Here is a 72,089-nt window from a genome sequence, read left to right on the forward strand (position 1 = left end):
ACTACATAGAGGGGTTTATGTGCTGCGCATCTTCGGCTGAAAAAATATAAAAGCAAAATATTTATGCGCCCGACGCGAGACCCAGGCGGACAGACAAATTGACGGACCAATGGACGGACGGACGTGCGGGCGGGCTGCTCTTCCTTTACAGTTAGTGCCCCGCCCCCCTCTCACCCCTTTCACGCCTCTGTGCGATTACTCGATTTTTATACACTATTCGAGGCTGGTTGTAAAACGATTGAAGTTAAACGGGTAGATCAGCTCACACTCGAGTTCAGTCACAATGAAGTAAAGAATTGAAAGAATGAAAAAAATGTTGACAATATTTTGACTATTTGAATTTAATTATTTGATCATTCGAAATATCTTATGATATTATTTATTATTATTTATTATTACATAATTATCGTACATAATTTACATATTACATTTTTTTTTTGGAATTTTTACGGCAAATTAGTTGAAATATTTAATTTTAATTTATTTATTATTTATTTTAACGTTGCATACTTTTTGGGAGATGTCAAAAATGATATACAACCAATTTATGTGTAAATTGTAGTCGAAAAAATAATAATAATAAATGAATAGTGACTACATTTTTTAATCTTAGTTGTTAGCAAAATATCCTGTGTAAATACATACATCATTTTACATTTTTGTTAACTTTATATTAACTTAAAAAATGTAAAGATTTTGCCTCTGATATACTATTTAAAATTTATTAAACAGACAAAAGAATGTGTTGTCACATTCAGAATTACATTTAATCTATCTTTATCTTTTCGAATTATTTATAATTTATGGCTTAAAATTGAAATAAAATTTGTTATATGAGATGATAAATATTGAATTCCTTAACAAGTTGTTATAATTTGTCTGTGACAATCAATTAGAATTTTAAAAAAGAAATTAAATAAAATACAAAAATATAATTAAGTGTTCAATTCAACAATAAAATTAGGCAAATAAGCTTACATAATAATTTACTTTTATTTAATTTAAAGAGTATTGCATAGTCGAACAATCTACTGCAAAAACAACAACAACATTTTTACATGCGTTTTTTTATAGTATGTACTTTTACGCGCACACAAAAAGACTGAGATACATGTTTATGTAAGTGTGCGTGTGTGTGTGTGTACATTAGTACGGTCTAGTACATTAGCGTAACTTGTTGTTGTTGTTGCTGCTGCTGTTGCTGCTGCTGTTGTTGCTGCTGTTGCTGCTGCTGTTGACGGGCGATGCCAACTCGGGCGTTTGCCATTAGTCAGCTGGGTCAACTTTATGAACTTTGATCGTTGATTGATCGCCAAATGTACTCGCAATGCAGGCGCAGCAACAACAACATTAACAACAACAATCATAACAACATTACCAGCAACAAGAACAACAACAACAACAACAACAACAACAACAGCAACAGCTAGTAGCAGAAGCAGAAGGCAAATTGCATTTGCTGTTGTTGATTGGGTGCTGGTCCAGTTCGACAAATGTCTGAACACCTCGAAACGAGAATATTGATTTTAATTACTCAGTCTGTGCATATTTTGTCGCATGCAGCGTTGCGTGAAGCAGATGTTCCACTTGGCGAGGGTTTTCGGGGGCAAGGCGCTGATCAGCGTTGAGACAGAGACAGAGACAGAGACAGAGAGAGAGACCAAGAGAGAGAGAGAGAGAGAGAGAAAGGGAATGTGAGAGAATAGCAGCTTCTCACTAAAAATCAATCAGCAGGCCACAAATGAGTCCGGTTGCCTTCTGGGTCACAGTGCAGTCTCCGTCTCCGTCTCCGTCTCCATCTCCGCCTCGATTCGCCCCCATCTTTGACTCAATCTTCAACTAGGTCTCTCGGGCTTCCGTTCTGCGAGTAGCTGCCGCTACCGCTACCGCTGCCGCTGCTGCTGTTGCTCGCACTTTGAAATCCGAAACGCCTCGTATATTTTTTGGACACACCGTGTTGCCCGCAACATGGGGGCATGTGTCTGGCCTGCAGAAGCCTGCAATTGTTTTAGATATTGTTTTAATGGTTTTGCCAATAAATAAAATCATTCATAGAAATCATAAATAAATGCCATTAATATTTTACATGGCCGCATCTCAGTAAAAATATCTATATGCATCTCTATATAACTTTTGCATTGCCTTCGCTCAGTCACTGCCAATACAAAATTTATATTGTTTTCTACGCATTCTGAGTATTTATGTACCCCTAATGACTTTCAGCATAGTATATTTGTTTTTCTTCAAAAGATGCAGCTCAATATGAGCTTATTTAAAATATAATTTTAATCATATAGCTAATAGCTTTGCTACAGGCCGGAAACTAGGACTAAGTATCGCATGTGAACTAAGTTAGCCTATAAATGCAGCTAAAGATACTTTTAAAGGAAATGTCTGCATTTGGAAAAGGGAGAGATCAATTCGAAACACTTTTTAAATAGGTAAAAGCTATTAAATTCATTCACCAACCAGGTATTCGAACCCGTGACCATTCAGTTACATGAATGGATTACAGCTTATTTAACGAGCTCTGCAAAACTAATTATAATCTTAGTTTGAATGTAAAAAATTTAATATTTATAATTTGTCAAATTTGTTAAAATTTAAAATTATTTGTTCTTGCGTTTAACTGAAATCCATGTATGAAATTAAGGATAAAGCTAAAGGATACTCTGAACCTTCTACTAACAACACCAAATGCCGGTATAAATGATCTGTATATACTACTCTAGAAATACAAAGTCATGTTTGGTGACTTTAGTTTTGTAAAACTAAAAGATTTACTCTTAAAACAGGATTTCGATATTGATTCTTATCGATTGCTGCGAAAAGTTATCTATTATCAAAAGCAAACTTGTACTGTGCGGGCAGAGCTTTAAAAATATTTTAAGAAAATGGCGTTTTTTGTTTGCTTCAAACACTTGATACAAATTTTGAGCATTTACTTGAGAGACAAACTGAATAAACAAATATATTTCATATATGTATTTAAAATATAAGTCCCTGATATATGAGACAATCCAAGACTTGATTAAAGGTACGTAAAATCAATTTTCTAAAAGTATTTACTAGTCCTATAAGCAAAAAGTAATCACAAATCAAGTTTTATTGGTTCTTTCTTGTTTATTTAGAATTTTTTAATAACACTCAGTGAAATATTTTTGGAAATTCCGTAGCTCTTTTTATATATGTGAATAAACTGTTTCCAGTGAAAAACTGCATCTAATTAAATGTAGAACTTGGCAGGCAAACAAGAAAAATAGTCATGATTTATATACACATTGCTTAGTTAAACGCCCATTTGCTGGTATTTGGAAACTGCCTGAAATCGAAAATTGGAAAATAACAGAAAATCTCGTGGATCGTGCGTCAAAGTCAGGGTAGCATTAGGCGCTGTCAGGCGGCGCCTACTTCAAGTCATGGGAGTGCCTCGATCGAGTTGAAAAGATGAAAGGACACAAAAACACAACACGCATCCTTCGCATACTCCCACACCCATTGTTTTCATTTCATTTACGAGTCGAGCTGAGCCGTGCTGCTGTCACATATGTTGGAAAACCTCGTTGGTGAACGGCATGCGGTCCTTGGCCAGGTCCTGGCCGTGATTCGCAGTCCTGTCGCCGCGGCGCATAGCACATGCCATCGATTACCATGTGCGCACATCGAATAACAATTGTCCTTAACAGCCATGTGAATTTGGCATGCAAAAAAACAAAAGGAAAAAAAAAATAATGGAATAAACGAAAAAAGAAAATGGACTGTCCTTGCCGCAAGGATCGTCTGCCTGTGCGTGTGTGTGCGTGTGTGTGTGTTTGTGTGTGTGTGAGCTGCCTTTGCCCATTTCTAAATTTAGTTACACAATTTATGTGCACGTTATTTGAGATGATCTTCAAATGCTTTTTACTAACCCAAAATCAAACATGGGCATGCATCAGGGTTCGGCAGCGTTGGGGGCGTTGACAGTTCGGGGGTTGGGGCATGTCTGTTGCTTCACATCAAGGTTGTTCGTCCTGCTCTCGAATTGGTATATTCCAAGATATGCTCCTGAAGGAAACTCTAGCTCGCTATAGCATTGCGTGGAACTAAAATTGTTTTCTTACTTAAAAAAACAAAAGGGTTTTAGGTATCCAATGACAAGAAAAATATTGATTATATTCTTGACTGAAATTTTAAATTAAGCAGGGTTCAAATTCAAAGGCAGCGGCTTAGAAATATTAAGATCTTTTTTTTTTGTTAAGGACTAACATAAATAAATAATATAAAAGAGATAATAATGAGAATATACTATAATTATTGTACAGTCAACCAAATATACATGTTCCACTACATACATCATAAAGATGTAAAATCTCATTGTGACAAATTTAATGAGACTTAATTATAATTACTTATAAATTAATTTATAGGCTCTCTATATCATAGAGGTATAAAACCTCAATGCGTTGGTTGAACAAAACGTAAGCTATAAAGGTGTAAGATTAATGTTAGTTTAGTGGGAACAGATACGTATTTTTCTCTTTAAGATGCAATTAGTTATATATGCGTCAGAATCGCTCAGTATCTTCTGAACTATACCAAGCACAATTCTCTGAACTTATGAAGCTTACATGGAGACAAGTTTAGTCAACCCAGAAGAGTCAACTTCATTCGTAATAAGCTAATGAATAAATATAACAAGCATAAGTATACGATTATTTAAAGAAAGAAGCCATAATTATATATATAGATAATTTATAAAATATATCTATATATATTTCTATTTACATAATTTATAAAATAAAATGCAATGTTTAGTAATGCAAGTTAACAAAGAAAGAAAATGGAAAAATAAGTTCTTTCATATTATTTTTAATTTTTTTGTCTAAAAAAACGATAATGATACACATTGCAGGACTGTTCCGCTTTAACAGAAAATTCGAACTGAATATATAATTTATATTCACATTATAAATATTATGATAAAATATCAATATAAAGGCTACGTTCACTCAGACACATTCATACGACTCATTCAGCGAGGACTGTAAGTGCATGATATCTTTATTAAGATATGCATAAACAATCTAATAATGAATCCAGTGCATTTCTCTGAAATTCGGGTAAAAATACTTGTCGAATACTTTTTCAACGAGCATCAACGACATCCACTCCTTAGCTCACACCTCTAGAGAGAAGAAAAGGGACACAATTTACTCACACTTATTCGAGAGATTCATAAGTATCCAAGTATTCAAACGAATATCTTTTGCTTCAGCATGTTCTTGATCTAGCCCACTTACGAGTCGTGTGAGTGTGTGTGTGTGTGTGTGTGTGTGTGTGTGTGTGTGTGTGTGTGTGTGTATCTACAACAACCTGTCAACGAGGCTGACTGGATATTTATTTCTCTCTCTGTCTCGCTCTCTTGCTGTATATGGTAGAATATATATCGTACTTTGTATATAACTCAAAATACTCATGCCAGCTGTCATTTAAAAAGCAATTAAGTGAAGCAACTAAAAATGATATTTGGTGCGCCTTTGAAGCGCTTCAGAGACTAAATCAACTGACTGAGCTAATTATGTGAATTTTAAATAGGCATTTTTGGCGACATAAATACTTTTTTGTGTACACATTGTAAACCGTTTTTATGTGGCAGTGAAAACTCCAAGCAAAAAAAAAAACACAAAAAAAAAAACAGAAACGAGGAGAATTAAACAAATGCACATAAATCACCGGATGTGGATGCTGTTCCCATCGGCAAGCCCGGCTGCCGTCTCCGGTTGCCATTTTCTTCTTCATTTTCAACTTGCGCTCGCTTCCCATGAGTGAGCGAGAGTGAGGGAGAGAGCGAAAGATACTTGTGTGTATCTTTGAGATACATAAATGCTGCTGCCTGTCTGCGGCATGACGTTACGCTCTAAGTATGTCGTCGTCGTTGTCGATCGCATATATGTAAATTTATGTTCAGATATTGCATATAAAGTCGGACCCCCCCAACGGCGACACAACGACAACATTTTCGCGCCTAATTTAATGGGGGGAAAGACAAAAAAAAAAAGAAAAATAACAAAAAAGGAAAAGAATGAGATGAATAAAATCAACCGCAAAATGGCGACGCTTTTGTGTGTTTTCTTGTTTTCTTTGTATTTGTTTAATTTATACAATTTAATTTAGTTAGCGCTAGACATAAAATTATACCTAAACAATATTTGTTTTTCTTATATTTTTAGTTTTTCATTTGTTGTTGCTGTTGTTGTTGTTGATTTGTTTCTTTAAATAATGTTTTAGCTTAGTCATCTATAAGATATGGAAAGAGCTGCAAGTGCTCGCGAGCACTCGCATTGGAATTATTCACGCTGTGTGCATTATTGTTCAGTAACTGGAAGCCCCAATGGCAATCGACACTCCTCCCCCTCCTCCACCTCCACCTCCGCCTCCGCCGTCGCCACCTCCTCCTCATGCTCGCCTAAGCCTTTTGATGCTGCGCATCACCCTCCATGCGCCACACACCAAATAAATAGCTCAGCTTCTCGGGCGGTATAATCGGTGCTCCATTTGCCTTGCGCAGACACTTGAGATCAGCCTCGGCCCCATTGGCGGCACTGAGCAGGGTGCTGGCATTCCCATAACCGGGCGATACTGGCGACGATTGCGCCTCCAGCGCTTTCAGCAGCGATATATCGCTGGAGCTTAGCATGCGGCAGAGGAAATCAATATATCTACAACGAAAAAGAGGTGAGAAAAAGTTGTTAATTAATTGGGCAGATACAGATAGATAAACATATTTGGCAGAAGCATTCGTATAAAAAAAATAGCTACTCTTAAGAGTTATAATTTTTTGAAAGATGTATTCATATTTACAAATCAGGTAATTTATAAAGCTATAATTATTTGGCTAAGTTTTTCGAAGAAATATTGTAAATATTGAATATTGTGAATTGAAAAGTTAAAAACTAAATTTAAAAAAAAATAATGCTGATATTGGGAAGTAAATAGAAGTCTTATCAGTTTTACTTTAAAGTAAATTTTTGTTGTTTCTAGGGTAGTTAGAATAAAAGTATTTCAGATAAATTAAAATGAAATTAGAACACATTTTGTAAATTTTCCATAATTGAAATTTGAATTATTCTTGATGTCTTGACTTTAAGCGAATACTTAAAAACGGAATATCGTAATTGGCGACCTTTTCTTTTAATTCATTAAATCTTCATTTTTGTTTTTTTTTTAAACTATATTTTGCGATATATTTCGGCAGCCGTTTTCTGGCTAATTTCCTAATAATATTTAATTCAGTCATGTTGTTCACATATTTAATGTACATATAAATGTTACGCAGGTCATTTGGGCTTTAGGGACTGCGTTAAGTTTCCACCCATGGGTAGACTCAGGTATCGGACCCCGCAGACAAACTGGGTTAAGCCCGGGCCGGAAATGCCGGGTAAAATTGTGAACTTACCTTGTGGCCAGCTTGAGCGTTTGTATTTTGCTCAGCTTATCGCTCGGCAGTGTGGGTATTATCTGTTGCAGTGCCTTGAATGCATCGTTCAGGCTCTGGGTGCGCTGTCGCTCCCGCACATTGGCCATGACCCGCTGGTTGCTGAACTCGTCCGTTTCCTCCGTTTTGCTTGGCTTGCGTTTCAGGCGGCGTCGCGGCTTGCGAAACGCCTTGCCGGCCGCATCGCCAGCATCCAGCAGGCTGCTATCGTCGCCCAGGCACGTGGGCGACATATCCTCCAGCTCATCCTCCTTGGCATAGCCGCCCACGGAGCTGAGCGCCGTTTGGCGCGCATATTCCATGTCATCGCGATCGGAGCTGGAGTATGTGCTGCCGTTCAGACTATTCGCTGGATCATAGGCCTCATAGTTCTGACTGCAAAGCGCATAAGAACATTATAAAAATTGAAAATTACCAAATTTAAATTATTAACTATAATATACAAAAATTAAAAAGAGTTAAGTAACAAATAAATAAATTTTAATAAATAAATTTCTAAAAATAAAGATTTCTATAAATTTATAGATCTTTTAACTCTTAAGATGGCTGATACATATAAACATATTATATAGATGCGATTGTCTTTATAAAAACTTAAAAAAGTTTCTTTAAAAAGTTTAAGAGACTCTTCCACATAAGAGTACTGAGCCTAAATTATGTAATTACTTGTTTGAAATATATATTTTTTTTTTTAAACTTTTTTATATAAAATTTGCAATCAAGCATGATCTTAGAAATTTTTTTTGTGAGATGTTAAAAATGCTATTATATAGAAATAATCGTTTTTTATGTCGAAACATATTTTTTGAAATCAAGGATCAACTCTATTTTTCTAAGCATCTTACAAAATGAAGACTATCTTCAGATAACTTTTTGATGCAACTTTTAAAACTTTTTAGTTTGGTTTAAAATATACGTTATTTATATGTTTATTGCCATAAGAAGTTTTATACTGAATAACATTCCTAATATTCAGTGAATATCTGCGATAACGCAAATGTGATTAAACTATCTTTTTTTTTTGGATTCTCTAAAGGAATATTAACCAAGATATTTGTGCCTTTTTAGAGGAATATTAAGTTATTTAAATAAGTTTTTTTTTTGATTTAGAAGAATGTTAGACGCAAATATTTCATTGATATTTTGAAATTATCATGAAGATATATATTATCATCTATATATAGTACCTATATGCTCTGGCTTTTGATAGGGACTTTAGAGACATATCCTATTAAATGTATCTTTGTCTCATACTTTAATTTGATCAAGTTTAGAGTTAAACAGCAACAAAAAGGTTATTAATATGGGGGCAAAACGAATATATGTCGTAAATTTAAAATAAGATAAATACATTTAAACATTGATCTATGAGATACACTTACCCGGTTCTATAACTGCTCTGAAAGTGCAGCTGTTGCTGCTGCTGTTGCTGCTGCTGTTGCTGCTGCTGGTGGGCAATTGTCTGCGGATATCCGCCGTATTTGAAAATGTGCGCCTTGTGATCCTGCAGCTCCTCGTCGGCAGCAAAGTCGAAATGCGAGTGGGAGTGAGAGTGGGGCGAGAGGCAGGCGCTTTGCTGTGTGGGCGCTTGCGCCTGCGTCTGCGCTGCGGCCACCTCATCCACGGTGGTGGGCAAATAGTCCACATAGAGCTGTTGCTGTTGCTGCTGCTGCTGCTGCTGTTGCTGCTGCTGTTGCTGCAACAGTTTCTTGTGCTCCGGTTGCATGGACAGCGCATCCGTTTGGCAATCGTAGTCGCTGCTGCTGCGCGACCGCTTGCCATGCTCATTGAGCATGTAGCCATGTGGGGGCTGGGCTGAAGTTGCCACGCCTGCTGGAGTCGCTGTCTGCTGCTGCTGTTGCTGCTGCTGTTGCTGTTGCTGCTGCTCAAAGTTATGTTGGTTGTTGTTCAGCTCCAGGCTGCTTTGAGCGCTGTGATTACTGCTGGTGCTGAGCACCTCGTTGCTGGGTATATTATAATCCGTATCCTCAAGTTCTGTAATGCCGTAGGCCGCATAATCCGCAGCATTAGGCGCCAGCGAAGGCAGCGGCGCATATTGCTGTTGCTGTTGTTGCTGCTGCTGGTGCTGCTGCTGCTGCTGTTGGTGTTGCTGCTGTTGCTGTTGCATGTAGTGGGCTGTTGGCTGCTCCATTAGCTGCATATAGGCGTGCTGCTCCACCTGTATGAGCTTGATGACATTATGCTGAAGCTCCATTATGTTGGGCAACGTTGGCTTGTAGCTAATGTCTAGCAGCACCTTGGGCGACACCGAGCGTGCGCTCATCGTTTGATTGGCAATTTTGAATAATTTACTTGCCCTAACTTTGCACAAGAAAATATATTTTCATATATATTATATATAACTATATATAGCACTATATTTGTATCTTGTTAGGCGTTGTCTGATTCACGGGCCGCGTTATGTTTACAGTTTTTGAGCCGTGTGTGTTGTGCGCGCAGCGGCAAAGACGAAACGCAACTGACGCACGATCCTGCCGGCCATTGCTCAGATCGATGTTTTGCGCAGTGCTCGTACGCCATTCGCTGTGCGCTCTTCTCGCTGCGCGAAACACTAGTTGTCTCGCTCTCGCGCACGCAACACCCGCTTGGCTACGTCTCGAGCCTATGGCGGCTGCGGCGCAGGTATGACGTCAGGCCGTTTGGCTCAATTCGCCCGCGTCTGCATTTCGCTCTTGGATTTTCTCATCCGCGGCGGCTGCAATTTTGCGCGCTGGGTTTTGTCACCCGACTGGCAAGAGGCAGAGCGCGAGGGAGAGAGATGTAGCGAGTCCCAGAGAGAGAGACAGTTCTGGATTTTTGAGGACTTGGGTTATTTTTTTTTCATCTGACAATTCTACGTAAACATAAAGCAACTGGGAAAGCGTAAAAAGTTGGTTTAGGATCGAGCAATAAGCGAGTAGGAGAAAATTAGATATCATACACTTTATTTTGTTATATAATAAACCAAAATTCCATCATTATTTTTAGTGAATTGCTATTTGAAAAGATTAATTGAAATCTTTGCAAGCTTGGGAAAAAACGTATTGAATATGTAAATAGATGAGACTAAAAATGTCAAAATTTAATTTTATTATGCCAATATTAATATTTAATATATATATATTTAAAAATATATTTAGGTATGCTGATTTTAACTTAAGCTTTAACTTAAGCTATAAACTCCTTAAAACTAGTTATTAAATTAAATTCAAAAAATTGATTTACAAAATGTGTTGTTATTAATTATATTAAGTTTATATTGACCAAAACATTATCAAATTATTTTCTTTGCATTTATAAATCATCGTGCCAAAATTAAAATCCTCAAACCAGCTAAAGATCCAAATAAGGAAACTCCACAAAAAGGTTTCATTATGCGTAATTAGTAAATTCCCACACACACACACACACAAAGACACAATCCCAATCCCATAAACCTCATCTAGAAAAACACAAAAATCCAAAAATACGAGCGAGAAGTCAAATTTCCGGATATAATTATCCGCCTGCCTGACAGCAAAAATACCCGATTAATGCGGCGCGCGAACTTCCGCTGGAAAACACCGCCGAAAAAGGACGCCGGATTCACGTCCTTTGGACTTACCTAACCCGAGCCGAGTAGGGCCGAGCAGAAAAACCACGAGGAGGGTTTTTTTTGTGCCCTGGGTTTGCCCTCATTACCTGACTGCTGAAGCCGGCAAAGAAAGAATATCGCAACACTAATTAAATCAGTTTGTTATAAACTAATATTTAATTAACAAACGCTTAAGATTAGTTTTCGTTAATATGAGCTCACAAACGAATTAAGCTTAAGTACAGTAAAAATGCAAAGCATAGTTTTGGGCGCGGGCATTTAAAAATAGCTAGAAGCTGATGCTGGGTTGTTGCCTTGGCTAAGTCATGATCGCAGCTGAGCCACAAAGCGCCCTATAAAATATTTAGCTATAATAAAATTTATTATGACAACTTTTTATGGCGGCTCTCGAAAGTATGCCGCATTTAAAATAGCGAAATTTATAGCACATCATTTGTTTGGTTTTTGTTGTTTTTGCTATTATTGTGATTTTGCTTTTTGTTGCTTTAACTGATTTGCTGTTTTTTACGCATTGGCCACGGTTAAGTCACGTAGTATATTGATTTCAATTGCGTTTATGTTGATTTGGATGCGCACGCAAAAAAACACAAGAGCGAAAAAACGTAACGTCTAGATGTTTTTCTTATAAGAAATGCGCGCTTTTAGATATTTATTTTGCGTGCAAAACAACGGCGGCCGCTTTCCATTTTGACAATTCCAATCCTAATCCTGTCATCTGAGAGCAGCGGGACACATGTGTTTGTGTGCGTGTGTGTGTGTGTGTGTGTGTGAGCGTGAGAAGCAACTTTTGGTGCACGTAAATCTCGCTCGACAATCAATTAAAATTAAAATATTTTTTTGTGTCTCGCATTGCGGCATGTCAGGCGAAAAGGAAAAACAATAACAACAGCAACAACAGCAACAACAACGTTGTCTACATATTTGAATTGACTTTTGATGATGTATCACGATTTATTGTTACCAAAAATGGTTGTCAAAGCGCGTGGAAAAGTGGATCAGTCGCGTCTAACGGTACACGCGCAGCGGCCAGAGAGCGAAAGAGAGCGCAAAAAACTCCCACAGCTGTCGGACTGCCGAAATGCCTTTTGTCTCATGTGCTTTTGCCTGTGCGCCTGTTCGCCAGTTCGCCCGCTCGCCAATTCGCCTCGTTTGCGTTTTGCGTGGCGCAGATGCAGCTTCAGATTAAGCGGCAAAACACATAACAAGGCTGATGGACGTGCAAGCATCTAAAAAACTGTCACACACACAAACGCACACACGCGCGCGCACTCACACACGCACATAGCTGAGCTTTATGTGCTGTTGTATTAATTGCCTTTGGGCGAACGCCGACAGCCAATGAGAAACGCTGGCGCCAACACCTACGCCAAACTCGTCGCGCGTCTGTGTGTGGCAATGCATGTTAATTAAAAATACACAAGCAGGCACACAAACAAACACACCAACATACACACAAACACTCACACACACACACACACACTTGTGCGAGACAATGTAAACAGTTGGCCACCCAATAATATGCGCGCCAACTTGTCATTTAGTCTAGCTCCACCTTAACAAAACAAACAAACTGGCGCACACACACAAGCGCAGATATACACGCACACACACAGGCAGCGACACACAGGTATGCTGAGCTGCTCCAACGCAACATGTTGGCTGCGGCTAGTTTCATTCCAGCAGCGAACGTGGCGCTAGTCGGTCGTGTGTCGCGCTTCGTTTTATCGTGCAAACTTCGCGCTTAGTTAAACGGTACAATACGAGCTAAGCTCCTTTTGGCTGCGCGGCGACCGTTATAAACGTGCGCGTTGCCTGTGTGTTTCTGTTTCATGCGTTTCGCCGTTTCGTTTGCCGTTTGTGTTTATGTGTTTTGTGCAGCCGGCGTTTGTTGTTGTTGCAGTTCTTGTTTTTTTGCATCAGCTGCGCGTGCGTGCGTGCGTGCGTGCGTGCATTCCGTTTGATTTAAATGGCGTTTTAAGTGAAATTAAAATGACGGATGTGCTGTAATTTGCACACTCACTTGTACACACAAACACACACACACACACACATATATATATATATATTTATGCAGCACTCACATACGTACAGACGAGTGTCAATAAATTTTACAAACACGCGGCAGCCCGTGGGGCGTAGCATGTGCCTAGCCTTTTGATTACAACTACACAGCGCGTGATTACAACGCCCCAGCAACAGCAACATCAGCAGCAGCAGCAGCCGTTGATCGAATTAAGTGTGCATCGCCTCGTTTGTGTGTGTGCGTGTTTGTGTGTTTGCCTGCTGATTGCCGTTTGTTGCGCCCGCGGCTGCGTGTCCGGCAATTGAGCGGATATGCAGGAAAATGTGTAAACACCCCCGCCCAGGAAGCCGGCTGCAATAAGTGCTAATAAGTGACCCGACCGGATGTATTTATGAATTTTGTGCGTTTGACGCCCAAGCGTCGCACAATAAGCGCGTTGGAACAGTGGAACAATTGGAACACACACAATACGGTCATGCGCTGCCGCCTCAATAAATATTTGCCTATGGCCAGCTAAGCAACTCTCTCGCTCACACACCCCAACCCACCCCTCACACACAAGAGACCGATCTCGCTCGCTCGCTCGCGCGTCACGCACCGCAAAGCTTTTCGCTTCGTCTGCAAGTTTTTGCACAATGCGGCGGCCAACGTCGCTGCCGTCGCTGCCGTTGCCGCCGTCGCCGCGTTGGCTGCGTCGCCGTCGCTAAAGCGCCTGTAAAAGCCCGCAAAGAGGAACACAACAAATTTGAAATTGCAACTACCGCCCGCTTGGTGCGTTGCACTCTGCCTGTGCCTCTGCCCGTGCCTTTGTGTTGTGTCTGTGTGTGTGTGTGTGTGTGTGTGTTTTATTGTTGTTGTTGTTGTTGTGCTTGTTGTCATTGATTTGGCGGGTAGCATGCAGCAGTGGCAAACGGTAACAGCTGCTGCGACAATAGAGACTAACTACAATAGTTGCAGCGATTATTTCAAGCACCATCGTCGTCGTCGTCGTCGTCGTTGCTGTTGCAGTCACAGTCACAGTCGCAGTTCCGTAACGTGGCCAGAACGTTGCCGGGCAATTATTATTTTGTAAGACGTTTTACAATTTAATGGTTTTCATGGTAAGCACCACTCGACTTGACTCGACTCGACTCGACTCACTAAGCCAAAACGCCAACGCCAACGCCATATGCTATATGCCATGTGCCCCCGTTCTCAGTGCAGCCATATAACCCCGTTGCCCCCAACCTTGCCCTCTTTCTCTCTATCCCGACACGTTTTCCTTACCCGCCCCTCCCCTCCACTTGGCTGTTTGCTCTGCCCTTTTTGGACAGCAGACGCCCCTGAGTGCACCCGGAGACACACTCGGAACCTGGCTGACACCTTCATAGCAATGGTCGTGGCATAATTAGGCTACACACATATTATTCCAGTTTATTATACCCTGTTTTTAAGTTATCTCTATATTTCTGTTTGCAGAATGGACTGGGATCCGACCCTCTGTCAGCAAAGGAGGTGAGTTTCGTTCGAATTTAGCGAGTCCCACAAATCCTCCTCAGCTTCATAGATATGCAATAGTTAACTGAGTGGCTAAAGGAAAATGATTAAGGATTTCCATAGTTCATAGCACACATCAAAATAGGTTTTTTTTTGCTCAAATAAAAGGTTCTTACTGCCCAACCTAGGCTTCAAAAGCTGTAGAATTGAAATAGATGCAGGCTAAACATTATTTTGCTAATTTTGGTAAAGAATAAACATTATCACAAGGATAATGCGTGAAATCAGGAATACTCTCAATGCATGTCTTCATATAGAGTGAAAGCTCTCTTGAGCGGACAGCTGCTTTTCTAGATTTCTTGACCTTTTCGAGGAGATGTTCGCTTCAGAGATGTGTCGAAAAATCACAACAAAAAATTGCAAAAAGAGATTGAAAACTCTTAATTGAGAATTGTTTAGAATTTTAGCCAAGTCAACATTTTTTTTATTTATGTATTCATCCTTATTTTTCCAACACTGGAAATATTTCTGTTTGCTAATAATAAAATTTGTAAACGTTATTAAATCTTTCTAAAAGATTTTAAAAATGGAAGCTCTCGCCAAAACATGCATTAAAAATGTTTTTTTAATAAATATATCTTAAATAAAATCGTAATGACATAAAATTTGAATTCTTGCAAGTATCTCAATTTCTTGTAAAATTCTTTACACATAATTTTCGTGCGCAAAAAAACTTGTATATGCTTCAAAAATATTTGTTTTTAAGCGAGAGTTTTTATACCCAAAATGGGTAAAAATCTTGGTTTGAACAAAAAACAGAAAGATTTCAGATTGGAAACTTCCAAGGGCGAACCTTATTTTATTTACATCTGTACTAATAACAGAAATTGATCGAAACAAAAGTTGAGTAGAAGCTTGCTCAAAATGCCTCCCGAAAACACAAGGAACAAATATTAAGGAACCAGAGTGTTGGCAATAGCTGAGGAAATACCAAATCAATTTCATAAATTTAAGTCCTACAACCTACAATACTTCTGTTACTTCTGGATATTAAAGATCTGCATCTCAGAAAGTTATGTAATATATTCAGTGATCTTTTGCAAGACTTAGTACAGTTAATTGAGCATATTTAGAATTTTATTTTATTTCGAATATTCCGGAATTTAGATATACCTTCAGAGTCAATCAGGATGCATCACAGCCCGGACTTAAGTCTATTGCAATTATTTTCAAAACCAACTCGGATTTCTTCTTTCTTTCTATTATAAGCACAAATTAAGCCCAAAGATGAGTTGTTTTATTTCTTAAAATAAGTCTCCTGTGCTTAAATCTTTCTGTTAACTAACAAACTTTACTCGAATCATATCGCATTGTTAAAGCGCGATCAATTAATATAATTTGCACTTGGTGTATTACACTCTCAGAGACTGTAAAGTAAATGATATAGTTCGGTTTGTGGCAGCATTAATGACATCTAGCAAACAATTCCCAGCTCTGCAATTGGTCGCCTTATAAAACTCATAAATCGCCGCAAATTGCGCGACTCAAAGCAAAAAGCCGCACAGCAACTGCTTTTTTTGTTAGTGCTTCTTTGGTGTGTTGCCCGAAAAATTCCTGCTGCAAATATCATTTGCCAGCTCACATACCAGCCGGAAAACAATCCATAAAACTGGCCATCAAGTCAGCTCGAGCGGAGCCGGACAACCGGCTAATGGTCAACTCCTCTCGATCGGCGCCAATGAGAAATTTCAGCACGTCTCACACAAATTAGCGCAGCGATTGCAATGCCAATAACAATATCATAAAGAAGGGCGAGCGGTCTATAATAGTATAGTATAGACTGTGCTAGGGGGAGATGGGGACTGACGGGGAACAATGCTGGGTAGATCGATAAATCAGCGCAGTTAAGCAAGGCAATTAGATAAAATGGCTGAACAGTTGCTGGGCCCGCATATCAATTGCAATGGATCTCGAGCCGAGGCTCGGCTTCAGCTCGATGTGTCCGATGAAGTTGTTGTCAATGCAATCCATAAGATAAACAGCCCAAAAGTCAAACGATTGCATGTGCTCCCGCCGGACACAATCGAAGACAAACTATCTAATCTAATGTTGTTCTCAAAGCCAATGAGCATTTGTTTGTATAAATAAATGCAGCAGCAGCAACAGGCCAATAACAACAACAAACATTGCCCCAGGGGGGGGTCTCGACTACAACGATACCTTGTAATTAATATGGTTACCCAATTTAAAGTTAGCGACTTTTAATTAACTGCTGATAACTAACAAGAACTGAGGTTAAAAACAATAAATATTGCACAATTACAAGCAGCCGCTTGTTATAGATAATAATTGCCAAAGTATTGCATATTATCATCTATTCCAAAGAAAAACAAAGTAAAACTAAAGCGAACTCGTAGCCATATTTATTTGTGACCTGCCTCAGTTAACATAGCGTAGATACGGGAACGCTGGAAGTGGAACATTCCTACAATTGCTTGCAATCACACTAGAATAAATGTTAATAATAAATATTAATAAGCAACATAAGACTTGCAGCAGATCCTTTTTGAATGTAATATAACATTTACTATTTAAAGAGATATTAAACTAAATTTAAATATATGAAAAATTAAATATTTTGTGTTTCCTTAGTTATTTGAAGAGAAACAGCAATCAGTCCCAAAGCTCAAAAAAGATATAAAACTCATTTTAAATATAGAGTTTCGCAAATTGAATCTTCAAATTTAAAATTGAGAAATAAATAAAAAGGCTTTATCAACTTTTAATATGAATAAACCAAAGAAAAACTAGGATTTGTTTTGCTAAACAAATATTTTCAATTGAGTCTCTAAGGATAAATATTCAAATCCAAAAGTTTTAAGAGAAGATTTTAAAATTAAAGTCAATTTAGATTTTTTCAAGTCTCATATATGCGGCATATTTACATATTTCCCTCAATGAAGAAGTCCTGACACGGAATGAAAAATAAATAATAAAATAAAAACTATATTATTTTCAAAATTGTAGTTCAATTAGTTTTTCCAGTCATTTGTGGATGTTCTTTTAAAGCAGATCTAGTTAAAAACCAACATTCACTTTCAATGCTCAGCTAACTGATTGAGCTAACATACCCGATTAAGCGTGAGTCTATTTACTGGGCATGCCACATCGCGTGGCTGTGTGGCTAAGTGTAAAAATCGCAGCATCTAGAAGTTGGCCAGCTTGTAAATCGCCCACTCGACGCTGACATTTTTTCATAATTTGCGCTACAAGCTTGACAATTGTCGTTTGTTGCCCACTGGGCAAACCAGCGTATTGTTCTTGTTGTTGCTGCTGCTGTTGTTGTTGTTGTTGTTGTTGTTGTTGTGGTTGTTGCTCTTGCTGCTGCTGTTCTCGTTGCTGTTGGCAGCTTGTATGCAACAACAGCGCGCTGCATCCGTTTGACCAAAAGCTCTTGAGTTGGCTAGAAACACGAAGTGTTGGCGCTTTCGCACCTCCAGTTACGGCTCCAACCAAATCTACCCAGCTCCGCAGCTCCTCGGCTGCCCAGCTCCAAACTCTAGCCGCATATCGTATGCCCAATGCATACATATATATACAGAGTGCTAAATTAAAATTTATCCGTTTTATGGCGCTGCGGGCAGCCAATAACTGTTTTAAGCCAACTTTTTGTAGTTTTATTATTTATATATATTTTTATTAACTCTTTTTTTTTGTTGTATTTTTTTTTTAATATTTTTGGTTTGTTCGCTTGGCTTTATTGCCGTTAGTTTATTGGTCAAGATTTCGTAAGCGCATAACGCGCAACAATTGCGGTTTCTCTCATATGGAGCAGAAGCGGCAGCAGCAGAAGCTTTCGTCCCCCGCCAATCGGCGGAAGTCATTTGCGGTTCCACGCAGTTGAATTCAATAAGCCAAACAGCTGCCAAGCACGCAGCGTTTTAGTAGATAGAGATAAGACACACACACACACGTACTCAGTTATGCCTCCCCCACTCCCCCCACCAGCTGGAAGCATAGTTCTGTGCAGCATTTTGTCAAAGTTGATTAGCTTTAGCCATAGCCTTATTGTTTAGCCGCATATCTAATAAGCCACACTCTTAATCATAATTATGTTGTTGTTCACGATGCTGATCTTAATCACTTCTCTCTTTCACTCTCTTTCTCTCACACTCACTCACTCACTCACTCACTCACTCATTCACTCATTTACTCACTCACCCACTCTCTCTCTCTCTCTCTGTCTCTCTCTCTTTCTCTCTCTGTGTTCTTCTTTTGCAGGCAGAGGGCCCTCCGGTTCAAGTTGAACCAGTTGATTTGAGTTTACGTTCGCCGCGCGGTAAGTTGCTAATTATATACAAGCTCGTCTTTAAGCCCTGTCTGGAGTTCGTTTTTTTTTTTTTTTGTATTGTTGTTGTTTACCAACACTTACCGTTTTCTTGGCCAGCCGAGAGAGCACATTAACATATATGGTTCCGAGTAATTAATCAATGGACCCAGCCATCAAGTCTGTAAAGTTGACTCTTTAAAGCGGGTCAACTAAAAATAATACCGAAAAGAAACCAATTTGTGATCCCGAGTGAAAATCGAATGGAGGCGGGTGTTTTTAATTATAACAGCTGGCAGCTTGCATGGATCTTAAGTAAACCCCTCATTTATTTTTTGTGGGTGGTCGGTGAAATATTCGTAATTGATAAGCAGAACATTTTCTTGGCTTAAAGTTAGTTTTAGTTTAAGCGATCGGGATCAGTTTGAATGAAAGTTGAAAGTTTTTGAAAAATTTGTGACAGCTCTTAAGTGCTTAGGTTGTAGAAAATACAAATTGCCTGCAGATAGTCGCACGAAATGCTTAAGATAAAAATTGTTTACCGCACAGTTTATACGGCTCAATCGTTAAATAACCATTATAATTAATTTTTAAGCCAGTAGCTTTCCATGAAAACGATTAACGAATCGTTTTTTGGCAAGTTTATTTAATTTTTATATTTTTATAATTATTATTATTTTGATTATAAGTTAATATTTATAGGCTAATCGAGCATTTGAACCCATATCCTCATTGTTTAGTGGGCTAATACATGTCGATAACTGTTAATCAAGGCGTTAAATTTGACAAATTGTTAAATGCATACATTTATTTGTATCCTTATTGACAAATTTGCGGCGAATGAGGCAACGCTCCGTTGACAGGTTGGCAGCACAACATTAATTCATTTTTCGAGTTTAATTGTAGGTGGCAGCACTGCAATTTTCCTCTTGCAAACATTTGAATGCTGGCAACGCTGCTAGCTAATTTTTCTTTGTTGTTTGTTGAGATATTTATTTTATAGGTCGACTCAACAAATATTAGAAGACTGTGTCTATAAACAAACACTGAAGAACAAAAAGGAGATTTACTATCTGTCTATTTTGTTCTCTACTTCTATCTTGTAAATATCGCAAGAGATTATTTTGACGCTCTAATTAATCAATTTTTGATGGATTGCGCGTAATCTAGTTTTCCTAATGAAACTCTATTCGACAACATAGCAATTTATGCAAATTTGGATTTATAAATTAATGATATACAAAAATTATCGAACGCTTTAAATCACATTTATTTCTTGTTGTCCTCGACTGAACGAAATAAACTTACCCAGAGGCAGCCGGTTCCGGTTTCACTTTCATGCAATCGAGTCTTAGATCATCCGTGTCAAAGTTCGTTTGTTTTTATTTAAAACATGATATGGATGCAAAGGCATATTTTGGAAAATACTTAAAAATTGCTGAATTTCTTTTTTTTTCTTTTTTTGGCGAAAGTGATATTTGGAACGCGAACGCCTGCAGTTGTAGTTAATGTTTAAGCATTACACGCAGCTCATTTAGTTAATGAAATACAAGCGCATAATTATTTCTATTTCCATTTTCATTTCCATTTTATGTGCGTTCTTCGAGCTGCATGCAACTTGTTGCAAGCTTCGGTCGTAATCATCATGGAAATCACTTGTAGGCCCATAAAACCGATTCACGCTGATTCTCTCTAAACGTAGCTCCATTTCTAACGCAACGACAATGGGCCACAGCTGTTACCTACCCACTGAGCCAGAACCCAAGCTGAACCCAAACGGAATGCTAATGGTGCGGAGGGTGAGGTGCCGGGGGAGGGCTGGTAGTGCCTAGGGAGGTAAGGGCATGCAATCTAGCGCAACTAACAAGCCCATAGAGAGCGTGTGTCGTTGCTGTTCGGTTCTTGTTGGTTTTACCACTTGACCGACCACCAGCTGTTGACCATTTGACCTTTTTGGCAGCCTTTCTCTTTGGCTAGGCGCATAATGTGTATGTGCTAGTGTGTGTGAAGTTAACAGCAACGCCCCAAACTGTTGCCCACTGCGTGGTACTTACCCGTTCCGGGTCTCAACTCATCAGCAGCGACATCATCAGCCCATGTTGCCAGCGACTATCTTAAGAGATGGATGGTTGCTTCGGTTAGATATATAGATAGTTATATGGTTGCGGCTGCTGCTGCTGCTGCTGGCCGTAGGGTGCCCAGAGCGGTACACATAATTTAATTAAGAAGCAGAGCTGGGCTTCAGTTTTGTGGTTGCCTTAAATGGCTATACAGTAAGATTAACAGCTAAGAGCCAAAACGCGTTGCGTTCATTAGACGACGACTAAGAGAGTTTTTTTTTTGAAAAACTAAAGTCTGAGTTCCACTCGGCAGTTGCGCATATTAATCAATTAGGCATGATATTAGTGAGGGCATCATTAATTTTGTCAATACGAAATGCCTTTGAGAAGCGCAGAGAGAGGCGCACACTCAGTCGTTCGCATGTTAATGGTTTTCGTTTTTATGGCGTGCTACCACAGCGCGCGAGTTGTCTGCGGATCTGTGGCAAATGTGTTAAATAGCGTTAAAATTTGTAAAACAAACGGCACATAATGGGAGACCCCGGCTTAATTTTCAAGTTTAACGGTCATTCAGCATCGCCTTATATATATACACATATATATACACTTGACTATTTGGCTACATAAATTATAGCTTTTAAATAATTATGCAATTAGGCAGCGGCCACGATAGCCGATAGCCGATAGCCCCAAACTGCGAATGAACTGAATGAAGCAAAAGACAACAAGATGGAAAAAATATGTATGTGTATATACACGAGGTGCTGACTACGAAATACCCTGTATAAGATGGTTAAAATCGTCATAAAGAAAGCTTGTGTTAGTGTTAGTTAGTGTAAATAACAAACCATTTTTGTTTGCGGAAAGCTGCGAGAACACAGATCACTCTTTAAAGAGACAGACAAATCAAAAAATCCGTTCAACTCTTGGGTTCAACGGGAGAATTAAATGTAGAGCCGCCAACCTTATCCCTTCCGCGAGCAACTGCTGATCGCAGGGTATAACCAAATTCAACTAAAACGCCAAAAAGCCAGCCAAAAGACTGTCCGTAGTATCCCCACAAGCTGAGTGCGAATTCCCACCAAGTCTAATTGCAGGCTGGGAAGCGTTGCAGCTAAAACGAAACAACTACAACTTGATTTATTTAAGCTACCCAAACAGCCCATAAATAAAGCTGTTGAACTAGCCGCAGAGCGCACTGGCTGGAGCTAAGGGAGGGGCTGCTGCAGCAGAAGGTGCAGGGGCAGGGGCAGGGGCAGCTGGTGCAGGCGTTGGTGACGGCAACGGTGCCGGTGCCTGTGCCTGTGCCTGTGCCGGTGCCTTACCCACAGTCTCAGCCAGAGTCTCTGGCTGAATCCCAGAGCCAGACTCAGACTCGGGTCTGTGGTCCTCCTCTGGCTGGCTCGGCACTTGGGGGCATAGGCTTTCAGGTTAAGTAGATGCGGCGACACGCGGGTCGTTGCCAAAGCGAACGACCTTAAGACGAGGCAACAGGCAACAGGCAACATGGGGCACCACTCCAGCAAACCATTGAATGATATGCAAGTTTTCAGCTTGTTCTTCTATTTTTGTGTTGCGCTTAGTGTTACCGTTGCTGCACTTCATCGATGCGGCTGCTGATTTTTGGCATCTCGAGCGATAGAGTCCAACATCGCCGCTTGCCATCTCATAACTGGCGGCAGCGGCGTTGTCGGCCGCTCCTTGACTCGAATGCAACTCGGAATTCATACCTGGGCCCGCACAATGCGAGTGCCAGGGCGATTGTTTTTTAATTATGCCCGAGCTTCGGCTGACACCCGGACAACAGGCAGCAGTCAGCAGTCAACAGTCAGGAGGCACCAGCTAGACCAAGTCCAGGTTCTGTCTGTTTTTTTTTTTTTTTTTTTTTTTTGGGGGGCGCTGTTTAACATGGCGCGTATGTAGCGCGCTTGTCGCTGGCTCCTTCGCGTTGACTTGGACTCGAGTTGACTGAGTGACTGCCTTTTTGAGGTTATGTGAAAGGTCAAGTTCGTGATCGCATTCAAACATTTTTGCCAACCACTCATCTTGCTGCGCAGATCGGCGTACCGACTGCCGACCGCCGCCCGCCAGCTGCCACCCGCCTCCAAGCTCGCCCGATTCCTCAGTGAACTGCGGGACCAGCGTAGTCGTGGATTCAGAGAGGGGGGGAGGGGCGACACGAGTGTGAGCCCGACCCAAAGCCAAGAGACGTCGTAGAAAAATTGAAGATGAGCGTGCCACCACCACGCCACGATTCTGCCATTGCCACACTGCAGCCCCTTGCCTCCTCCCACCCACTACCCATGGCTCCATTGCTCCTCGCCTGCCTTGTCGCACCAAATTGAGTGAATGTAAACTGTGGTTTACTTGTTTCCAGCGTTGTCATAGTAATTTTTCTGCACTATAACAACGGGCAGCGTCGCCTCCAACTTCAACTCCAGCCCCAGCCCCTGCCCCAGCCCCAGCCGCAGTCCCAGCCCCAGCTCAAACTCCGAACCCAACGACGGTGGCAGCAGTCACCCGAAAAAACACAGAAAACAGACAAAAAATGGAGATGCTGATGACACTGGAGACACGTTGTCTCTCTGGCAATCGTGCAACTGACACACCAGCAACAACAACAACAACAACAACAACAATAACAACGAAATGTTATAGCAGCATATGCCACACGAACCAAAAATTACACTGGACAACACAGGGTGCGGCTGGTATGTGCGCAGGGCGGGGAGTGTACAACAATCTTCTTCTATTTTTTTTTTGTTTGGGTGGGGAATCAGTTTCTTCTGCATCTTCTTCTCGACTGTGAGGATGATTTGAATGTCGACTGCCGCTCATGTGATTTCTCAGGCACTTTGATTGCGGATTAGCTGCCTACATAGTACATCATTTGGCTGTTTTGTCTGGCTTAAATTTTTCATTAAAATTTTAGTGTTTGAGCTGGCGGAGATTTCTTGAGGAATTTATTATTAGGCGTTGTTTAGGAACATTTATTTAATTTATGACATACATGGCGACTAGTAAACTCCAATTTCGCAAATGAATTTTGTAATTTGTAGTTTCAATTGCCAATTGTATTTTATATATTAATATTATAAGGAACAACTTACAGATTTCCTCGTAAGCAATATAAGGGAACAACATGACAATATTGTTAAACTGGTTTGGCTTCTTTAAGTTTTTATTATTTTAGCTTTTTGTTTAATAACATATCTTCTTAAAATCAACAAATTTGTAGTTGGAATCCTTTTACTATTCAACTAATCATTTTGTTGAATCTAGGCTTATATTACTTAGAAATAATAAATTAGTAAATAAGTGATAAAATCATTAATAATTGTTATTGTAAAAGGCGTAAGATACATACAATTAATAAGCTATTTGTTATTAGTTTGATTAGAACATTTTTATTTTCATTATTGTCATTATTATTCTCTTATTATTCTTAATCTTATTATTATTAAATTTTTTTATTATTATTATTATCAGTACCAATAATAATTTTATGGCTATTATTATTATGATTATTATCTATTAATATATTTTATCATAAAAATAAAAATAGCTATCAATATTTTTATTACTATAATTATTGTATTGATATTTTTATTATAATCATCATCAATATTATTATTATTAATTTAACTGCACTGCCGCCTTGTCAACAATTTTAGCTCCCAAAATCTCATATATTTCGCAGCCAATTAAGATGTAAGCTAATTAATAAAGTATTTTAAATCATTTGCAAGTGTACAAGCCTCGGCCATAACTTTACATGGTTCTTCACAGGCGAATACGCTGCTGTGGCCAAATGTATTCCCAAATGTAACCCGAGACTGATCGGACAGACATGCGTAGCTTTTGGCGTCAGTTAACGCCTAACAAGTGCCTCAATGGCCGGCTGGCTCCCTCAGGCCACAGCGGTTGGCCGTGTGGGCCATAAATCAACGCCCATGTTGGCAACTGGGCAACCAAAAAACCTGCTGCACAGTGTTTTCGCTAAATGTGTGTGCGCATCTTCCCAGCCGCAGACACAGGCGCAACCCAAAAGGAGCCTGCGAATAAATTCAAAATAAAAAAAGCGAAACAAATATAAATAAATAATAAAAAAAAAAAAATAAAATAAAGAAACCAAGAGCCACGCCGCGCGTTGTCTGCGCTGCCGCAGCCCAAGCAGATTCATCCCAGGGCCTGGCCAGGGAACAGCCGTAAGTAGATCCACGCTTTCGTGAGCAAACAATTCGAAAGCTGACAAAAGTGCTGTGCAATAACATGTTAACGACGATCTCTGCTGACGATCGATACGAGTGCGAGTCGAATGCTGAAAAGTGACAGAGAGGGCGATAGAAAGAGAGCGGGCTACAGCCCACACGACGACGAATCATAATACACGACGCGGGCTGCTCCTCAAAAAAAAAAATAAAGAAAATCAAAATACATTTTTTGTCTTCGGTTTTTTTTTTGTCTATTTTGCCAACCAAGTTATCGGCACAGATATATATCGATCGCATCTGCATCGAGAGCTTTTCTCGGAGGCTCATTCGTTTCGTGTAGCTCATTAGCTGGCAGCTAATTTCGCAAGCGCTGCCAGAGACAATGCCACAGACTCTGCCAGCATGCAGCATGCAGCCGGCAGCATGCAACAAAAAAATGTAGCCTGCATATTTATTGGTCATAAGTGCGCCGACAAAAAAAAGAAAACTAAACAAAAACAACAAAAAAATTGTTTGAAAATTTGTCTCCAACTAAAAAAAACAAACAAAACAAAACATACAAAAAAAAAAAGGCCAAAACTGCCGCCAAAAAAGCCAAAATGCTTGCATATTAGCAATTTGCATTGTTTGGGCGCAACATGTGTGCAGCAAACGGACGGAGGGACCGAGGGACAGCTGGATGGAGGGACTGGCTGGTGTCTGCACTGGTTTCTGGCCTTTCCAACTGCTGCAACTGCTGGCCTTATATAAAAGCCAACAATAGCCAGGCAGCCTGCCTGGCTTGTACGTAGCTGTGAAAGAATTCTTTAGCCAAATGCTGCTGCGACTGCAACTGCTGCATCCGCCTCCAATTCGTGCCCAGACAGCGGCAGCAGGCAGCAGCACCCGCGCACATGCTCCTAAATGGAGCCTTCGTGTAAACAGAAAAATTTGACTCATGACTTTGTTGTGCAGACCCCCGCAACAACAACAGCAACAACAGCAACAACAGCAACAACAAGAGCAACAACAACGGCACCACACATTCACATCCTTTTTTGGCGGGGGCATGCAACACAGTGCTACACTTTTAGTTTTGCTCAAATTAGTCAGCGGGATTTTTGCGGCTGTGTTTCTACAAATTAACGCCAATTTCGTATCACGTTATTAATAGTAACCATTAAATTGCCCGCTCCACGCTCAGATCATTATCTGGCGGCTAACAAGACAACAACAAAAGCCGCTAACCGCTGCTGGTGGTGCTGCCGGTGGTGCTGCTGGCGGTTAGCCGCACTGGATGCTGCCTGGCTAGTGGGTGAACCACTGTGATTCCTTGCGGGCTCGAAATTGCCAGCCGCAGCTGGCCGGCAACGTCTTGCCTTAATTATCTGCATGGCCAAAAAGAAAAGAGCAGCAAAAAGTTAAATAAAAAACTATACCAAATTGTTTATGTAGGTATATATATATACAAAAAAAAAAAAAAAAGCAGCTGCAGTCGCGTCACCTTTGTTTACCGTATCGAGAGCGATAAGCTTGTTAACTGTTAACCAAATCTGTAGCAGGCCACTGAAAAATGGCCAAAAACTCCTCTGTGTACTCCGTGTGTACGCCCACGTTGGCCATTTGTGCAACGTGCCGCACTGTGTGCACTCAATTTTTATTGTTTTTATTTTATTTTTTATTTGCTAGCTAATCAATGGCCTAGTGGCTAATTAATATTCCTCCTAGAGATGGCAACGTGAGCTGCTTAGAAGCATAAATTATAATTGATCAAAAAAAAAGAAATATCAATAAATAGCTAAGAGTTGGACAAGTTATCAATGCTTATGCTGACATTATTTAAGGTTATTTAATTGAAAATAATACTGTTTCAGCTCAATTTATTATAGCTGATATATTTTAATTCACTAGAGATATATATATGATAGATAGGTATACTAGATATATTATATTATTCTATTAAGGATTTCTTTTATAAAATCGTAATTTTATATTCTTTTAAAGAAAGTATATAACATTTTTTTATAACATTTAATTTTTAACTGTAGCTTTTATTATCAAACGCATTTTAATGTCATTTATATATACTCCTTTCTAAACAGAAAATATTTCAGTTTAAAGTTTAATATAAAAATACATTGCCATATATAGTCCCTAACTGAAGTATATATATATATATATATATATATATATTTTTTTTTTTATAAAATAAGTATTGCTTTTAATTAATTACTACTAATAACATTGGCAGATTAAGCTAGTTATATGAGCTTAACTACTTCCCGCAATTTTCCAACCTTTTTATAAAGATATTTGGTTAAAAATTAAATATGAAGTTAATTTTAAAATTCAATACATTTTGTGGGGACAAAATAAATTGTTAGACTCTTTTTCAGTTAAATTTTATTATTTATTCAATGCATTTTATAAGGTTTGCATAAAGCGATGACTAGAGCTTTTTACGCGTTCAATAATGTTTCAATTGAATCAATTTCGAAGCAAAAACTTTAAGCTGTTTATCTATTTAAATTTATGTCTATATTAATTGAACTAATGGAACTTGTGATTGCTTTGTGCTCTGCGCATGTCCATCTCTGACTTTTGTAGATACTTGGCCAAGATTTGCGACTACTTAGAGTTAGGCCCCGGCGATGCCAGATAGATAAACAAATGCGAATCGGATAATGTCATGTAGCCATGTCATATGTTAGCAGCAGCAAAAAATAAGTAGAGAGAGAGAGAAAAAAAAACGGACTACAAACTGGAGCAGTAAGTCAAAAGCAAAGCTAAAAAACATTCTTATCGATTACACCTGAGACCTCAATCAATAAATTGATTGTTAGCGATCAGTTTAAGGCAGGCAGGCAGGCAGGCAGCTAGCCTGGCAATGCCAAGTGGTGCAGCGGTGGTGCAGCAGCCACCATGTGCCTCGCATACAAAAGAGTTAAGCTGTTGTTGTTGTTGTTGCTGCTGCTGCAGTTGGTCGGCTCTTAAGATAAGCCGCCGTGGCTGCTGTTGCTGCTCTGCCTGGCCTGGTCGCAGCCTCTGTGGCAGCCTGGTTTGGGTCCAAGTCCAAGCACTTTGATCGTTGCCATGCGATAGGCGGCGAGCGGCGTTGTTAGGAAGTCGTCGCTTGGCCGTTTGTTTGTTTGTTTTCTTATGTTGTTGTTGCTGTTGTAGTTGTTGCAGTTGGTGTTGTTGTTTCATTTCGTTGAGGCATAAAGCAAGATTTGTGTAAATGTCAGGTGGTAATAGTGACACTGTGCGCCACTTGATTGGTTTTACTTTTGACCAGCGCAGCAACAGCAACAGCAGCGCCAACCGCAACAACAACCACAAAAGTGACAACAACTGTGTGTGCCAATTTTATTTTATTTTACTTTATTTTATTTGATTTTTCTTCTTTAGCCTAGCTGAATTGGTCGCAAGGTTGTTATGGTTCTTGTTGCTGTTTGCATTTCTTTAATTGGCTCATTTTCGCGGCACATGTTGGCCAAAAAAGTACAAAAAATTACAACAACAAAAATGGTAGCCAAATATTTATTGCAGTTAAATGAAAATGCAGAACGTTGCGCTCGAGTACACGACTATCGCATCTAAGCCATCAATAAAACATGTAAATCAATGCCAGCGCATACATGGCGTATGAGTAATGTTGATTTCCTCAGCCAGTGGCAGTTGTCAACTGGCAAGAACTTTGACCATGTTGTGACAGTTGAAATACAATCGTATCTATACGCTTTTGATGCCAAGCGTCGACTTACAACATATTGAAAATACTTAAGCTATTTGCGAATTTCAATAGCTTAGTAAACAAATACTTTTCGATTTGGCAAATAATTGTTAATTTGTTTTTATGTTTCTTATGTGCACTGAACATGCCTTTTGAGGGAAATCGTGTATTTCACTGAGAGACCATTCCACTATATATTAAAGCATTTAAAACTTTCCCTTATTTTCGAAGTAGTGCCTATTTTCTGTTCTTTCATTATCTGCAGATTGTTAATGCTTTTATGCATTTGTTGTTTATCTTATATCTTTCTGTAGGAAAGATCGGTCGAATAGTAGGATACTTTCATTAAACTATGTATTTTCGAGCTACATTATTCTCATATATCTGCAGGATTGATGCATTTTCTTACTCTCTTATTTAAATTTTAAGTCGAAACCTTACCTTATAAGCGTATATTGTATTTGTGCAAAATCCAAATGTATGTAACAGGCAGAAGGAAGCATCTCCGACCCCATAAAGTATATATATTCTTGATCAGCATCAATAGCCGAGTCGATCTAGCCATGTCCGTCTGTCTGTCCGTCCGTCCGTCCGTCTGTCCGTATGTATGAACGCAAAGATCTCAGAACATATAAGAGCTATAGACTTGAAATTTTAGATAATTGATAACTTACTCCGTTACCAAGTAATCGATAAAAATCGATATCGTTATCTTGTTTTTTGGCCAATTTTGGTAAATAATAAGAGCTAGAGTCCCCAAACTTGACATATAGCTTCTAAAATATAATATATATATGCATTTGATGGTGGAAGAAGAGGGTTCAGGGTATCCCTTACTTGTTTTAAATCAAAAGTTGCCCTTGTTCAATTAATTTTTTTTTCTCTGACTTTTATACATTGTGTATCTCATGACTTTCAATTGTTGTCAGTTAACAACGAACTGAATGAAAAATAAATTGCTTTACTTTAAGAAGCTTAAAAGTTTTTTTTTTTTTGCATTTACTCTCGGATAGGCTGCTACACCCAAACTCTCAATCGCAACTAGTTGCCATTGATGATCACAAGTCCGCAGAATACAGACAGAGAAAAAACTTCAAGCAGCTTTGGCAACGCCCACCAAAATGCAACGCAGCAGCGGGCGACACCCAAGCCCAAAACTAAGCGGCAATTGCGGCAGTTGCAGTTGCAGTTGCCTGTTGCTCGTAAATTGAAAGCACACGCTGCGTCATCAAAGTCATTAAACTGTCGACTGCTTACGGAAGTTTCACTGATTTTTGGTTTTTTCTTAGTTCGGTTTTTTTTTTGGGTGTGGATCTGCGTTTTTGTAAGCGATATGTGCCGCAAGAACGTCTCGCTCATGAGTGTGTGTGTGTGGGCGCAAACAACGTGGAGGCGTAGAATGTGGCAAGCTAGCCAAACACACAGTCAGCCAGACAGTCAGTCAGTTGGTCGTTGAGCCAGAAGCTGCCTCGCAAGTGATTTAAAAGAAATAATAATAAAAGCGCTAAAGCTGTGCCACCTCCAACTCGGCGCTCGCATCTCAACAGAAGAAGAAGAAAAAAAAACACTGTCGGGTGTGTCAAACGCTGGCGACAATTTCGCAACGCTGCCAAATGATGGAAGTTGACTGAAAGGTGTGTTCTACCGCAATGCCGACTTCCCCCTCGCCAAGCTCTGTGGCCTGCAGTCGGTGCATTTCAAACGTATCGTCGGCTTTTTAATGATACGCACATGTAGCAAAAAGCCGACTAAAACTGCAGCTTGCAACACACAGTCAAACATTTTCGGATTTTTGTCACCTTTTGAGTCAAACCGACAAATTTAAATACGCCGAAAACTTCAATCAATCGTAATGATTCTGAAACTATTATATGCATGGCAGCAGAAATCAGCAAAAGAAAAAAAAAGAAACATTTCAAAATCAAGCAAAGGGAACGACGCCTCCTCCGATTTCGATTGTGACTCCTCCGTTAATCGTGACTTTCACAATCAACCTTCAAAAGGTTTTTCGTTGCCACAAACGAGTAGCGTGTACCAGGCGCAAAATGGGCTGCAAACAACAATAGCAACAACAACAACAACAACAGCAATAACAACTGAACGCCAAGAAGAAGCAGCAGCAACAGCAGCTCAAGAAGAAAAAACTAACAACATTTGAAGCGTTTACTTTGGCGCTTCATCGAATATTATTTCTCACGTTCTATTTTTTTGTTGCTGCTGTCGCCGTGTTTGCCCCTTTTGTTGTTGTTGCTGTTTTTGTTGTTTTTGTTTATCATCGGAACTGAGATTGAGTCGAATGCAGCATCATCAGCAGCAGACAGTTCTCATTGCTTTAGTTATAATGCGCCTATTTTTTACTGGAGCAGTTTTTTTTTTATTTTTATTTTTTGGGGTTTTGTTTTGATTATTCGTAACGATTCTGTGTGGAAGTCGGTGAATGCGTGAATTAAATTAGGCAGACACAGTTCCAAAGCTTAACGTCTACCAAATGAGACACTTATATAACGTAGGTGGAATATGTGGAATGGAACGCGGTTCACATTAGCTTTAACTAGTGTTGATAAGCATCAATAAATTAATGAAACGGACTGAAATGCTGTCATTTATCAATTCCGATAAAGCAAATTAAATTAGGCACATATACAATATAGCCGGAATAAGTTAAAAAGATAAGCATTGAAAAATGAATGGAACGGACTGGAATGTTGTCATTTAGCAATTCCGATCAAGTTTTAGCACATCTCATGTTATGTACGTGTTCAATATATATACCAGAATATTTAACAGATATTTTGCTTAATACGTTTTTTCTTCTACTACTTTTTCAATAAAAAGTTAAAATTTAACATCAAATATGATCAGAATAGGATGAAACTTCTTTCAATGATCTGTCTCTCTCTGTCATTAAATCCTTTAGTGAAACAGTCGATCCAAATAATTATTTTGATTTGTCTTCTTTTTTCCTTAATTTAGAAACTACCTATATATATAACTAATTAAACGCCCTGTTGAACAAATTGTTTTTTCGTATTCTCTTAAACATTTATCAATAAATTAAAAGTGCTGTAATTAATTTAAATTCAATTAACAGACAAATAAACTAAATGTGCGAAAAGTGTTAAATCGTGTTAACAGCATAGTTGCGATCACTTTGACAAGGTCATAAAAAATAAATATAAATTCCAAATAAAACCAAAAGCTATTATTAAAGACAATTTAGTATAAAACGTGTGGCATGCAACACAGCTATGATGCATGTTGCCTCGCAGTCAATGTGTGTGCGTGTGTGTGTGTACATGTGTGTTTCAGGCCATTTCCATTTACAATTAAATACTTCCTGTGGCTGTGCCTGCTATTTCAATCGATGCATTAGTTGGTCATTTCAATTAAGCCATAAAAGCCAAACAAAACCAAAGACCAATTTTCAGCTGAATGAAGAAATGCTCAGAGACTGCAGATTGCAGACTGAAGACCTGTAGCCCGAGGCCTTTTTGCCAGTTTGCATGTTAAAAATCATAAAAATGTTAAATGACAAGCGGGCGCATGTACGCTTGTGGATCTGTCCGACTGTCCGCGTGCCCGCCAGTCCGTTGGGGCTGTTGTTGTTCGCATTGTCAAATTGCGATCAAAAACGCAACAAACGAAACATGCCACACGGTGCCAACTCGGGAGACGCAGTTGCCAACCAGCAGCATCATGAATCAACAAGCCAACAGCTAACAGCCAAAACAACAACAACAACAACAACAGGCAGACAGGCGGACAATCGGACGGACAGACAGACAGGCAGTCTGTCGGCCAGGTTAACTTCACTGGCTGGCTGGCAGTCAGGCTGAATGCGTTTTAACGGCTACTTGTCTTTGGCTATTTATTGAAAGGATTTTCAACACTCACAGCGCCAGTCAGCAGTCATTCATGCATGCATTCAATCATTCGTAAACGAATACGAATGCGCAAACGAATACGAATACGTATACGAATACAATTCACAATCGTACAACAAGTCGCACATTTGCGCCTGCCACATGTCCACCAAGCGGCGGCTGCGTTGGTGATGCCACAGCAGCAGCAGCAGCGGCAGCAGCAACATTTGATTATGAAAAGCCGCCTGCGTCTCTCTGACTGCAACCAAATCGATAAAAATAATTGGTTGACTGCGTCTGCAACTGCGTCAGCAACTGCAACTGCAACACGGCGACGACCACTGCGACGGCGCTCGAATTCTGTTGAATTTGCAGCTTGACATGAATTGCAGCTGATCTGCTTGCCGGGGTGGCATGGCCAGGTAACTGGGGAGGCCGGGGTACCTGAAGACTGCGACTGCGACTGCGACTGCGACTCCAACCGCAACCGCGGCCGAGTCTGGGGAGCATTACAACATGGACACTACGAGTGCAGAGAGTTGAGCTTTTCCCACGTTCGTGAAAATATTTGTGCGCAAATTATTGAAAAATAAAATATAAAAATTGAGCGCGTTTTGGCTAACGATTTGAATGTGATCTGCTTGTAAACTATGTGCAGGGAATTTTTTTAGTTCAGCAACTGATCCAAGCAAAAACTATGCAATCCAATTGTATTTCCCATATTAAGTTATATGGCATTTCGAATACTTTACGAGCTGTATTTATTTTTTATTTACCAAAAATAAAACTAAACATGTGCTTCACAAATGCTTCAAATAATGTTTGCATCAAAAGGACATATCTATCAAATGTTATCGATCGACAACTTTTTAAAATAGTGTAAAGATTTCTACATAGGCAACAACAAAATTGTAAATTAAAGTTGTAGATCGAATATGATTAAAGTAGTTCCTTTAATAGTAATTTGTTTACTTAGGGATCTCATAGACTAGGCTAGGAAAACTAAATGTAGTCTGTTTCCTCAGATATTGAACTATTTATTATTATTTTTTAATAGTATGATGGGAGCTATCTTGATAACCATAACCTTTTTGTACAAGCACCTGCCGTTGGACCAATCCTATGGCAGCTATATGATATATAGGTTTGTCTGATGTTCGCATAGAAACAGACAGAAAAACAGATGGGATGGGAGATGTCCTCTTCTATGCGTTACACATTTCACGACAAAATTGTAATACAAATTATAAAAATATTTGGTGCACACATTCTTATTCATATGCTTATATGAATTTTGGCTCTAAGAATGTTATAAAAATCTCAAAATAACAGCCTGACTAAAATTTATTAAGTTTTGATTAAATATATATGTCAAGCAGCTAAAAACATATTTTTTCAAAAATATACTTTGTAGTAGGTATGTAGAATAGAATATAATATATAATGCCTAAGAAAAAGTAGTTATGGAGTACTCTTTGTGTGAATTTATTTATTTATTAATGGTCGACAAAACGAGTGTCTTCCTCATTATTCAAAAGGTTGTACAATATAAGTATATTCTAAAAGCCTAGTTAAAGGATACAATTTTCTAAATAGCATCACCGACCGATGGAGGTGTTTTATTTGCCAGTCCGGCCAGCTGTGCCCCTTTTCACAGCTAATTTTGTCAGTGACGCTATTAGAGCCTACATCTAAGCAGAAGGTTGTAAGTAGGAAAAAAGTGATCTCAAGTGAAATTAAAAATAATCTTAATTTGCTAAATTAATAAAGAAAATACAATAAATAGGAAAAAAGAAAGTAAGAAAATTGTTAATAAAGTAAAGCAATGTAAGTTAGATAAAGAGTGTTAAGTGGATAGGACAAAGAGAAAATTATTGGGAAATCACCGACACGGTGGGGGAAAATTTTTCAGCCTGTCCGGCTAGCTATGCCCCTGCTCATAGCTGGGAATGGTCAGCGACTTCCCGAAGGTATCCTGAAAGCAACGATTTTATTAGGGGTAGAGACAGTTCGGTAGAGAAAACGTGATGCAAACTATTATAATTTTTACATAGCACGCGAAAAGAATTGTGCATAGCGTAATCAGTTGTGCACGTAGATAGTAATAAGGGGCGATAATTTCTGGTTGGTCTAGCCGGAACAGAGAATTGAAGACGCCCTAGCAGAAAAGGAGAATCAATGTCGCCAATAATCAACTTATGTAGAAGGACAACACCGAGAATTGTCCTACGGTTGATTAACGACGGAAGGTTGAGAAGAAGCAGTCTGCTGGAGTAGGACGGCAACCGAAGATTAGGGTCCCAATTTAAACCTCGTAAGGCAAAAAGCAGAAATTGCTTCTGAACAGATTCAATACGATCCTGGCTGTTGATATACTGTGGAGACCAGATGCAAGAGCAGTATTCAAGGATAGGGCGAACAAGAGAGATGTACAGAAGTTTTGTTATAAAAGGATCGTTAAACTCTTTAGACCATCGTTTAATGAATCCAAGTACACCTTTTGCCTCATTAACAATGGTATCTATATGAAGATTGAAACAGAGTTTAGAATCAAAAATAACGCCAAGATCCTTAACTGTTAGTATACGTTGCAAAGGGATATTGTCGATTGTATAACTAACAAGATAAGGTGTAGTACGATTAAAAGTCATAAACATACACTTTGAACAATTTAGATGCAATTGATTGGCCGAACACCAAAGTTGCATAGCGTTCAAATCGTCTTGTAGACGAGAATGATGTAGGGGGTTAGTGTATGATAGAAAAAGTTTGACATCGTCCGCATACATGAGTACACGGGCATGTGATATAACAGAAGGAAGATCATTTATAAAAAGTGTAAAGAGTAAAGGTCCAAGATGACTACCTTGAGGAACACCAGAAGTAACGTGAACCCTTTTAGAGGTAGTCAACCTCAGTATTACTCTTTGGGTCCTACCTTTTAAATAAGAATTAATCCAAAGTAAAAGGGACAGAGGGAAACCTATTCGGTCAAGTTTAAAAAGTAAGATGTCATGGTGCACAGAGTCAAACGCCTTACTGAAGTCAGTGTAAATGACATCAGTTTGCATTTTCGAAAGGAAAGCATCATTTACCAAGGAAGTAAACTCAAGCAGATTGGTCGTAGTTGACCGATTCTTTACGAATCCATGTTGAACAGGGGAAACAACTGATTTGCAGAAATGCTGCAAATTCGAAGTGATTATTTTTTCAAATAATTTAGGAATAGCAGACAGTTTTGCAATGCCCCTGTAATTTTGTATATCAGACTTCCCACCTTTCTTGTGAAGAGGAATGATATAAGATTCTTTCCAAAGAGATGGAAAGACAGAAGTTTCAAGGGATAGATTAAAAAGCTTTAGCAATGGATAGAAAAGGGAAGAACTGCACTCCTTGAGAAGGGCTTGCTAAAAATATATTTGGAAAAATACAAATAATAAAAGAAAAGGAATAAACTACAATTTATTAAAAATAGATAGATTTATAAACAGATTCGTAGAATTTAAAATTAGTCTTAGTCTGTTTTATCATCTTATTGAGATCCGGCAGTAAGTGCTTAATTTGAGGCCCTGTTTAAAGTGTGTTATTAAGAACGTGGACTGCTCATAAACAAAACCTCTTAACAAGTTTGTTGCCCATCTTCAACATGTCCACACAGCTACAAAATGTAAAGGGAATAAACTATTAAACCGACTGCAGGGTATCTCTTTGGCAGTTGGTTAATTAGTGTTTCCATGCAGCATCAGTTTACGTTTTATGGTTTTCACTCGCAATTTAATTAAAGTCTGCACACTCGTTAATTATTACGCAAAGCGTCCAAACAAATGTTAGCAAATTTTATTCACTTACGAGTAACTCGAATGTTTGTCGTTTGTATCAAGTAGCTGCTGACAGTTGTCACATGGCTGCAGTTGCAGTCGCAGTGGTTGGTGGTGCAGTGGTTGCCGAGTGTTTGCGAAGCAGCGACAACACTTTAAAAATTAATTGCTGAGATTTATGAGCCCAGTTAGTTCGAGCCTGAGAGTCAGAGAGTGCGTGCTCAGTCCGTTAGTTGGGGCCCGGCCATATAAGGCGGTTTTATGCATAAGCTGAACCACATTTCAGCCACTTCACACTTTTATCAGTTTAAAATATGAAGCGGCAAACTATGGGAAAATCTTTTCTTTTTTTTTTTTTTTTTTTTTTGTATATAGAGCTGCAGCACAGCCGGCAGTCAGAGCCGACAGTCAATTGTGCGGAGTCGCCGCTGGCGAAGATTTGCTGGCTGTGATAAGGCGGCAGCAGTTGGATGCACTCGTGAGCGTGGCGGAGTACAGCTTGGTAACGCTCGCAGCATGGGTGCCTCGGCCAGGAGATGCTCGAGGCGCGATTTGGTTGCGCCAATCTTAGTACTTGCCTCCATACCAACCAGTTGCTGTTGCTGCTGCTGTTGTTGTTGTTGCAGTTGGCCTGGCCAACTGGCATGCCTATAATTAGACAATAAACAAAGCCGCAAAACAAAGCACAGCTTATTGGGGCGTTGCCGCAGCGTTGCAGACTGCTCAAATGTGTGGCACTGCTGCATTGGCCAGCCAATCCGAGTGCTGTGGCAATCAAAAGCCGCGACAAATTGTGCATTTTGTGGTCACAAATTGAGTTAACGCTGCCAAATTAGCGGCATAAATTTATCGCTCCAAACGAATGGAGCAAAACGAACGAGCGGACCACTCGGAGACTGCTGCCCCAGCTCTGGTCGAGATTGGGGCTTAATTAAGTCTTTACGAGGCAGCGGCAACAATTTCAAATGGGTGCACAACTTGAGCGCTTAAATAAATAAATCTGGTTGTTGTTGTTGCTGCTGCTGCTGTTGTGGCCAACAATTGGCGCTTGGCCGTTTGCCGCTGTTTGTGGCCAATAAAAGATCGCAGCGCGCTGATTTGACAGGTGAACAATTTTGGGTTGGGCTGCGGTCCGAGTGCTCCAACTTGCTAGCCAGCCAGCCAGCCACCGAGCCGAACAACAGCAACAACAACTGCAACCACGGTTAGGCATGTGTCGCTGTTGGTTGTTGCCACCACCCACCTGGACAGCTTTGTAGATCGAAGTTGGCCCCAAGCCGGGCCACACATTTGCTTGTGCCCAACAGCCAGCATAGATTATTTCAACAAACTGGTGACAACAAATTAATTTAAGCGATTGCCCGATATCTGCTTAGGACTTGCGTTTGTTTGTCGCATTTTGTTAACTTGTATTGTTCGCTTGTAAAAGCTGTGGCAGTTGGCTTAAAAGGCCGCTGTGTGTGAGTGTGCGTGTATGTGTGTGTGTGGCAGCGGTTTGTGTCTTATCGAAGTCACTTGTTCTTGTGGCATAAACATATATCACAGATAGGCTATATCCACGGCTGGACAGGACGACATCGGTTTAAGAGCTGTAAATGTCAGCCAGTCGATAAGGTAACTGAACAACCAGGTTTTTGGCTCGATGGTAATATGAATATTATTATTGTAATTATTATTATTTTTATTATTATTATTATCTCAATTATTAGTATTATATCTCTGATTATTAATATTTTGTGTTTAATAAGTAGCAGAATTCAATTTATTATCAAAACCCGTTAAAACCTTGATTTATGAGTGGGTTTATTATAAGGCATGCACTTAACAAAAATGCTTCCTACATTTGAGAAAATCGTCAGGATAAAAAGATTTTTTCATATTAGAAAATCATTTTAACAAATCTATATTATAGCGTAATTTTTTCTAAAAAATATTTTGAAAGTTTTTATAATATTTAGTCCATTTTTTTTTATCTGTTTGTAGCCACATTTAAAAACGGATAAATAAAAGAGAATCAGATTTGAGGCTTCATTTAACTTAAGGCTAAGTAAAGGTTAAATAGCTGTAAGGATACTCAAGAAGAAAGCGAGTGCCACAGTAAGGTTAGAAAGGCAGCTCAGTGCGAATTAAACGAGAAATGATTGAATCAATTCAATTCTAAAACCCTGCTGTACTACATTCCTCCATTCTACAGCCTTACCAAATTGTATACATTTCACTCTATCAGTGTTCGCCTCAGTTGATTACTTCATTTATAGCTGTCTGGCCGTGTTTTTCTGGCAATGTTTTCTTTCTTTTTTTTTTTTGTTGTGGTTTATGCAAATCTTGCCTGGTTTAAAATTGATTGCACACTTCAGTGGGGCAGGCGCATGACTGATGCGATCGCAGCGACCATCAAGACGGCCACAAATAAATATCACAATGCTCAGCCATAAATAAAAAAAAAAAATAACAGAAAATTGTTACCAAAAAAAAAGCGGCGAACGTTAAACGTCGATTTTGCAAGGTCAAACGGAGCGTATGAGCAATGTGGCCCAGCAATGGAGCTGACCGAGCTGCCAGAGTGGCTGACTTGGTTTGGGTCTGGCCCGGGCCCTTAGACTTTTCAAAAGTCAACAGCAGTTTAAACTCGTTTGCAAAACACTAACGGGCTGTCCCCCCAGATAGACCGTCGACCGCACCCCCCCCACCTCATCCTAACTCTTAACTGCACTCGCTTCCACTCAATTTGTTTGCCCAGCGGCATTGAGAATTGGAGTGTCAAACTTTCAGCTTTCAATGCACGCCAGGATGCCGCAGCCGCAGCCCCAGTCGATGGCGATGTCGATGTCGATGTCGATGTTGCCACAGCCAGCAGCAGCAGCAGCAGCAGAGGCTGAGGCTGAGGCAGCAGCAGCAAAGATGTTGCTGCAGCCGCAGCTCGCTTGCTGTTTTTGTATTGACATTAAATGAAATAATCTGCGATGATTGTGCATTAGTTGCAGTCAGCAGGAGGAGACACTGGCGGAGGCTGGCCATGATCAGAGTGCGGCAGGCAGAGAGAAAGGAGGGTACCGCGGGTAATAGTTCTAGACTGCTGTATTTGGGAGAAGCGACGTCGTGGTTCCCATGGCATGATTTTGCATGAAATAATGTGGCGCACGAGTGGGCGGGCAAATGCTGGAACTGTAGCTGGAGCCGTGCGGGGGGCCACTTGTCGTGGCAATCGTTGCCTGCCTGACTGCCTGCCAGGCTGGCTGGCTGGCTGGCTGGCTGGCTGTTGGGCTGCCTGGTTTAGTTCGTATCGGGCTTGGATGCTTCATTCAGCTTGTCTTTCGGTTTCTGTTTCTGTATTTTTATTTTTTATTTTTTTGTGTCCGCTGCCTTAGCCAAATTTGCGACGAAACAGGAACCGTTAACTGCGGCAATTTGTGTTGCCAACGTCCCTCAGTTTGTTTCCCACGTTATAATTCGTTAGATTTTCAATGCCCCCACTTCAGTTTTTGGGCCTTGTCTCGACTTGATACAGTTTATTTTTTGTTGTCTTGAGTTTAAGTGTTTTTTTCCCCTGTTTTTTTGCGCTGCTGAACTTCTAATGACACTCGCTTTAAATGGTAGTCAGGCATTTGGGAGCACAAAAAGCAGCAGCCTTCAGTGTTGTATAGCGCTACAAATATGCTTGCAAGAAATTTGTCAACACTTGAGCCATTATTTATATTAGCTGCTTGTTGTTCATTGAGCTGGTCAACAGTATAATAAGTGCTAACTAATAATTAGCACATGGCTTATCGACATTTACCAACACTGCAATTGTATATGCACAACTATATTGTGACTTATTTGATAAGCATTTAATCTTAACTTTTCACTATACTTATCTCGCTCTAACTACTTCACATTGCTTAGCATTGTGCTGACACTTTTTTCATAGGCTCCACTTTAAGCTAGTCTCGCTGGCACTTGTTCAGTTGGGCTGCGCTCGGATTTGGGGCATCCCCTCCAGCTGAGCTGCTGGGTTGACACTTGGACTTGCGCGGCGGTCATTGCGTGAGGCCGTGCTGCCTTTCTCTTTTTTCTCCTTCTTTTTCTATTGCGTCTTTTGCTCTTTGTTCATTTGCTAAGTGCGCATCACGTGCAAGCAATTATTTTATCAATCATTTAGGCGTTGTTGTTGCTTTTGTTGCTGTTGTTGTTGCTTGTTGCTGCTAGTGAGGCTCCTCGCCTGGCTGCCTGGCTGCCTGTCTCTTGGCTCTTTTCTATGGCGCTGTCCCGACTTCGGGGCTGGTGCTCAAACAGCGAAAACGCATTTAATGTCTGCTTAGTGTGATTACGACGCATTAATGCCCGTTCGCCAGGCACCCCGCTCTGCTTACCCCGCCATCGTCACCTCACGCCTTACCCCTACTGCATGTTGCATCTTTGCGTTGTATTTTGTTTTTACTGTTTTACAGTCACCGGCGGCGCGTCGCGACTTGCTGTTGTTGTTGTTGTAGTTGTTATATGTGTGTTAACTTTCAAATAAATTAAACATGAAGCTGGGATCATTTATTTCACTCGCTCCACCTAACTCGCTAGCTCGTTTGGGCCTGGCCTGGCCTGGCACCTGGTACGTTTATATGTATGTATATACCCACTCCATCCATGGCTATCCCAGGCAGCGGTCTGGCCGCCTTGCAGCGTCCAAACTATGCGCAATGTTTCTTCATTTTCACATTAAATGCGCAATTCCCGACATTTGTTTGAATTAACACGCAGCAATTACCGCTCACCAGCTCCAGACTTTTATTCATGGATACTATCACATATTGGAGACGCACGTTTCTTTTTTTTTTGTTTTTTGCGTACTTTTATGGCCAAAGGATGTGTTCATCTGGATGGAAATTAGGTGCTCAGAAAACTCTCTTTTAGGAGCATGCTTAATGGCAGAAAATTAAAACTAATTTCCCGATAATATTAATAATGCTTTCGAGCACTGGTGATTTTTTTAAACAGCTATCCAAATATATATGTATATATAAATGAACTATGTAATGCATCGGCTTACAAATATTGATCTGTTTCTATTTAGTTTAAATATTTTCGATAGCCACCAATTGTCACATTGGAATTGCTTTCTTTGAGACTGGCTTTTATTTATTTATTGATAAATTTAAACGTTTGGATTCTTAAGCCAGCAGTTAATCTAAATTAACTTCAATGAACCCTTTTGAGCAATTTATCGATGGCCGCTTAGCAGTTAGTGTCGTAATTTCTGCTACACCAAGTTCTCTAACATCTAATCAATAACAAATACGATCAATTAATCATGGCACTAAGCACTAAACGCCTTACAGGCTAAAAAGGCAACGAGCGTGTATGCTACTTAGCACAACGCACACACACACACACCAGCACACAGACACCAGCACACGCAGGCACACATATGCAGAAACCACTTTAAGTGACCGTCTCATCGTTTATCTGTTGCAGACAAAGAAATGCATAAATTATTTCTCAGAGGCATTTTAAAACGCCTGTTGGGCAACTTTCCGCTGCTCATGCTGTAGCTATAGCTGTAGCTGATGCTGATGCCAATGCTGACTAACTGCTCTGCTCTGGCTGCTGGCTGCAGGCTGCGGGTCCAGCTGGATGCTGCCTACTTACGAGTGCTGACCATTTGGAAAGCCTTCTGCTTCGTGTCCACGCTTTTGTCCATATTTGTACACAATTAGCAATGACACAAAAAAAAAAGTAGAAAAAAAAAATGAGAAACAAATACAAAACGAAAAGCAACAGAAACAAACTTCACACACCATAAATCGATTATCATTGCGAAAATACACGCACACACACATAGCACACACACGCACGCACACACCGACTTGTGCATTAAATCAAATGGCACATTTTACGCCTCTTTGGCTGTGCATAAATTTATTTATCGACTTGTCCATCGACGGCTGGCCGTCGCCTTATCGCGGCTATCGTCAATCGGCATTGCGTATACGCCATGTATGCGCCTTCTGTATGTTCGTGTGTGTGTGTGTGTGTGTGTGCATGCATAAAATGTATAACAAAATTGTCATTAGCGTAAAGCATTTGTTAAGCGCTCCAGATCGCACGATAAGCCGCAAGGTGTCTGCCCGGTCGAAGCTGCCGGCAACTGGCCAGTGGCACATCCATCAACGCCGCCGTTTGCTGTTGCCAGTGCATCAATCGGTCGGTGGGCAGCTCGCGCGCTCTGCAACACGCGCTGACAATCAGTGTGCGACAAGCCACGAAAAACGGGTCCAGTTCCAGGCGGCTGTTGCATGCGGCACACTGTTGCTGGCTGGCTGCTGCAGTCTTCGCCTGCCTCGCATTGCTTTTCACACCTTCACGGCTGCCGTTTGTGGCTTCTTTGGTTTTTTGGACAGACCTGGACCGGGTGTAAAATGGCTGCATGATTGGCATTGCGTTTGTATCTCATCGTCTGTGACAGTGCCTTGGCAGCTACAGCTGCTGCTGCTGCTGCTGCTGCTGCTGCTTATTGACAATGCGTCTGGCGTTTTGCTAGCTTTGGCTTTAACAGTGGCTATGACTGCGGCTTTGGCGGTGGTCGTCGCAGTTGCTTTGATGGCACCACCAGGCAGCCAGCCAGCCATCCAGCCAGATAGTCAGCCACCGTGCATTGAGGCTAACTAAAAACAAGTTGCGTTGACATACCAATTAACTTGACAAATACATAATTGGTAGCAAACAATTAAATGTTTTTCTATATTTCTTCTGTTTTTCTTTTCGCTGTTGCAGTTGTTGTTCTTGTTGTTGCTGTTGTTTCCTTTTGCCGAGAATGCGCCCTGGCCCCAGCAGGCAGTTAACTAATGTGGCTAACTGAGCTGCCAGCCCATTTTGCTGTCAGCTTATGAGCGCAGAAATTCATTTAAATTTATCTAGTTGTCAGTTTTGCTAAGCTTAAAGATATTTGCACAATTTGCTCGTAAAAAACAAATCGAGCAATGAAGGAAAAAGAGGAAAAAAAAAATAAAATGAAAAAAAAAAGGAAAAATCCGCCATACAAATAGGAATACAAACAGAAATAAAACGGCAGCCGCTAACGAAGCGCCAACAACGTAGAAGTCCAAGTCGTAGCCGCGGTCGCAGGCGCAGTCGAGGAGGATGACGACGATGCAGTGGGCAGCGCCAGTTTAGGGTACCAGCAACAGGGTATGCCTGATTAGACAGGCAGTTTGTAACGCGCTCCAAAACTTAGTTTTGATATGAACTGGCAGAGCTTAAGTCAACTTATCATACCCTTTTTCAACAAAGTCCTCTCGCGTAGCCTATAAAATATGCCTCAAAGCTTTTGAAGAACTTGAACAACATGGCAATAACTTTAAATAAACTTCTTTAATAGTGCAGAAAATATGGAACTTGAAGTAAACTATGTTAAATGTCATAGAAAATTAAAATAACTATTGTCTTCACTTTTGATTATTAAGTTAAGCTTTTGTTCACTCAAAAGTAAAGCAGCAGGATTTGGCAGAGTGTCTAAAATTCGTGCTGTTTAGCTATAAAATGTTATTCTCAAATGAATGTGGTTGTTGTTGTTGCCTGTTTGTTTGCCCGTTTGGCAGGTGCAGTTTGCATTCGCCAGTGTTTGTAGCTGTTGCTGTTGTTGTTGTTGTTGTTGTTGCTCATTAGTTTTTTGCTGCCACAAAGTCTACGTCTGTTACCATTTTGGGCTGGCTGGGAATCAGGCGCTGGATTAGCCAGCCAGCCAGTCAGAGTCGGCGTTAGGAGCTAAGAGTTAAGAGTTAGGAGTCAGCGTTCGGCTAAGATAGATAGCAAAGCCAAAAGGAAAATCGAAACATTTGCCCAGCTCTATCGCAAGTGTGGGAAACTTTTATTTCAAGGTTCAAAAGACGCCCGCAGAGTGTGAAAAATGGTTAAAGAAAAAAATAAAAGCATGTGAGTGCTTGTGTGTATTATAAAGCCTGGCGGCGTTGCTTAGGTTAGCTGCCCCCACGGCGTATGCGCAATGCCATAAATTTAGATGTGCTAACGCCGAAAGTGTTGTGTGCGTGTGTGTCCGAATGTCTGTGTGAGAGTGTGTGATCGGCATCGCTCATACGCCATGTTGTTTCATAATTATAACTTAAATACGACAGTTTTATATAAAAATCCACTAGTAAATCAATGTGCGCGCGCCTGGCAATTAACTGCCAAGAAACGTAACAGACATAACGACGAGTCGGCTGGTGGTGGTGCTGCTGCTGCTGCTGCAGTGGTGGTGGTGCAGTGGTGCAGCGAAGCACGTCGCCAGACAGACAGTCAGCTAGCCAGCCAGGCAGCCAGCCAGCCAGCCAAGCGAACTGTCAATTATAACCAATCGCACACCAAGTGCACATTAAACCCTATCAACTGTTTTTGTAATTTATTGTTTGGTTTTGCCAACAAGTCGCATTTGGTGCGAGATCCGCATTGCATGCACCGCACAGCACCGCTGGGCGCTGGCAACCCGGTTGCAGTCTTTGGCTTTGGTCGTCAGCCTCATCATAATTATCGCTGGCTGCTCGGGCGGCACGTTCAACGCAATCGCGCACAGAGCTCCCAGCTAGCAGCTAGCAGCTCCCAACTCTCAAGCTCGCAGCCAAAGTCAAATGAGCAGTTTATGGCCAAGACAACCATTTTGAAGACGCGCCAAAGGAGCTGCCACATGGCTGCTAACTTGACTCACTGTGGCCACGTATGTGCATCTGTTGTGTCTGTGTGTGTGTTTTCGTGTGTGTGTGTGTGTGCCACTCGGGGGCAACATTCACTTTTTTTATTGCACCACTTTGGCAATAGGCACAAGTGTGATTTCAAATCTCTGGGTCGCCTAAACGCGCGGCCCGGGCCACCGCCACTAAATTGGCAGAAATATGAAGTCAGCGTGTGCATTTCGGTAAAAGCGGTGATTATATGCGCACTGAGTGCCGGAGAATGGACATTTTTTGGACACAAAATATATGACAGTCAGTCGCCTGCTGTTGGCTGCCGCTGCTGCTGCTGCCACATAATGCGCATTAGCATATGCATTCGCATCCGAAAGCCAAAGCCAAATGAATGCTCCCTTCTAAGCGGCGCAATTGCAAATGGGGCAACACACCGCAATATGGCTAAATGGCAAAGAAACGGCAACAAACGGCACTGTGGGCTGACGTTGATGGCCAGTTCAATTAAATGCCATCAATTTTAATAACACGAGAGACGGAACAGTCTCTCAGATACACACACACACACAAACACACACACACACACATATACGGGGCTGTTGCTACCTTGGGCGCTGTGCAGCCAAATGCTGGCATGGAAATTACAAATGCATCAGTAACAGCCGCAAACAACCGTCTCAGAGGTCCGAGTTCCCGGTCTGGGCGCATGTGTAGACAGACTTTGGCTCTAACGCACTTGAAGCACTTGAGGCTAAAACAAGCGACCGGCCAGCCCGGCGACCGGGCGACCATTTCACAGGCCCCCGTTGACGGTCAGCTGCGTCAGCATCAGCTCAGTCAGAGCGGCCGAGTCTGTTGTGGCCCTCGGTCATGTTGTTGCAGGGGGCCTCAGACAAAGCACTTTAGCATGGGTCACTCGTACAGTTTGGCAGCACACCACACAACAGCAGCAGCAACAACTGCTGCAACAACAACAACAACAACAACAGCAACAACAATAACACTAAAGGCGACAGGCAGCCACAAAGAGAAGAGTTTTAACAAGTGAAAATTGAATGCGGTAGCCGCAGAGAAGGGAATCAGGCAATATAAATGAAGAATGTGCAAAAACATAAATAAAACTATTGCAAAATAAATGCAAGACGTATGCAAATAATTGTTGTAGTAAACATAGTTTATATATGTAACATATAAATATAAAAAAGTATATTAAATTATTTAAAATATATGCCTGGATTCCTTATTTTAGTTATGCATTTATCTATATGCATGTCTGTAATAATAATGTAAACTAATGAGTCACAGCTTCTCAGACTGAGTCTAAACAGATTATCCCAGCAGAACTATTCATGAATACTCTACAATAAATAACGGTAAAACAACAAGAACGTAAAGCAAAGTCAAAACCAGATTGAACAATTAAGCAAATTTTTATTTAAATAAAACTATATTCAAATGATAAGCGTAGGAACATAAAGTTATAACAATGTAAATGGGCCATAAATATGCACATAGTTTCGTTAAGTCGATCGGCTGGCTTGCCAAACTATAAAATTCCAACACAGTTCGTATAAATTCGTTGTGTTCAGTCCATTTGGCATTCATTAATATGTATAGGCCAAGGCTAAAAAAGGAATATTCGTCATTCAATGAAATTTGCCAATGTTGTGAAGAAGAAATGGCACCAAAGAAATTGAAAACAAAGAGATGAAGAAATGGAAGGTGGAAAAAAAGTAGCAAAAAGGCAATTAATGATTAGCTGTTACAAAGGAATTCATAAAATTTTGATTAACTTTTAAGACAATTAAATGTGGACATATAATGGCAAAAACACAATTAATAACAATTTAAAGCTGGGATCAACATTTCTTAATCTTTACACATTTTAACCACTCTATCCTTCATGTAAAGAAAAAAATACTTTCTTATCACGAAAAATAGACCAATGAATGTTTCACAATTCATAAAATTGTTCACTTTATATATTTTGATCTGACTTTATACAAGCTAGATTTGTTTTAAGATAGTTGAGACTTCTTAAATAAGAAATTCAAGATGAGTTTTGAGTACAATTGTTATATTTGAGCTCTCAATTCACACACAAATGAAACGAAATCCCTCGCTTAACTTAAAAGCTATCAAGGTGTAAAAGAACTTATAATTTATGATTCTATTGAATATGTACAAACTAATATAATCAATGATTCTATTAAGAAACCTACCTTAGACCGGGCTGCCTGATCAATATTCATTATTCAATCGGAACTATGAAATATGCAGCACACCATTCCACAATTGCACTCTTGATCATTTTGTGGAAACCAGTCAAGTCAAGTGCTTCGTGGCACAGAGCAAACTTTCATATGGAGCACGGCGGACCCTTTGCAAGAAGCGGCTCCAAAGAAGCGAGAGAGTTGTTTGGGCACTGGGCTGCAGCGAGGGGGTGGGCTGGGTGCAGTTACCAGTGGAAATTGGCAGCCGTCAGGCAGGCATCGTGGCAACTGCAACTGCAGTCAGTGGTTGCTGTTGTGGCAGCTGCTGTTGCTGTTGCTGCTGCTGCTGCTGCTGCTGCTGCTGTTGGCAATTGATGTCGCGGGCGCCAAAATCGACACACTTGTCCCTGTGTTGGGGCCGTGTGTGAGCGCGGAGCTGACGGGCTGACGGGCTGACGGGCTGACTTGCTGCGGCTGGCAATCGGCGCCGCTCAAGTACAGGTTAAATGGATCACGACTGCACGGATTTGATGTCCGTCTGTCGCCAACGTCTGTCCGCCTGTCTGGGGGCCCATAAAATACGCGACATGCAAACGTTTTTGATGCAATGAGTCGGTCCGCCAGGTCCCGGCTCGGCTCGGCTACGCTCGGCCCGACCAGGCCATGCCGGGCCAGCAAAATTAGGAAATTGTGTACAACTGTTAACTGACAAGGCAAAGTGTTCCAGACAGTTGAGTTGACTTGATGGCGACTGCCTCGTCTCGTCTCGTCTCCTTTCGTCCTCGTCTCGTATTAACTGACTGGTGCTCTTTGGCTAAAGCTAAGCTGATTTTTATGCCAATACCCGGCCACATTTAACGAGTCTCATTAAGCTTTTGCGACCATAAAAAACTCAACAGTTGGCCATTTTGTTTAACTGACTATCAATTGCCTTTACAATTGCAGCGAGCACCTCACACGCCACCAGCAGCAACAGCAAATCCGCCACCAAAGCAGCCGCCAGCAGCAAGGCCTACAGCAGCATTGGCAGCAGCAGCAACAACAACGGCAACTACAGTAATGGCAAGCAGACGAGCTGCTCATCCTCCGCCGCCGGCTATGCAGCTGGTGCCGGTTCCACGTTGGGCGCCTTTGGGCGGCAGCAGCAGCAGCAGCAACAGCAGCAGCAGCAGCTGTACGCTTCCGGCGTCTCCAAGTTGCCATTCTCGCCATTCTTTGCCGCATCGCCATTCTTCTTCACGTATCGACGCATCAGCAAGCAGGAGGACAACAACAACAGTTGCAGCTACAACAACGGCAGCAGCAGCAGCACCAGCAACAGCGCCAGCAACAGCGCCAGCAGCAGCGCTCTCATGCAGGACTACGATCGCAAGTTCAGTTTGCTGAGCCTGTTCAAGAATCCATACAAGTTCGCCGATGCCCAAACGGCTCGCAAATGCTCCACGACGAGCAGTAGCGGCGGCAGCGGAAAAGTTGCCAGCGGAGCAGCAACAGCTGGCGGCGTGTGCTCGCCCAGCTGGAAGAGCTATGCTGGTGCAGGCTCGCCGCATGCGGCACTGAATCCCGCCTTTGGGGGCATGGCCTTAGGCGGTGGCGGTGGCGGCAGCCGCAAGGATTGCAGCAGCTTCAGCGGCATCAACTTTGGCGGCAGCGGTGCGGGCAGCGGCGCCTCGTTCAGTCGTGACGCCGCGTCCAATGGCGGCGGCTACAATGATCTCTCCAAGAACCGCAAGGTACACAAGTGCGATACCGAGGGCTGCGACAAGGTCTATACCAAGAGTTCGCATCTCAAGGCGCACAAACGCACGCACACAGGTGAGTCTTCGGGAATACAGTTCAATATTTTGTAGAAATCTTTCGCTTGGGTTAATTCTTGTATGCAACTTTTGTCACTTTAATTTTTTAAGTGTTTCATTTCCCTTTCTGATGTTAACTTTATAGTTGCGTTTTGTCCGTTCTATTTCCCACTGTGTTACTTTCACTGTACCATTTTGAACATTCTACTTGCAGGTGAGAAGCCGTATGTGTGCACCTGGGAAGGCTGCATCTGGCGCTTCGCCCGATCCGACGAGCTGACCCGCCACTACAGGAAACACACGGGCGTCAAGCCCTTTCGCTGTCAGCTCTGCACCCGGAGTTTCAGTCGCTCCGATCATCTATCGCTGCATATGCGACGCCACTGAGCCGCAGGCCATATGGAAAATACTCACTATAGCCACGCCAAGCCACGCCCACAACAGCATCATTAATAGAAAAAAGAAATGCCCCAATGAGGCCTTTTTGTTTTGACGTTTTCTCCTTATTATTTATAAAACACTGTTTCATGCATCATTTCGTTCAGTTTGTATGTCGTAACGCTTAAGTAGCTCAATTTAGATCCATAAGCGGGCTCAAAGCCCAGTCTAGCAGTAAGAATATAGCCAGTAATTAAAGGAAAAAGAATTTGTAAAATTTTTTGATATCACCTAAGCAGACGTTGCCTTCAAGAAGCCAAGTTAACAAGCGGTACTACGAGTATAATGACAACTTACTACTACACTACCTAAAAAGAAGAGAAATACTATATTTATATATATAATATATTGATATATGGATATTTGATATTGATATTGATATTGATATTGATATGCTTAGTATGCCTTTATAATAATAAATTTGTATTGGTGCTAGCAACTTGTGTGTACATATACTAAACGAGATACGTTTTACATATCGATTATACATTAGCCAGTAATAAGGTTTAACTAATTTTAGTGCAAATTTTTATATTGGATGTTAAGTAGAAAATTTTATACAAAAACAAAATAACCAAGAATATGGTAGATAAAGACAAACAAAAATCAGACAAACACAAGAGGCAGCAATATTTATAAATGACAATCGTACGATAATAATAAACTCTCATATAGTTACTTATATACTTATATAACATTTGTACCATACGTTATGGCAGTTGCATTGCAGTCTATGTTTTATTTCGAAAACTACAAAAGTCTTGAACACCAAACAGTTTCCAACAGAACGACAAATAATCTGTGCTAAGACAAATTAAACAATGCATACAAATGACAATATCTCAATATATCTATACACAGCTCGAAAAAGTCTTTGGAAATTTTTAAAATTGGCACAATAAAATATTTGTATACATAAAAACACACAGTAGTTTTACAATATATGCTATAAATATGTATCTTATTTATGTGAGTGTAATTAAGTGCTATTCTTTTCGCTTCTCAAACACACAAATAAAGTGAACGTTTTTAGCTGGCAAAATTTAAATCGTTTTATATTTTGCAAGCACAACATACTTATTAAATAGCTCCTAAAAAAATGGGCAATTTTTTTATTTTCTTTTCAATTGTTGAGTTTAATGTAAATTTATTTTCTTTTTAATTTGGAAAATTTTTAATCTATGTAAATCTTTCTACTCTCTTAAAGCTTAAATCAGACAAGCAAAGTTTTATTTCAATGCCAGCTTAATATTTATTCAGTAGCCCGTTAAAATTAGCTGCTCCCTTGTTAGCTCTTAATTAAACTTGCTTTGGACTCTAAAGCTTATAAGCACAGATCGGAGTCGATAAATTCTTTAGGCCAAACAGCATGCCACATTTTTGTACCACGACTGCAACAACAGAAGAGCTGCAACTGCCTCATAGATTTAAACATACCACACTGAAAAAATCAAACTGCAAGCATAAAAAAAAAAACAATACAAAAAGAACAAAGTGTATTATTTTTGTACGCCAATACCTTATATATAGCTACATATTTTTTTTCGCTGAAATAAAAATAAAAATAAAAAGTTTTTGTACCATAAACACCGACACACACACACACACACACCTTATGTGTATATGTACACACACATGCTGAGAGGCTAACAAACACATTTGCTCGTGGCTGAAGCTGAGGCTAAAGCTGAACAATAACAAGAAACGGGCAGCTCATTAAGCCACACAACAGGCCGGGTCCAAATCCGCTGTGGATTTTCATTTAAATGAAAAATCAATTGAGCGCACAATGGCTACCAAGTGGCTGTCCCTGTCCACTCCACTAGCCACCGGCTACTAGCCACTAGCTACTAGCCACTAACCACTGTTCGCAGTCCAGAGCTTAGCCAAAGATGTGTGGCAAGTTGTCAACAGGCAAACGGCAACAGCAACAGCAACCGGAGCCGCGGCCTTTGTGTCTGTGCGCAGGCAGCTCTGGCCTCGGCACTTGGACACAGCCCGACCTGGCCCGGCCCCATGGATTGGGGTCCAGCAACGGCACGCACCCGCCAATTGTCCAGGGGAGCATTGTCGTCGTTTGTCGTCGGCTGTGCGCGCGCGTTGTTTGCAATAATAAAGATGACAAATTTCTCGTCATTTGTAATTTCAATGCGGGCCTTGGATTGGCTTTTTGCTAATACGCGCAACTGGTTAGAGCAGCTGCCGGCTCTGCTCCCATCTCTTTCCCTCGCGATGACACCTGCAGCGGAAATCAGTGCATGAATAACGTTTCGATCATTAAGCTAAAATTGTGAAATATTACGTATACGCAGCGGCAATTTATTGGTAAATTAATAATAAACACAGCCGACAGACAGTAGCTACCGCTGCTGCTGCTGCTGCCGCTGCCGACGTCGATGCCGTTGCTGTTGCCGTTGCCGCCTCGATGGGGCCGCGTTTAGCATAAAGGTTAGACATATATAACATACCGATTTTTTCGGGTTAATTAATATACTACTCCTATGTCGGATTGTATGTCTAACGAATATGCCTTTTGGTCAGGTCATCTTGGCGAGGCTGACGCCAGGTTTAATGACCCGCAGCATGCAAATGAGTAAAAGTAAACAAACGAGCATCAAACGACACTGAGGGCAATAATTCTGCAGACGAGTACGCTTCGTATGATTTTTGCAATAGTTGAATTCGTCTGTTGTTTTTGATAGATGGAGAGCACAGGGAAGCAAAATAAACATATAAGGGGTGCATAACTACTTAATTCATTTTGATTTAAAGCGTATTTTGTTTGGTGATATTTGCAGGGCACTTTAATGTGAGCTTAGCTGTAGCTAATAATGTTTAAAAAAGGCCAGAACATTGAACGCATTTTCAACATTTTGAAGGTATTATTTGCCAGTCACCATGTCCTCAAGGCAAAGAATTAAACGGGAATGTATGGTTTATAATTGCGATTTAACACGCTTTTTATTTAAGAGGAATATACATTATAAACAGGTTAAGCTTTGCTTGGTAACTTATGGTAAATGATTAAACGGAACTTAGAGATTTTCTACGATACTAGATCGCCAGCTTTCTTCCCTTTAACTTCCCTTTAACCTACATTCTTAGCAGATAATGATTTAATTGGCAATATTTGCAAGGCTCTTATCATGGTAAGTAAAAGTTATCAGAGTCTTCAGATATTTAATTTAATAACATATATTTTTAACATGTCTAGCTTCTATTGGTAATATTTGCAAGCACTTTATCTTCATGGTAATGTTGCACATATACATTGCCATAGAAAAATCGTCCTAAAAATCGTTAATAAAGTGCAACCAATCATTTGCGCCAATATTTTTGATGTCTTCTAAGAACAATTGTTTTTTTTTTTTTCTAAATTTAGTTCAACAAAGTTGTCCCTTTATAAATATAATTTTACTACTAATATTCTTATGTTTGCTTATTTTATATATATAATATACAAATTTATTACAATGAGCTTATTTTTCTAAAACTTAAAATCTTGAAGAGAGAACGTGGCAAAAAATCATTGTGCAAGATCTATAAACATTTTTATGCGTCAATTAATGAACATGAAAGGAAAAATAAAAATTAAAAAAAAATGTATTTTTAGACCGCTCTAAACTAAATATTTAAGAGCCTTGTTGCATGCATTGTAGCCTTGACATGAATCACACACAGAGAGACAGACAGAGAGAGAGAGAGAGAGAGAGAGACGGAGAGAGATACACACATGGCGAGCTCATTAAAAGCCAATAAAGTTGCAGCTATGCATCAGCAAACGTGTCCATCAAACGCTGCCTGCCACTTGGAGTTGCAGCCGCCGATCGGCAATTGAATGCGGATTCGGGATCGATGCTGTCCATCAGCCAAAAAACGCTCCAATAACCAAATCGCACGGCAGGTGGGCAGGCAACACGGGCAGGCAGGCGGGCAAGGAGGCGATCTGCGGTTGGAGCTCGTGTGTGCCTAGGCCAGCTACAGTTGGCCATTTTTTAATTTATTGTTATGCCTTTTTGCTGGCTCTTGGCTTTTGGCTGCCGCTGCCGCTGCTGGTCGGCAGGTCACCTGCAATTTATGAAACTGTGCGGCTTTTGCGGCCTGATTTTTGAGACACATTTGGACGACTGTCGCAACGGCGGCAACTCGCCCTCTCTCACTCTTTATGTGCTGCTGCTGCTGCTTTTGCTGCTGCTGCTTCTGTCCGTTTGATTTGTGATCGATTGTGTGTCGTTACTTTGCGACATGGGGCATGAAATCTTTGACACCTAACGGTAACTGCCAGCCAGATCACAGTCACACAATCGCCCCCGTCGCAGTTTGCCTTTTAGCTTCTGCATTAAATTGGAACAGCCGCAGTTGCAGAGCAGTCAGAGCAGAGCCTCTGCCTTGGCCTCTCAGCTTTGTGCCGTCGACGCCGCCGTTGCCGCCGTTGCCGCCGCGTGAGCCTCAGAGTTGTCAGCGCGTTGCCAAAGTGTTGGCAGTTTTGCCATTTATTTTACAGGTGAGTGAGCATAATGGACAGTTGGCCGTCTGGCTGCTGTTGACGGCAATGCTGTGTGGCTATGTGGCTATGTGGCCCACTGCGACATGCTGTGCGCATTGGCTCAATTAAAAATGGTCTGGGCCACGTTAGCTGCCTCATTTGACAATTGGCAATTGCCTAATAGAGGCAAATGGCCAATGGTCAACGCTCTGCGGCTAGAGACCGTTTTGTTTTTCCGCCCGATGCTGCTGCTGCTGCTGGCTTTTCTTTTAATTTTGTTAGCAAAAATGCTTAAATTAAAATTCCCATCACACCATAAAACCCATAAATCATCTTTTATCTAAGCGAGTCTATCGGCGCATGCGCGCGCGCGCCAACATTCAACTTGGAGCGAGGCAGCAGCAGAAGCAGCAGGAAAAAGCCTCCTCAAGTTGGGTGTGCGTGTGTAAGTGTGTGTGTGTGTGGAAAATGATGCTGTCTGTTTTACCAGACTCGGCACTGGGAACTGGAGACTGAACCTGCTTCGTTGCCTTAATGAGAATTTAATATTTTTCAATAAAAATTTGTAAAAGGCGCGTTTTGCCTGTTGCTGAGCTCAGCCAGGCGGCTTCGGCCTCGGCTTCGGCGGTGGCTGCGATTTCCTCGGCCTCCACAGTGAAGACGCTTATAGAAAGATGAGGCCAACATCTCTGCCACTCTAATGTGTGTGCATGTGTGCGTGTGTATCTATGTGCTATTAACGCACTTATGTTTGGGGTCTGTTTGGGTTGTGGTCAGGTCTGGTCTCTTGTTTTGGGTAGTCAGTGGCGGCAGCAAAAGGATTCATTGATATTGGCTGATTTCGATTTGAGTTTTAAAATCGATTTTTATTGCAACTTAAGTCTCATAAAACAAAGTATTTAAGGATATTGAGGCTGTTAAGCGTGTTCCTTAAAGTAAAACTCTATCACAATCTAATTAAATAGCTTAAAGCCCAGGCGTCATAACTATTCCGTTTGAAATGTATGCCATTTTATGGTGCATATTTTATGGGTATGTATAGAGCATGTCGAGGAAGACTTCTAACTAGAGCTTTTACATATTTATGAAAGCGATTACGCTCATATTTTTATTTGCGTTACTGGAGATTGCATATCTTTTATAGGATATCTTTAAATACTTGTTTGTAATAAATAATAATAATAAATAGATTTATTCGATAGCATTTTAATTTTTTTTCTCTCAAATTGTGCTTTTTTCATAAAGATAAAGTCAAAACCAGTTAAATGTGTTGTAAGTATTAGACTAATTAAAATACTACATACCCCGCAAAACTGTAATTAGTAATCATTTTTTAAGTAATATTGCAAGTATAAAGCTTATAGTTATGAATGCATGCAATGCACTTTTAGAGACGCTGCGTGCAGAACGTTTACGAATGCGACACAAAGCAGAAACGAAAATGCAATGCTAATGCTAGGAAGTGAGTGTATATACCCATACCCAAATGCCCATGCTTCTGGGCTTAGCTATTCAATAGGCGCCCCCTTTATTAATTGTTCATTATCTGACAATGTCACTGCGTGTGCGGACTACTCTAAAAGTCGTGGTTGTTGTTGTTGTTGTTGTTGCTGTTGCTGTTGCTGTTATTGCTTTACCTGGTTGCATTTGTTGTTTGTTGGCCCTGCCCCTGACAAAAGAAATGCCAACTCTTGCATACAAAATTGGCAGAAGTTCAGGCACAGGCTGCTAGCAAAAGCGGAGCGCGTCAAAGACCGTAAAAAACGGGGAGTTCAAGACTTGGACATGCGTTTGGGAGCTGGAGCCAAGTGTCGCCAATTGTCGAGTCGAGTTCTTAGTCTTTGGGCTAGTCCGCGTCGCTGGCGGCGCGTGCAGACGGCTGAGCCTGTTTTAATATGCCAACAATGACAATCAAATGTCACCTCTGGTGCGCCATGTCTAGACGCAGCCGACAACGGCAACAACAACAGCTGCAACAGTTGCAGTTGCAGCTAAAAGAAATTGCATGCAAGTGAGTGCTGATTGCAACAACAACAACAACAACAACAACATGAGGCGCAACAGCAACATATAAATATGTCATTTGGCTCATTATAAAGATAGCAAACAGCGCTGACCAGAACTGGGAGATTGCAGCAGTCGCTGCTGCTGCTGCTGCTGCTGCTGCTGCTGCTGCTGCTGCGCCCCCAGAGCGGCAGCGACAGCGACAGCGGCAGCGGCGACGGCGTCACATTTAAACGTTTAATGATAATTTATGAATGTTGTTGTTTTTTATTGCAACAACAATGCCGTAAACCAATAAATCTTAAGGATCACATAAATCTTGACGCTAACTGCGCGGTCGCCGTTGCCGCTGCCGCAGCCGCAGCCATTGCCGTTGCCGTTGCAGTTGCAGCTTTGAGCAAAACGTTGCAACGCTGCAACGTGCCACAATAATTCGGCATTTGGTTCTGTTGGCAACTCTGGGGCACACTTGATCAAACGGCGGGAGTTGCTCCATTGACAGCTGCAAACCTTGATGCGAATGATGGTTTTGTGCCGCGGTGGTGCGTGTGGCGGTGGTGCAGTTAGCTCCTGTGGTGCCACATGTTGAATGTGTTAATAGGCCAGCCTATTGGCCATTTTGACCAGCTGATGCCCGAAGCCCGACGCTCGATGCCTGATGCTTTGGCCAATTGGCTTTTTAGAAAGGCTGCGCATAGGCTAATTTTTTGTTGACTGTGGTGCGTTGTTGTTGTTGTTAATTTAATTTTTGCTTTTCATGGTTCGTTAACATATTTTGCTTATAAGGATTTCCCGGTGCAGAGCACAAAAAGAAATCACAAGCTGATCAGTGGAAACATGCCGCCGCCGCCGCCAGGTAGCACACAGGTTGCAGCATGGGCTGCTGCTGCAGCGGCTTCATTGTTGCAGGTGCATGTTGCCGCAACAATGCCATAAATTGTGACATTGGCTGCTTTTTTTCTTCTCTTTTTTTTTTTTTTTTGCTCTCTCCCCCCTTTTGCAACTGTTGCTGGCTTGGCTAATTCTTTTTTGTAGTGCAGAAACAGCAGCAGCAAAAAAAATAAATAAACAGAATCAAAGAGCAGAAAAAACTTAGAACGAGTTTTGGCATTTACGACTCACTCACTGTGCGGGTTCTGTGGCTGCTGCTGCTGCTGATCTCTTGATGCAGTGCAGCCAGCAGCTAAGAGCCAACAGCCAACAGCCAAGAGCCAACCGCCAACGGTAGCCGGCAGCCTGGCCAGCGCTTGCTGTTTTTTTTTTTTTTTATAAATATATATATATTTTTGTTTAACTTGCCGCATTATGTTGCTGCTTAATTGGTTATAAATTAATTAAACGTCGATTAATAATCCGGCTTCTTGTCAGTTAAACGCCGCCGACGCCGTTGCTGCCAGTTCTTAGACACTGGGAACAAGAACAGCAGCAGCAGCAGCAGCAACAACAACATGCTTAAGCAAGTGGCCAAGAGGCTGCCTGGTCTGGGCCTCGACTTCGGTTTCAGCCACGTGATGAGTTGGCAATAATGAACTTGTTGTTGTCGCTGTGCTGCTGCCCATGGCTTGAACTTTTCCCTAGAAGCTGGAGCAACAGCATCAACAACAACAACAACAACAGCAACAACAACAGCAACAACAGCAGCAGCAACTCATTAATGGGCCAGGCCAAAGCACAGTCGATGCCAGCTTTTATGGCCTGCCACGCCGTATCAATGACCATTTGGGCGTTTAGGGTTAGCAGCGGCTGTCAGCTGCTTGTCAACATAATTGTTGTTGTTGTTATTATTATTATTATTATTGGTGCTTTGTGGCTAAAGAGTGGATGGGAATTGGTTAAAACGCATTGTGCTTTGCCTGACAGAATACCACCCCAAATGTTATGGTAATAGATGAAGAGTAATATCATTATAAAAGAATCTTTTTATATAAGGTAGATATGCTGGCATGGAAACCTAAGCAAATTAAGAGCTTATATATATATATAATATAATTGTTGTGTAGTACTTTTACAAATTACGATCTAGACAACGACAGGTTGTTGGATAAAACTTGCGCTCAATTAGCACAAGGTGCCTGGTGGTACAACAGCTGCTCCTGAAGGTAATTCAAATACATCTTAACAAATCATTTTATTCCTTTGCCCAGCTACAAGCATTCTTAACCTGTTATAAATATACCATATATCTATCTATATATATATCATATAGTGTAAGTATGTTCTACTTGGAAGAGGCGAATATATATATTTAGTCTTACAGTTTCCGTCATAGACCTATCCAGATGGATAAGCCTAGATCAAAAAGGCTCATCGGCCTAGGCAAGAATTTATAGACACTTGATGGAGTTGCATATGCCGCCTTCTGCCTGTGCCATACAACTAATCCATACTACCTTTTACAAGTATTCAAGGGGTAAAAAGTTAATATAAGAAACGTATTAAACGTTAATTTTATTTTTAGGTACATTATTTGATCATAAAATTTATTGTTTGATCTTTATACTCATATACTGTACATCCTTTTAATGTTACTTAAGTTAAGAGCTCAGTTTGCTTACGAAATCGAAAATACATCTTATAATTATGTTGAAATTTGAATTAGGTCGAAATCAAATGTTAACAAATTCCTTTAAAACTATTTTTTTAAATATTCCCCTTATTGAAACTATCGTCAATCCTTACGAAGTCTATACTGTGCTTAAAGTTAAAGAAAATCTAAATACCGCTCACTTTTCTAGTCCATCAGAATCTCAGCGCCAAGCACAGCTTATGCAGCCGTATCAAATAATTGACGTGTACTTTTAGTACAAGTAACAAGCCATGGTAAAAGTGCTTGAGAGTTTTTAAGACGATACGCATATTAGTTGAGGAAGCGGTCAAGTTGAGACTTTTGAGTTACTTTTTCTCCACTATTTGCCCCATTCTCGAGCTCAAGCTGGAACAGCTGATGCTGTTGCTGTTGCTGTTGCTGTTGCTGTTGGGGCAGCAGCTGCTGTTGGCGGGGCGAGTGCTCTTTAATCTGACAGTTATTTGATTTGATTGTTGCTGTGCGAGCAGGCTGGCTATACTGTGTGAGCGAGTGAGCGAGATGCAGTTAGCGTTGTTCTTGTTGCTGATGTTTTTGTAGTTTCTTTCAACACTTTGCACCGGCATATCCACTCGAGGCGACAACCAAGTGATGCCTTTTGTTGATCGAGTGCTTGCTACGCACTCCACGCACTTCACCAGCAACAACAACAGCAACAACAGCAGCAACAACAATGACCTGCTACATATTCCACGCTACTTTGGAGCGCACGAATCGAACGCAGAAATATACGAGTGCTCATAATAAGTTTTTTTGGGCAGTGGCGATTAAATCACGGCCCGACCCGGCCCCGTCGAGCAATCCAAACAAGGCCATAAACGGAGGAGCCGCAGCAGCCGCAGCAGCTGTTGGCCCGATTTGTAGCTGTGTAGGCAGCCGCCTCGGAGCTGGTGGAGTGCGGCGTTCAAGTGATTGTTAACCCATAGACGGGTCGCATAATGAACCTAGAAATCGCGACGAGGCGCACTTTCTCACGTTGCGCCTGCGTCTAGGCAACATGGCCAAGACAAGTGCCAAACGCCAACGAATACGAATGCTCTCACACACACAAACTCACACACACACACACACACACACACGTAAATTAAAGTAAAGGCTGTAAAACGTCAAAATATACGAGCGCACAGCGATTTAAACTGTCAACGCGGCCGTAAACATTGCCAGTCCGAGTCCATGTCCGCGTCCGAGTCCAAGTCCGAGTCCAAAACTGGAACTCCAACTTGACCAAAGTGCTGACTGCCTCCGCCAGTTGCCAGCTACTTGCCACAAAAATTTGCTTATGAGCAGCACAAACTGTTGCTGCTGCTGCTGCTGCTGCTGCAGCTGCCGTTGCCGCTAATGCGGCTCGTAAATCCTGGCCAACAGCCGACTGGCTGGCAACCGCTTGGGGAGCTTCGTGCTTGTGATTTTTTTCTTATATTACTCTAGTTAAGAGTATTATAATTTTGTCATGAAATGTGTAACACATCTTGTCGGTATCAATCGACGATATGAGTGTAAAGCGATTGCCATGAAACTTTTCTCTAGCAGGCAGCAAATATTTGGAATTTGGCCAGATCGGAGCAGTATATCTATCCTGTAACGGTATTATAAATGAAGGCTGCAAAACTCGGTTCTTGCATGAATCTCCTGTCTTTTTTGTCAAGATATCCTGACCGAACTCGGAATTTACAAGATTTACAAAGCTTCGTTTATAGAAAGAATCGAACAAGATGTTTGTTTTAGTATGGAATAATGTTATCTACATGAAACTCAACTCATTCTCCCCTATATCATCAATGCCCTTAGCCATATGTCTGCATAGGTATTTAAGCTTCGGTGTGCCGAAAATAGAGGTCTTTCTTTTTTAACTTTCTTCTTTTTTTGGGTTCAGTCTCTTCCACGGCGCCTGATGAATGTTGTGATGTGGAGCAGCGGCTATTTGTTAGATTTACGCGCCACAATTAACGTTCTAATCATCGCAATTTGTAAGTCATACGGCAGATATACAGCCTACAAGTCTATTTAAATGCTAATGCAGCAGCTGTTGAGCCGCTGAATCAGTTCAATGAATCGGAAAATCTCGATAACAAAGCTGAATCTTGGTATTTCTTTAATATATAGTTCAGGCCTTAACTAAACTATCGATAATTGCAAATTTAATATTAACATTTAACCTATTTCAGCATCGAGCAATATCGGATATATAACACAATGGTAGTACAAACATAAAATTCCTGAGAAAATTGCTATCCATAAATCAATAAGTTTAAAAAATATCAATTTAATAATATATATAAAATATAATAAATATATATATTATATATATTTGTTATCCAAAGCATAGGAACAGGACATATAATAAATGTAGATATAAAACACCAAGCATTATCCAAGTTTCCAACCACACAATTTGCAAACACGCACATTTCGTTGCTATAAAAGCTTAGCAAGGGCAACAACCAGCAATGGCGTGCCATAAAAAGCTTTGCGGCATTTTCTGCGGGTAATTGTTGGTCATTTACTTAGCAGCCTTTTGGGCGCGCTCTGCCCTCAATGCCTCCTGCGATCCAATAGATACGCACACACACACACGCACACTCAAAACTTGGCGTTGTCATTAATTTTTAAAGTTTTTTCTTTCAGATAGTTGCTTAACTAATAAAACTAAACTAAGCGTAATGCTTGGTAGCAAAGGCGCATTACTTATTGTCATCGCTAGGACAAAGGTCCTTGTTGCTTAGCCTTTTAGCGGCATGCGTTCTGCATGTGTGTGTGTGTGTGGGTGTGTGTGTGTGTGGGTGTGTGTGTGCTTAACTTTAAATTGTCCAATGTTACGTGCTTCGCATGCGGAGTTCATAAATCCGAGCGCTAACTGTAAACATCAACAGTTGGGAGAACTTGTGACTCGCCGGCCAGCAAGCCAGCAATAATAACAAAAAAAAACAACGACAACAACAACAACAACAAGTTACACTTGCAAAGTTCAAACGCAAACGAATGCAGCAGCAGCACAAAGGGGAGGCAAAGTTAGCGCTGCGCTGCTCGCACTCTCTCGCTCGCTCACGCATAGACTATGCGGCCAGCCACTTTCACCGTTATGCTGAAGCTTTTGTTGTTTTCGTTTTTGCAGCTCGTTTCCGTAGTTGTTATTATTGTAACGCTTAATGCGCGACTTTTGCTGCCATGTGTGTGCGTGTGTGTGCGTGTGTGGGCTAGTGTGCGTGTGTGCTGTTGTTGTTTGGCAGCCAATGCAAATAAAATAAACTTCATTTTGTTTTCAATGGCCGCTTTAAGCTCCTGGAAGCCGTCCCTACGCATGTGTCCAGTGGTAATGACCTCAGCCCAACGACCCACCCGCTCACACACATACGCGCTCGCACACACATGCACACATCCGCAAGGCCTGACCTTCTGGGCAAGAAAACTGAAGAAAAAAAACGCTTGTTGCACCAGTTTTAGCCCTGGCTTCTACGGAGCGTCAGGTTATGCTTCCTGTCAGGTGAAAAAAATGCCAAAATGGAGGACGCTTAATGCACACACAAACACACACACACACATACAGACGCATGCAATGTCGTTAAAATATAAGTAATACATTAATAATTTAACTCTATTTGAAATACGTTTCAATCAAACGCTACGTAAGAAGAATTACCACGCCGAAAATTAAATACCCTTAAACACCCTGCATAAAATATTTAAAGTAAAAGTTTTTTAAATGCATGAATATTGGGTGCAATAAAACAATAAGAATTAACTTAAAATTTAAATATAAAATACTGTCGAATAAGAATTAACTTCAAATATTAATAGTTATTAAACTTTGAGACGCACGAATATGCTTTTGTAACCCATGGACTACTATTATATCGATTCGATTCTCTAATTAGAAATAACATGCGAATAGAGATGATCTTTGCACTGGCATAAATTGTTGAATCATAATCAAGAAAATTAAACAGCAAAAAAAATTCAATGAGTTATTGCAATAATTAATAGCGTTTCTAATAGCTATCAGACCATTAACACTTCAATTATAAGTATTAGATGACACTATTCAAACGTTATATTAAAACTTTTTCTGACTGACGAATTTAGTTTTGTTTATCAACTTGAAATATAAATGAACACTTATCAAATTACAAATTCTATATGCACTTGCACTTGCAAGCATATCTAGTTATTATATTTAGAACAAAGAGTACCCACGTGCGGGAGAGATAATATAAGCACACTTTCTTTCATTTTTATACTGGATGGGACCACTATATCATATTATAAGTGGGTGATTGTATTAAAAACTTTGGCATTTATAAGTTTCACTATGCTCCTCACATATCTGTAAAATTCTGTCAACATGGAATAATATCATAAATATATATATATATATATCATGGATATTTACACAAATTTTGACGTACTTCCATGAATTTCTTTACTTTCCTTGCTTTAAGATAAATATTGTTGCAAGGCAATTCATGAAATGTTCATCAGGCGTTAAGTGTAAACAAATCTATTGAGATAGTTATCAAAACTAAACAAAGGACAAATGCAAGTCACAATTGGCCCTCTCCAAGGAACAGTTGCTCAATAAAATGCTATCGGTTCGATTATTTATGGATCTGTATATTCATGTCGAACACCGTTGCCTGCCGTGACATTCATTTATTGGCCCTGAACCTATATAGCTGTCGTATTTGTGGGGTAAAAAAAAAAATAAAAATGAAATCTCTGCCTAATTTAGTTATTATTTACAACAAATACACAAACATTGCGACAAATTGGCACATTGCAAACAAAGCTCAACTCAACGGAATGTTGCATATTAACTAAATACAAACAAAGGCAAAGGCAAACAAACATTCAACCATGCACGACTGCCAAATACCCGCACCGAGCTCGCATTTACTATTGATTGATTTTGTATAAGTTAAACCAAGTACAACTTACCTTTTTGGCCAAATAAATTGTATTGCGTTAAATGCTTAGACATGTTTCAGAAAATGAAATGAAGAAATGAAGAAAGTGACGAAAGAACAGAAGAGTTGAATTTGGTTTATTTGAATTATCTTAGATATAAAAATTGAAATTGACTTTATCAATATTTTAATTTAATTTTTTAATGCTATTTAAAATATTTTTAGTAGATTAAAAGCTGTAATAGATTTTCAGATATTCAAACAAAATTCTAGATTTCTGACAGAGAACAGTGTCCAGTTTGTACGTTGTTGAAGCGTAGATACTACTCCTCGGGTGCGGGTATAAGAAAAACAAAAACCTGCGACCATTTTCACAGGCACTTGACAGGCGCAGGCGTGAGTGAGATGGCGAGAGCGTGACAAGGAAAACAAAAGGACACACGTGTAAATTTCGACACTTGAGTCGAAGTGACGCCGTTGTCTGTTGTTCCTGTCGTTGTTGTTGCTGTAGGTTTGTGTTGCGCAAATATAAACAACAAATATTTTACAAACCAAAATGAAATTATTATTAGGAACAATTGTCTAAGGCTTATTGGCTTATTGGCTTATTGACGAGGCCATCTGTGGGCCAGATAGCTGCAAGTAAATCTTATCGCTCGACAGGAAATTCAATGGTTTTGGCTTATTCAATTAATTAAGTTAAAGAGTTCGGCAAATTATCAGCTCTTTATAATAAATCAAGTGCATGCAGTTGATAAGAACAATACAACAAAACAAAACAAAAAAAAAAAACAGAAGAAGCAAAAAATGTTGCTTGAAATGTGCTTAGGCAGCGAGCGCATCAGCTGCGTTGATTGGCTTATCAAATGCAGCTGTCTATACAAAAAACACACACTAAATCAAAAAAAAAAAAATAACAAAAGAGAAGTGAACAACAACAATAGCAACACGAGCGTTGGCAACATGCAAATACCTGTTGTTTCAGTGTTGCCAAGCGCAGCTGGCAACATTTTGCCATGTTGCCAGCAACATGCACGACAAGTGCCCAACGAACGCTTGGCGCTTGCCATTCGTGCGCCAACGAAGCTGCTCGCGGTGGGTGTGGTGGGTGTGGCGGGGTGCCGTCCGCTGCTACTGCTGCTGCTGCTGCGGCTGGCTGCTGCTTGCGTAGCTGCTGTTGCTGCTGCTTCTTCAGTACATTTTTGTTACTCGCACGGCGAACAACGCGGCGCGCTTGCGTCTCTACAGCTGCTCTCAGAACTTGGGAAAGTGTTTTGAAATTTAATGATCGTCGCGCAGGTGTGGACGCTCTCTAGCTGTAAATGCAATCAAATCAGGCAATGACAACAATATTATTTCCATAACAGAAAAAAACGCAGATACTAAATTAAAAAAATGCGTATAAAAATAAAAATATAAAGTAAAAACCTGATTTCTGTGCCGGCCGCATGCAGATCGCATCGCATCGGCATCGGCGGGCGAGAGGCTCGTCCGACTGCATTTTTTTGAATCTTGGCACTCTTTGCGTCACGTGCTGCCCCGCCCAGCAGTGCGCCCCGCTGGCGCGCACTTTCAAGGCAACTGCAATTTGCGATCTGTCTCAAAAATACGACTCGCTCAATTTCAATTTCAATTTCATTAAATTTTCTTCTCTTGCTTTAACCGTGTGGCATTCGATTTTTGTTCCTTGTCTTCTCATTTCGGATATTTTTTAAGTGTTTTGTTTTCCTCCGTTTGTCAATTGAGGCAACAACAGCTGATCATTGAGCATTTAATTGGAAAACACAAAAGTCCATTAGATTTGCTCGTTTCAATTTGTTGTATAAGTAGTCCACAGTGTTGTTGTTGTTGTTGTTGCTGTTATTGCTATTGAAGTTGTTGTCGTTGCAAGCATCTATTAGCATTTTAGCTTTTAGCTAAGTGATAATTTCTTTGACCCAATGTCAATGTGTCTGTCACACGACTTTTCCACCAACTGAAGTCGCTTTCAAACGAAACGCAACGCAACGCAACGCTAAGCATGAACTGACCTCAGACAATATGTTTTTTCTTCTGGTATTCGTTTACAATTAATCGAATATAAACAAAACCCGCTTTCGGAAACTATCAGAAGCTATGGCAAATGTGCCAATTGGCTGGCATTTATTTATTTATGGAACACTAAAAGTGCTTAAAAACAGATAACATAACAAAAACTACACACACACGGACACACACACACACGCACACACACACATGCAGCCTGCATCAGAACTGTAAAACTGAATCGAAATAAAAAAAAAAACAAAGTAAATAATAATTTGGCACGGTTTTTGTGCAAAGCAAAATCTTTTTTTTGTCTTCTGTTTCTTTTACTTATTTTTTTTTTTTGCATGTTTCTTTTGCATATTCGCACGCCTACGTTATATCGCTTTTCGGCTCGTAGATAGGCTGCAGTCAAGAGTTTTTCAGTGGGGCATATCGACTATGGCATCAAGTTTGACATTACTTTCATTTTCAAAGCTCAAGCTATTCAAATCAAATAAAATTAGAATTAACTTTTTCATTAGACTGCTTTGGGATCTTAATTGAGTCCTAAATGACTTAATTAATGATCTTAAATCAGGTCTAAGTATTTTTCTGCCACATTTTAATTGAAAGACAATTCATAATATTTGCATATGGCAGTTACAATACATCAACATTTGCATACTTAGTATATAGCTCGTATATAATTAACTAGTATAATGCAAATGGCAATGCAAACTTTTTATGTGATAGGGCGTGTGAGTTTTACTTTATTGATGGTAAATATAGGACGTAATATTACACAAGTTTTTAATTATATGTTTATGCCACGGAACTCAATTGTAAGGCTTAATAATATTATTTCAATTTAAATTTATTCCATTTTACACATATACTAAAGATATGCGTAGTTTTTTTTTATTTTATTACTTTTATTTTTATTTTATTTATTTCCTCTCAATTCAATTTAAATTCTCATTCAATTAACTCAATTCTTTCAATTATTCCCCCAACTTCCGTGTAGCAACTTTTAAATATCTAACTGCTTAGCGTGTCGGAAGTTAAATTGATTTGAATATAAAACAAATGTAGAGCGCTTTGTACTTTGCACCCTTTTACTCTTCGACAAGACCAAATCAAGTTTTCGAATGCTCTCACTTATTCACGATGTGTACAATAAAAAGTAGCCAAAAGATCCACAACAAAAACCAAGTGAAGAACCCAAACAAATAAAATTGTTGCTTTCGGCTTTCGTTTTTCTTAGATTATATTTTCTTTATTTTTTGTTTGTATATTTATAGAATTTGTTGCTCTTGTTTGAGAATTTCTGTTGAAGTGCGCCGAAAGATCTTAATTTGCAGTGAAATAATAAAAACGTCAAAATTAACGCATTATTTATGCTGAAATTTCAAATAAAATAATTAATTGATGAAGAATAGAAAATTCAAGCCGAATTCAACATACTCTTGCCTTGGTTAACATTCTATATACAAAGAACTATATTTAGACATTAATATTTTCATGCTTAAAAAAGATCGGAACGTTAAACAACCGATTAATGGACTTTTCTTAATGCCTAACACACCTAACGTCAAGTCTGAAGTACTCTTGGTCAAAGTGTAAAATGCACTCAATATTTTTGCATTTGAGGCGCATTTGTAGCCATGTGTAGCTTTTGTCAGTTATATCTTTTCTCTTGATTTATCAGTATATTTATTTTATTTTTTGCTCGTCTTTCTTTTCATTTTCAAGTAGTTGTCGTCTGACGTCACACGTGCGATCTTAGTGCAAATGACGGGAGCAATTACACGGTAAAACGTGCAAAAAAGTGTAAACTGGAACCAAAACTAAAGGCAAAAAGAAAAAAAAACACAGAGCAAAGATATAGAAAACAAAGGCAAATCGCAAAAGAAAAACAAAATGCATCGAAGCTGTTGCTGTTTGACGTGGACGACGCTGCTGCTGGCGGGTAAGTGCAAAATATGGCCTGACTCTGGGCAAAACTGCAAACGCATCAGAACATGAATCTGGAACTGATGCTGAGTTTACGTCCGAATCCAAATCCGAATCCGAGCTTGACTCTCTTATCGCTGCGATCAGGTGAGGGCTGTCAGTCAGTTTAATTGGCAGCTGCGTGACTTCCGCCACACGGGCAATAGATGCACTGGGCAGGGCAAGAGATAGGAAAGGGGCGGGGGGAGGTGGCAAGAGGGGAGGGGGGGTCAGGCAGCGTATACCAAAAACCGAAAAGTTTAAATTTATGAAATGCCAATTTCACTTACGCCCAACTTTATTACCCCTGACGCACATTTGCAACTTTGTGTTGCAGCTGGCAGAGCTCCACGAAAGAGCGAGTAAGTGTGAGAGAGAGAGAGACAGACAAGCTGACTGTGCACGGTGTGTGTGTGTGTGTGTGTGTGTGTGAGTGTGTAGGTGTGCGTGAGTGTGAGAGACTCAGCGGCGCCAAGTCTCAGATTGCCTTTTAGCTTTCAAGTTGAGCACTATCCACTGTTTGTTTGCCAGTTTGTTTATTTGTCTCCTTCTGCACCTACCACCCTTTCCCAAACCTCCCCCCTCCTACCACCACCCCGCACACCCTTCACCAACTGACTCTGTGTTTCTCGCCCCATCCTTTTGTTACATTTTTGTACTCGAATTTCGCAACTGAAAATGTGCATTGTGCCAAACAGCGTTGCTGATGGCGGTCGTAAGGTCAGAGGAATGCGGCCAGGAGGAGTTCACCAAGTGCGCCGAACCACTTGAAATGCTGCATTTAACGTCGGAATTTTCGATTGGCGCTGCCAAGAAGGACGAATTGGATAAACTTTGTCAGTAAGTTGTAGTTGCCTGAATTGAAACAATAGCATTAACGCCGTCATGTCTGTTATCCATGTCTAATGTCCCAACAACACAATCTACTTGCATTCCCCTCACTCCTCTACACCGCATTCACAGTGAGCTGCGAAAGGGCGTACGATGCATTCAGAGCTATACGCGTCGCTGCATGGATCTGCAGCAGCGGAACCAGTTCAATAAGCTCTACCATGGCACCAACCAGTTCATCCGGGATCTGTGCAACAAGGGCGAGTTTCAAGAGGGTGAGTCCACCAAATAATGCATCCATTTCCAGAGCCGTGTCTAAGTCTTGTGCCACACAGAGTATCTGAAGCATGCGCCCTGCTCGGAGATGGCCAAAAAGGATTTCGAGGTGTGCGCCAATCGCTACAAGGAGACAATGGTCTTTCTCAAGCCCAACAAGAACCAGGATACTCCAGAGAATGGCACACTAAACGAGAATATTAAAACCATTTGCTGGTGAGTGCAACACACGTGATGCGACTCACCATATTTGTTTTTATAATGCTCAGCTCATTTGGCATTCACTTTTTATCAGCATGATTACATGATCTAGTCGCTGATAGTCCGCCTATACAAAAAAAAATAAAACCTGTTTGCCAGCAGCTCACTTGCGGCTTAGTTCAACTTTTTTATGATTTCAATTCATGTTTGTTCGGCTAAACTTGCTTGATGTGCATAATATCCATCAGACATCATTTCGATGGAGTTTTAATATGAATTGAAAACTAGTTCACCTTGAATCGGTATAAGTAATTTCTTGCAACTTGCTTAAGAACTGAATATGCGCTATACAATTTTATGGCCTACATTTATTTTATGTGCAATGTAACGTGTTCTTTTCTTTATGGTTTCTGATAAGATTTAATCAAAATATCTATAACCTTTCTATTAATAACGATTTCACTATTCAAAGCTAATCCACTAATTGAATATTTCAAAAAGTTTCTTTGTTGAAATACTTCTAATGTGCTTGAGATGCACAGATAATATCTGTTAGATACTTATATACACGCACATTAGGTACACAATAACAAACTGAGTACGTTTCGCACATGCTAGAAAATTTCAATTTTTTAATTTCTGTTTTATCATGGATAGTTCTATAAATGAGCTGGTGGATTGCTCGGAAAATGCCGCTCGCAAGATTTGTGGCAACGATGCGGCCAAGTTTACACGAGAGCTGGTCGACAAATACGCAAACAGCTTAACCAAGGTGAGTTTGGATTGCAACAGAACGCAATAATGCTCATAAGCCAAATCAGTTCAGTCTCTCAGGAACCTGACTGTCAAAACGTTCAGCTAATCAAGAAATCTTTTGCTTGTCTATCTATCTCAGATCTATTGCGAGGACTTCACACGACATCCGCATATATGTCGAGATGAGGAAGGCGATGGAGCTAGCGCGATGAATCGCAACAGTTTCGGCATGCTCGTATCTGTGTTGCTGCTGCTGCTGGTCAGATAGATGGACAGGGTTGCCATCAAACACAGTTAAGTTCTATTTTTCAATCTAGCGGAAAGCCAACAAAATACACACAACCACAGACCCACACACACATAAATATAATTATACAATAGTTAAGGTTTCTAGAACACAATGGTACAGCGTTTAAAGGTGCCAGTCCCCCCTACTTCCTGAAAAAAAAAACAGAAGGAAAACAACATGTTATTTGTTGCATCAACTTGCGGGCTTTGTTTAGAGTTGCCAATCACAAAACTGAGTGCGAAGCAGAGTTGTATAAGTGTAGCCTACTTATAAAGTAAATGTAATAGCTAAGCGTATAGTCAGTGTGTACACATACTTTATAATAATAAATATATACATATATATATATATATATATATACATATATATGTAACTGTACAGTTGCAGCAGGTTAAGTAAGTTGGAAAGTCTTCATAGGTATATAGGTTAGTGTCTACAAATATGTTGAATGTTTCTTCTAGAGGATAGCAAATGTTGTTGGCAGTTGGCACTCAAAACAATAAGTGCAATAATATGTTAATTGAGCTGTCACAGGTTCTCAAAGGGCAAATATATATATATAGCATATGTATACAATATGTTTAGTTATAATTGATTTGGCTAAGTGTGTTGCCTTCGTATCTAGTTGGAAATCAGCAATTGTGAGTTCAATTCTAATCAAATATTTTAGCTAAAATTTCAGCAGCTGGAATACACACACACACACACACACACACACGCACAATATAAACACGCACAATTTATATATAAAGAGAAAAAAAACCCACATACACATATCGGCAATGAATTAAAGTGCATTTCTTAATGAATTTTATAATTATTTCTAAAAAGGGAATAGTTAATTTGCAACTACGTACATTATGTATAACTATTTATTCAAACTTTATAATAAAGTTGAGCACTTATTTAAAGACACCAAAATGTAAATATGCTAAAAATGTAACAGTGTTTATAAAAATAAAAAAGGTATAAAAAAAAAAAAAACAAAAGCAAAACGGAAAAAATATAATAATCAATATATGATAATGGCATACAAATATTACAAGCATTACAAAATAAAATGAACATTAGTTTAACTTAAAAAACTGTGAATATATTATGATTAAAGAGCAACATTTATTTTAAGCAAAAACTATACACAAACACACACGCACACACCAAAAAACCCCACACACACACACACGCGCAAAAAGTAAAAACAATAAAATGAAAATAAATTAACAAACCAAGAAAAAAAAAAAAAACTGCACAAAAGCCGTGCCAAAATGCTTTTTACTGCAACGTGTTCCACAAAAAATGGCATGGCCAAGGCAAGGGTGAGGGTAGGATCGGATAGGATAGGGTACACAGCGCATTTTAACCAAACCAAAGTACGCAACGCTCCTGCCGCACAGATATTTCGGGCCTGGCGCCCGGAACTATGCCGCGCAAATATGCGAGCACATAAGCCGCGGGGCCCCAGTTGGACCGCCCATAATTTATGTTTATGCTCTCTCCTCATTAGAGCCAGCGGCTGGTGCGACTGCAGCGGCGCCTCACTTGTCGCCAAGTAGCTAATTTATAGGGTTGCCACGCTGCTCAAGGGCAACTATGCAATCGGCGATCATAATTATCGAGGGGTGGTAAAGTGAAAGCTTCAAGCTTTGACCATTTTGTGCACTAATAAATAATCGATATATGTTTGTTTATTGGGCGTGGCTTTGTTTGATTCAATTCTTGCGAGAAAATACACTTTTGCTTTACAATACGGGCTGCGATTGGAAATCATCCCAATCGACTGGCTAAAAGATTGCGGATGTCTCATCCAATCGATGTCTTCGTTCGTCTAAATCACTTAGATTGGACTTAACTGTAGAATAAGTTGTGTTCGTGTAAGTTTAATTTAAGTTGTTCTGGTTCTAAGAAAGTATAAAGATTGTTATTCTTATAATAGTCGGAGCAGGCGAACTGCTCTTGAACGTTTTTACTGGCATCCGAGCAGGGAAAAATCTTCTTATTTAATTTTATTTTTGAGAGCTCAGTACACGCTTAGCTTCTTTTCAGTTCTTTTCCTAAAATCAATCAGCCCTCTTTAAAAATGCATATTCTCTGTCATGCATTAA

The 72,089-nt window shown here is 40.3% G+C and overlaps 3 protein-coding genes across 6 annotated transcripts; 2 read left to right on the forward strand and 1 right to left on the reverse strand.

The window, feature by feature from the left end:
- Positions 1 to 6,110: 6,110 nt before the first annotated feature.
- twi (twist family bHLH transcription factor) lies at positions 6,111 to 9,946 on the reverse strand. Its single transcript, XM_002049394.4, has 3 exons — positions 8,857 to 9,946; positions 7,436 to 7,849; positions 6,111 to 6,698 (listed from the first exon to the last, which is right to left on the reverse strand). Exons 1-3 carry the CDS (start codon positions 9,756 to 9,758, stop codon positions 6,446 to 6,448), a joined length of 1,569 nt encoding a protein of 522 aa, XP_002049430.1. The 5' UTR covers positions 9,759 to 9,946; the 3' UTR covers positions 6,111 to 6,445.
- Positions 9,947 to 12,757: 2,811 nt separating this feature from the next.
- Positions 12,758 to 51,202, forward strand: LOC6627135 (Krueppel-like factor luna). Its single transcript, XM_032437085.2, has 5 exons — positions 12,758 to 14,192; positions 14,551 to 14,586; positions 18,850 to 18,907; positions 48,372 to 49,241; positions 49,437 to 51,202. The coding sequence occupies exons 1-5, from the start codon at positions 14,181 to 14,183 to the stop codon at positions 49,607 to 49,609; spliced, it is 1,149 nt and encodes a 382-aa protein (XP_032292976.1). The 5' UTR covers positions 12,758 to 14,180; the 3' UTR covers positions 49,610 to 51,202.
- A 13,629-nt stretch (positions 51,203 to 64,831) lies between these two features.
- Positions 64,832 to 71,073, forward strand: LOC6626894 (uncharacterized). Of its 4 annotated transcripts, none has more exons than XM_070209907.1 (7): positions 64,832 to 64,934; positions 67,398 to 67,611; positions 68,333 to 68,474; positions 68,598 to 68,740; positions 68,801 to 68,957; positions 69,600 to 69,714; positions 69,838 to 71,073. In XM_070209907.1, the coding sequence occupies exons 2-7, from the start codon at positions 67,563 to 67,565 to the stop codon at positions 69,964 to 69,966; spliced, it is 735 nt and encodes a 244-aa protein (XP_070066008.1). In that variant the 5' UTR covers positions 64,832 to 64,934; positions 67,398 to 67,562; the 3' UTR covers positions 69,967 to 71,073. The 4 variants fall into 4 exon arrangements, with proteins under 4 accessions (XP_070066008.1, XP_070066010.1, XP_002049428.2 ...); XM_070209909.1 differs by having other exon boundaries at positions 64,837 to 64,934; positions 67,395 to 67,611; XM_002049392.4 differs by having other exon boundaries at positions 64,838 to 64,972.
- The last annotated feature ends 1,016 nt before the right edge of the window (positions 71,074 to 72,089 follow it).

Source organism: Drosophila virilis, chromosome 5 (assembly GCF_030788295.1).
Source record: "Drosophila virilis strain 15010-1051.87 chromosome 5, Dvir_AGI_RSII-ME, whole genome shotgun sequence".
NCBI lineage: Eukaryota > Metazoa > Arthropoda > Insecta > Diptera > Drosophilidae > Drosophila > Drosophila virilis.

What these genes read in the sequence shown, in the direction of transcription:
- LOC6627135 (XM_032437085.2), top strand. An exon ending in ACCCTCTGTCAGCAAAGGAG is followed by an intron (nt 14,587 to 18,849) that starts GTGAGTTTCGTT and finishes CTTCTTTTGCAG; the next exon opens with GCAGAGGGCCCTCCGGTTCA. An exon ending in GCACAAACGCACGCACACAG is followed by an intron (nt 49,242 to 49,436) that starts GTGAGTCTTCGG and finishes TTCTACTTGCAG; the next exon opens with GTGAGAAGCCGTATGTGTGC.
- LOC6626894 (XM_070209907.1), top strand. Translation starts at nt 67,563, where the DNA reads ATGCATCGAAGCTGTTGCTGTTTGACGTGGACGACGCTGCTGCTGGCG. An exon ending in GAATTGGATAAACTTTGTCA is followed by an intron (nt 68,475 to 68,597) that starts GTAAGTTGTAGT and finishes CCGCATTCACAG; the next exon opens with TGAGCTGCGAAAGGGCGTAC. An exon ending in CAAGGGCGAGTTTCAAGAGG is followed by an intron (nt 68,741 to 68,800) that starts GTGAGTCCACCA and finishes TGTGCCACACAG; the next exon opens with AGTATCTGAAGCATGCGCCC.
- twi (XM_002049394.4), bottom strand. Translation starts at nt 9,758, where the DNA reads ATGAGCGCACGCTCGGTGTCGCCCAAGGTGCTGCTAGACATTAGCTAC. An exon ending in CAGAGCAGTTATAGAACCGG is followed by an intron (nt 7,850 to 8,856) that starts GTAAGTGTATCT and finishes TGCGCTTTGCAG; the next exon opens with TCAGAACTATGAGGCCTATG. An exon ending in ACGCTCAAGCTGGCCACAAG is followed by an intron (nt 6,699 to 7,435) that starts GTAAGTTCACAA and finishes TTTTCGTTGTAG; the next exon opens with ATATATTGATTTCCTCTGCC.